Genomic DNA, 72,089 nt, shown 5'->3' with positions numbered 1-72,089 from the left:
GTACACACTAAACTATTTGCAACCGCGCAATTCTATAAGTATTTGCACATTGATAGCAAACTAAGCATTTAAGCCGTCGCTGCCTTGAAGTAACAGTTTTTAACTTTAACTGTTACTGTTGTACTCACGGAAAGATCCTTGTACAGACATAGTTGGTTGGTTGGTTAGAGTGGTGATTCATCCAGAATCAAGCTAGCGCTTCCGCACCATTTTGTTGCCACATCCTCGTTGCCAACGTGCTTACCAGCTATTTACGGCATGACTATATTCAGTCTGTGCGGCTTAAGAACCTTATTAGGTTATTGACATCCAAGCCAGATAGTTGTTTGAGACTCTCAAACAGCGGATTGCCCAGGGTTAACAATCTGTCTTCCATAGGGCAGGGTAACACAAGACACTGCAGGCATTAGGCAGACGCACAGATTTTTCAATTTCAAGTCTATGGGAATATATATCAGCTTCAACACCACAATCCATTTTAGAGCCATCAGTCCTCACCGACATTAACTGAGTTTGTCCCAATAATAGACTGGCATGGCCATAAGTTTTTTCTTTCCAGCGATCCGCTACATTTAGCCTAAATGCACTCATGGTTGCCGTCTTCTTAATGTGTAGGTCTATTGGAATAACGTGTGTCAGTGCGTAGAGATCCTCCCTAACACATGATCTGATTGCACTGACCGTTATTGCACAGGCTGATCTTTGTATTCTGCCGAGTAATTTGGTGTTGTAATCTCTCTCTAGAGCTTTCCACCAGACTACCGAACCATACGATAAAATTGGTCGTATAACCGTCTTGTACAACCGTAGTGTATGCTTAGGTTGAAGATCCCATCTTCTTCCAAGCATACGTTGACAGGCATATAAAGGAATTTCTGCTTTCCTTATCCGTTCTTCGAAGTTTAATTTCCAGCTGAGTTTGGAGTCCAAAATTACCCCTAAGTACTTTGCACTGGGTGAAAGTGAGAGGGTTGGTCCGTTAATATTTGGTAAAGATTGGTACCTTATATTTGGTGGTAAAGATCATGAGTTCTGTTTTCCGCGGGTTTAAACTTAGGCCGCAGCCTGTGGCCCAAGAATACAGCCCGCCTAATGCCTTTGGATGATCCCACTGATCGTATTAGGGCATAGTCCTGACGCCATTAGCACCACATCAACGAACGCCACCGCTTTTACCCCACCTCTATTAAGTTTAATTATGATTTTGCTAATCACACATAACCAAAGAAGTGGAGATAATACTCCCTCCCGAGGAGTACCTCTATGGACTCTCTTAGTTATGTTGATATTACCCATGTTAGCTTTGATGATCCTAGTTGCTAGCATAGAGATGATCCAATTGCTGATACCATTTCCACCCCTAAGTATTAACGCCCTTTGGATAGCATCAGTGCTAACGTTATTCAATGCGCCTTCTATGTCTACGAAGGCTGCATAGTATACTATTTGTTTACTAGAGACTCCTCTATTGTTCGGATTACCTCGTGAAGCGCTGTCTCCGTAGATTGGCCTTTGAGGTAAGCGTGTTGTGCACGTGATATTCTAGAGCTCTCCAGCGAACTTCTAACGTGCACATCTAAAAGCCGTTGAAAAGTTTTTATAAGGAAGGTCGAAAGACTCATTGGCCTAAAGTCCTTCGCTGATTGATGTCGTCTTCTACCTGCCTTTGTTATGAAGACGACCTTAACAAGTTCCCAGCTATTTAGAATATAACCTTGGTTTAGACACGCTTTGAATACTAGAATACTATAAAGAGTTTCTTGTAACATCATAGAAAATATTCCATCAGGGCTTGGAGATTTGAAAGGTGAGAATGATTTGATTGCCCATGCAACCTTATCTTTCGTAACTATTAAATCGACAAGATGCTGTGGGTCATATCGGGTCCGCCGGATTCTCCCAACATCACTGAAATGTCTCCTCCAATGTTGTGACCCTACTCTCAATGTTTTCTGTGACAGTGATTTGATGGATGGGAATCCTTCCTTTTTGGACTTTTTGCTTGAGACCCTCCAATTTTCTACCCTCACTGAGCTATTTTCAGACAGTAATGGTATATCTATTACTTCTGCTCATCCTCTTAAGCATTCCGTGCTTGGAAAGGTGAAAGTCGGGGTATTACTACTACTACTACTACTAGTATTAATGATAAATTCATGTAAGGACTCACCTCGATCTTTCGTTTCGGTACTCCCCCATAAGGTATGCCTCGCATTGGCCCCACATCCTAGTAGCAGGATTTTATTTTTGTTGTCAAGCACAAGCCTACGAGCCTCGTCATGCGGTGCTGGTTAGTCGTGTGTCATATAGATGGAGGCAATTTTGATTCTGACGCCGTCAGCAGCCTCCATTTCGATGACAGTCACATCGGATGAGCTATAGGATGGGATTAAAAATATATGTAAATGTTTTTTTGCTACAATACATACCTGGGGTTACCCTGAGTCCGCTTATAGTACAAGTTGTAGTTTTTGAGAGAGAATCCGCTTACCTCAGTGCTACCCACTCTGTGTTCCTGTATCAGTGCGATGTCTATGTCCGCTTCCAACAGAAGAACGGTTAGGTTGTTCGTTGCAGTCCTGGAGTGCTGCAGATTGATCTGGTCAACCTTGAGACCCATATTTATTGGTCATTTTTAGGGGCGTCAAGCTGCATGCCCGTATGCTGCTCATTAGCGCCGTCGTTTTTGGCAGAACCGGCTTCTTCCAGTTGCATGCACATGAGCAACTCATTCGCGTCGTCAACATCGACCTGCTCAGCCTCCGGATTTGCAGAACGAAATTACTTCAGATTCGCTTTCCTCACTCCAAACCGAAGTTTGTTGCTCACTTTTTCTTACTCTCCTCCGATATTTGGAGATGGAAGGACACAGTGTTCTTTTGCGGAGCCTCCTCTTTGAAGATCCTCCAGTCATCAATCGGAACAGTGCAGTTGTGTATTGTGTTTTAAGTATGGGACTAGCTGCTTAGCTTCAAACTCTATGTTCGGTATCCAGATACGAGCCCTTGACCGTCGGGGTACCTTCCTGGCTGAGATTAGTTTGAGCCTCAAACCGTCCCAGTCGCTCTGGATTTTACTAACAGCGTTTCGCAGGAAATCAAAAGAGCCTGTATCCACCAACCACCTCCATTGAATAAAATCCTGCCACTTGACCCTCCGAGTTTACCATGACGTGATGAGCGACAATATGAGACAGCCGTGCCTCAATTTCGGACCACCTTTCCTACGCAGGTTTGCCGCGGCTCGTTAGTTCGTCATTTGCAGGTGATCCCGTGCCACCTCATTAAAAGCGCGTTTAGCTGGTTTTGGCGTCAAAGCAGTGTGTGACATCTTATGCCTTCTCGCAGTTTTACCGCCCTCGTCCTGCGAACGATTGCGTTTTACGGCTTCTGCCTTCTGGGTGGCCTGGGATGCCAGGTACTCATCGACCCCATTTTGGCACCTTGCCTTATCGGCCGCATCTTTGGGATGAGTTTTTCCTTCGTCCTCATTTTTGCTTATTCTGCCCAGAATAGCGAGAGACATCTGGTAAAGCTGATACCTATACGGCCTTTTTAACGTATTGACGCTTTTGCCCCTTGGCATCAGCGGATGGGGAAAGTTGATTTAGAGTTGATGGCCTGCTTTGCCATGAACTGTCTCTTGACTAGAAGCCAAGAGCTCGTCCTCTGAGGCAGTTCCGAACTTCCTCAACTCGTTTGTGTCCGTTCGTTTGGTCATTGGGTCCGTCCGACTGTCCATTCGTTTTGCCTTTGTGTCAGTCCGTTTGTCCGTCTGCTTATGTGTTCGTTTGGTTGCGCTATCCGAATTTTTTGTTTGATGTTATTTGTGCATTAATCTGTTTCTTACGGTCACTTGCCCTTCCGGAGAGCTGCCCATGTCGCTGTGTGTGGTGACCAATGAGGACATAGGGGATAAAAACGGTCCGCCATGGCAGCGCCCCATAACATGGTAAGACCACTAAGGCGGCCTGATATCAGGAGGGCTCCTTTCAGAGACAGCTTAATTGTATCCCCCCACCCAATAGCACGGGTCGCCTTACACCTTGGATTCAGGGAGTTTTTTTAAAGAACTTTGCGTCTTCGACCTGTGTGGTTCGCGGGAGATTATTATTCTCCCACCCCCATTTCTGGGAGGTGTTCCCCTATCCACCACCTGGGGACGCGCTCTATAGGGATAAGAGGTTGTCCCAAGGGACAGAAATGCCTAGTTTAGAAAATGTGCTGGTATATCACTTTAGCCACCCATATCATAATACCCTTCCTTACTCTACACTTCTCGCCACTTACTGAAGTAGTCAATAGCAACGTGTACATATGTGTAGCCAGAATCAATTCTTGGAAACGGGCCTGGAACATTCAGCGTTGTATGGCGATCTACAACATCTCTCCTTTGGACCTTTCGCTGCTATAAACTCCGCGTAATCGAATCCATTCGGTTACTGATTATCGCCAAATTATCTCCAATTTACCCGTAAAACCGCTTCTTAATCTTCTCCAGAATTTTAGTGATAGCCAGCTGACCTCCACTGGGCCCATTGTGGAATCCCTCTAACACAGATGCAATTCTGGATTTAGGAATAATAATCAAATCGTAGAAATGATTTCCGTCAGAACTGCATCAATTATTTTAAGACTAGTCAACTTTACCCAATACGGCTTAGCCATAGGACTTTCTTTCGCCATTTCATTTTTAGCGTCAACATCATTCAATTGACTTCTCATCGCATTTAGTTCTAACTCATCATCGGGTTGCAACTGCATTAGTCTGACATCAAATACCCCTTCAGATCTCTCTACTTGGAACGAAAGAACTTTTCTTCCGCGACCGGATACGCAAACATAGGTGCAGTACAAAAAAGCTCTTTTAGTTGCTGGAACGCTTCCTCCTGTTCTTTGTGCCACACAAATGCGCAATTCTTCTTGGTGAGATTGTGGAGACTCGAGACAACATTTGCTTATCCTGAAACAAATCGCTGTAATACGTGCACAGTTCTAGGAAACTTCGCACTTCGTGCACATTTTCTGGTCGGGACCAAGCTCTTACTGCTTTTATTTTTTTTTCTTTCCAATAAGAGGTGTTATTTTTTATGCTATTTTTTAATATAAATGATCGGATGTTTATTTCATTATAAAGAGAAAGGTATACCGTTAATAGTGGGAAATAACATCAGGCAAATGACCACCACGACCACGCTTACAGGACAATATCCTTTTCATGAAATTTCCCATAACCTAATTGCAAAATGGCTGCCCTATGTCCCCGATAGCCTTACGAATTCCATCTTTGAGGTCTTGCATCGACCATGGGCTGTTGGCGTAGGCCTTCTCTTTCACGTGGCCCCAACGAAAAAAGTCACAAGGTGTTAAATCACTTGATCCCGGTGGCCAATTGTGATCACCTCTTCGAGAGATAATACGGTCCGGAAACTTTTCCCGTAAAAGATCAATGGTTTCGTTGCTTATGTGGCACGTAGTGCCGTCTTGTTGAAAATAAACGTTGTCCAGATCGATACCATCCAATTCCGGCAATAAAAAATCGTTAATCATCTCTCGATAGTGCAATCCATTCGCCAGTAGCACCAGATGGTCGGTAACATTTTTACCCATGATGGTTATGTCGTCCAGGTAGACCAAGCACGTTTTCCAATGTAGTTCTCTTAGCACATGCTCTATCAGGCGCTCAAAGGTTCCTGGTGCGTTACATCAGGCGTGGAAAACCATTTCGCGCCGGATAATGTGTCCCCAGCGTCATCTATTCGTGGTAATGGGTAGCTGTCGTTCTTCGTGACTTCATTCAGCTTTCTATAATCCACACGAAATCGCGTGATTCCGTCTTTTTTCTTAACCAGCAGAACCGGTGAGCTCCACGGGCCTATTGATGGCTCAATAGCTCCACTTTGCTGGAGCTTGGTGAATTGCCTTTGGATCTCCTGTATCTATTCGATGTTTCACGGTGGCAGACTTCCCACAACCGCTGAATAGGTACTCGTATTTCTCCAGCGATCTCTTAGCTTTCGTCCCCTCTAGCCTTCTTACTTCTTGTAATCAAGTCCTTATGAAATCGTAAGTTTTTCTTTCTGTTTCCTATAGTTCTTACCTTTCCTGTTGTGGTCCATCGTAGTTTCCTATGGCTTCTACAGCCCGCCATTTCCTTATAACAGCTTCCTTAGCCAAAATAACTGGTGGCTTGAAATTGTGTAGGACCCTTACTGGAATACTCTTGCTTTTATCCGTCTTCACTAGTAACCTTCCCACGATTATGTTTACCGTCTCCTTGGCAGATTTCTTCAACATCAACCCGATGGGCTTTGTGAACTGGCTTGCTGAAGATGGCTGCTGTTTGCTGCGTCAGTGCAAATGACATTGCTTCAGCAAACGTCCACTTCGGTGTTGAGTATGATGCCCGCTTCGTGTTCGGATTTCGTATACTTCCTATAAATGCCTAGCACTTCATCTTCTTAACGAAGTCTGCGGCTTCTTTCGCATGCGCTAAATGTGCCAACCGCTTAATTTCTGTCTCGTATTTCTGCAAGCTCTCATTTGTCTTCTGATACCGAGTAGTAAGTTCCATCTGGAATTTATGGCCCTTGAGCGACACAACCAATGCAGCAGCGACACAACGATGGTTGCTGTTGTTTCGAAATGGGGCTTAAATATCGGGAATGCTCCAGTACCGTTGAAGGATGGTGCTTTTACTTTCAGACGTCTTCTTCTTCTTAATTGGCGCTATAACCGTTTACGCGATTTTGGCCGAGTTTAACAAAGCGCGCCAGTCGTTTCTTTCTCGTGCTAACCGGCGCTAATTGGACACACCAAGTGAAGCCAAGTCCTTCTCCACCTGATCTTTCCAACGCAGAGGAGGCCTTCCTCTTCCTCTGCTACCTCCAGCTGGTACCGCATCGAATACTTTCAGAGCTGGAGCGTTTGTATCCATTCGGACAACATGACGCAGCCAGCGTAGCCGGCTCCGCTATGTCTATGTCGTCGTAAAGCTAATACAGCTTATCGTTCCATCACCTGCGGTATTCGCCGCTGCCAACGTGCAAAGGTCTAAAAATCTTGCTCAGAATCTTTCCCTCAAACACTCCAAGCGTCGCTTCATCGGATGTTGTCATCGTCCAAGCTTCTGCGCCATATGTTAGGACGGGCATGATGAGAGTCTTGTAGAGTGTTAGTTTTGTTTGTCGAGAGAGGACTTTACTACTCAGTTGCCTACTTAGTCCAAAGTAGCACTTGTTGGCAAGAGAGATTCTGAGTTGGATTTGAAGGCTGACATTGTTATCGGTTTTGATGCTGGTTCCTAAATAAACGAAGTCTTTTACAACCTCAAATTATAATTCCCAACAGTGACGTGGGTGCCGATACGCGAGTGAGCCGACTGTTTGGTTAACATATTCGTACGATTTAGTTATATTTCACAGAGGTGAGCTTTCACTGCATCTACCTCAGCCTCAATCGTTTCCAGTTTTGACGTTATATTAGTCTTCTCTGTTTCCAATTTGGATATACGTGTATCTTGTTTCTCCAGCTGCTCATATATCTTCGACGATAACTGCGCTGACATCTATGCTGAATGCTGTGATATTTGCGATGACTGCGAAGACATCTGCGATAATACAGCCATAATCACTCCCATGCCTATACCTGATGAAGGTGTTGTTGGTTCTGTTATCTCTTGTACAGGGTGGGCCAAATAAGACCTATTAATGTTAAGCACAAACATTTTTTTTTATTATTTGGCATTTTTATTTTTCTCTTTTTGTAGGTTATAATTGCATTGTTGAAAATTTATTATGGAACCCTACAGTACAACACAACGCGTTACAATTATCGAGTTTTTATATTCTTACACAATTAGCCACACAATTTGATTTTTTAAATAATATTTTGATGTCGGATGAAGCGCATTTCCATTTAAATTGTAATGTCAACAATCAAAACTGTAGATTGTGGGGCTCTGAAAATCCAAGGGCAACACACCAACATCAGTTGCACCCATATAAATGTACTGTTTGGTGCGGTGTTATGGCCACTAGAAGCAGAAAATGTTAATGCAATGAGAAGGTGCAAATGTTACTGTGAGCTTTTTTTAGTACAATTGAGATTTGAAAGATTTGAAGTAAGGGAATTTAGCACACCGAGTTTATAGACACCTCACTGACTTTTGCCCACACAAAAATTAGAAACACCACACATCTTTCACCTCAATACACAACACATTTCTCACCTCGACATTAAACCAATTAAATTTTTACTATTTTCGAATTTTTGAAATAATAAACGAATACGTAAAATTTATTACATAATTTTTTTTTTCAATTACATTAAAAAAAAAAAAAAACGAATTAAAAAGAAAAAAAAAATTATAAAAAAAAGTTTGCGCCGGGAATTGAAATCGAGTCTAACATGTGGCGAGGAAAAATAGGCGGTGCGTTTATTTCTTCGACTGCTTATTTTTTGACCATTTTGTTACTTTTGAAATGATAAGCGGATACATAAAATTTATTACAAATTTTTTTACGATTACATTAAAAAAAAAAATTTAAAAACGAAAAAAAAAAAAAAATTTGCGCCGAGAATTGATGGCGAGTCACGTGAGGAGGATAAATACGCAGAGCGTTTATTTCTGCGCCTGCGTTGTGAACAAAAGGTTTGTGATGTCTACGTAAATATGTATGCGCGCGACGCGAATAAGTTTTAATAAATTCTGAAAGTAATTCATGAAGTTTTTCATTAAATACATTCATACTCTATATGTACATAAATGATGGTGTATGACAATATACATAATATGTATGTATGTACACGTCAATAGGAGGTATTTGCATTCAGAAAATAAAACGGTTTAAGATAAATCAACACTTATATTATATTGTATGTCACTTTATAGTTAATGTATTCGACAGCATTTACATACATATGTATGTATGTATGTACATACATATGTATATGAAAAACAATAATGCACAAGCGTAAGAACATCATCTTCCTTTCATACCTACATATGTACAAGTTAATACCCTACTCTGGTAAGCCGCATAACGGCAAATATATACAAAAACTTAGAGTAAGCAATACTTCTTAAAGCTTGCATAAGCACTAATTGGATGATGAAATAAGCTCATCCAATAGTGAAATATTTACTGTAAATATATTATAAACAATTATTTGTTAAGGATAGAATTACAATAAGCAATACTTTTTAAAGCTAGCATAAGCACAAATTTATAAACATAAACAATTATTTGTCAAGTACTTTTTAAAGCTAGCATAAGCACAAATTTATAAACATAAACAATTATTTGTCAAGTACTTTTAAAGCTAGCATAAGCACAAATTAGAGGATGATGAAATAAGCTCATCCAGTAGTGAAAGATTTATTGTAAACACAAACAATTATTTCTTAAAATGAAATGATGTTCGTTTGTCCGCATTTGTTTGGGCCGATACGAGGCCAATTTTATTCGTTCTTTTTTCATATTATAGGGATCCACTAGGGGAAGGTTTTTAGCAAAAAAAAATTTCTTTTAAATATTTTCTTCATATAAAAAAAAGAAAAAATCAAAATATTGTCCAAAACAAAACTTGCTCGATTGTTAGATTAAAGAAAGTTTCGAATCGACATTCATTTTATGTGTACAACTTTTTTTGAATTTTTTGTATTTGTATTGTGATACAGAAATGTATTGTATACAGAAATTTCAAATGATTCGAATGAAATTTTTTTTTTTTTTTTTTATTTCTTCCATAAAATATTACACCTGTCGTTAGACAATAAGTAATTTGATTTACAAAAAGATGGAATGAGAGTGATATTGAAGGGCCAATGCCCCCAAGCTCATTTAGAAGAAATATATATGTACATATTATTTAAAACCAAGTGGTTAACAAACAATGATATATACGATTAGTTGACAATTGATTGCAAGGATTTTGCAAGATCTGTTGGTGTTTGACGGTTAAGCCGACTTTGGGTAGATTTTTTTTATTTGGTAGTCTTCTCATCATAGGATTTGTATGCGTTTATAGTCTATTTATGTGTCTTCTGCTAGCGCTTTGTATTGTTTCATCAATAGTATCGATGTCAAGGTCGCGATGAATATCTGCGTTAGGTATGTACCAAGGTGCATCAGTTAAGGTCCTAAGTATTTATGAAAATAATGTTTCAATTCAATTGAGCAATGCTTTCTTTGACCAATTCTATATGGAAATGAATGCGTTTGCAAACGATGTTTTCGGCTATGAACAAATGTTGGAATCGAATGAAAAAGGAAAGAAACGCGAAATGATACAAAAAATTCTTGGAAAATTTAAAATGAATGGTGCTTCATTGGAAAAATTCAAAGGTAATAAGAACATACACAAGATAAAGTTAGAACTCGAATTTTTAGATTTATTTTGTTTATTTCTCATTTCTTTCAGAAGTACACCACACAACAACTCATTCCAACTCTGATTTTGAAATCCTGTTGGAATTGGTGATCGATAATTTTGTCACTATAATGGTCAATGGAAATTTGCGTGTATCAGACCCTGCATATTATTTACCATATCAACTTTTTATGGACCAAATGAACACAAAAAAATAATTTAGTTTTGTTTTGATTTTTTGCAACATTTTGGTTTTCAGTTAATACAATAAAAACAATACTGTTTTTTCGTGAACACAAAATTCTAAATTTATTACGTTGTTTGTTTAGAATTTTTTTAGAAAAAAAGGAAATTTTTTGGTTTTGAGGAAATTTGTTTATTGTTGCTATTTGTGAAAGCGTAGATATTTGTAAGTATTTGACTATAATCCTAAAAGTTAATGGAATACCACTATGACACATAGAAAACATTTTTTCAAAGGGGTGTTTTTCGAAAATTATACAATAAAAAAATTGTTTTCAAAAATTTTGAAGAAATAAAGTAAAATAAAAAAATTTCGAAAGCATGAAATTTTTTCAAAACCAAATTTTCCTCAAAAAGATAAAAGAAATTTCTTCGAACAGGTGTTTTTCTAAAATTACAAAAAAAAAATTTCAAAAATTTTAAACAAATAAAATAAAATAAAACTTTTTCAAGGGTATGAAATTTTTTCAAAACAAAATTTTCTGAAAACCAAACAAAATTAAAAAAAAAATGATGTTTTCAAAGCATTTCATATTCCACTATTAATAGAGAATACATTTTTTCGAGGGGGTGTTTTTCAAAGCGGAAAAAAATCTTTTTTAACAAATCAATTTAAACTTTTACAAAAGTATGAAATTTTTTCAAGAACAAAATTTTCTCAAAAACGTTAAATTAAAAAAAAATAGTTTTTTCAAAATATTTAATTTTCAGCAATTAACTGAGAAGAAATTTGTTAGAGCGAAGTGTTTTTCAAAACTTCAAAAAACACTTTTTAACCAAAAAAAATAAACCTTTTTTCAAAAACAACAGGAATGATAACATTGCCTAACAATTTCTGCACTTTTGCACAGTCTAAAGAGGCATTGATACAGAGTGTATTTCCAAACATAGTTCAACATTACAAAAACCATGATTGACTCAGCGAAAGAGCAATTTTAGCTGGGAAAAATAAGGACGTCAATGATATAAATTCAGCTATTTTAGATCAAACACCTGGTGACATAGTTGCGTATAAGTCATTGGACACTATTACTGATCAAGATGAGGTCGTAAATTATCCAACTGAATTCTTAAACTCACTCGATTTGCCAGGCTTACCACCTCATAATTTACGATTAAAAATTGGAGCACCGATTATTATGCTGCGTAATAGTAATGTGCCCCGACTTTGCAACGGTACCAGACTCGCTGTGAAGAAGCTAATAGGTAACGTTATCGAAGCAACAATTTTGAAAGGGAAGTACAAAGGAGAAGACATTTTGATACCCTGAATTCCACTGATTCCGGCGGATTTACCATTCGATTTCAAACGTTTGCAGTTCCCTATTCGCCTTGCCTTCGCTATGAGAATTAATAAGGCGCAAGGACAGTCTCTACAAATGTGCGGTATTAATTTAGAATACCCAATGTTTTCTCATGGACAATTGTATGTAGAGTTGGCAAACCATCGTCATTATTCACGCGAAAGATGAAAAAACCAAAAACGTTGTCTACCAAAAAGTGTTACAATAAAGTTCGAATGAAATTGTATCAAAGAATTTGCTTTGTTTCGTATTAATTTTATTCTCTTTCAGCAAATCATTGAATTTATCGTCTAGCGAAGCGGGCGAGGGTACGCTAGTTTGGTATAAAAGAAATAACGTAAGAATAAAAGATTCACTTCAAGTTTGACTTTGAAAGCAATCGTGTTGTTTTATTTTTTTTAACGCTCACCCGCGATATAACTTTAATTGGCGATCCTGCCAGGAGCATCAACCGTAAGCAAATACCTCGTGCGAGAGGGCATACGGTCGGTGATAATACAATAAGTACCCCACGAATCGGGCGAAAAAACAAATAACATATTTTGAAGAAAAGTACCCCATGAATTGGGTGAAAAAAAAAGTAAATAAATAAATAAATAATAAAAATTTTCGAGAAATTTAAAAAAAAAAAAAAAAAAAAACAAAGTTGAAGCAGAAGAAAATTCTCGCTGGACCACAAAGCAGAAGAAAATTCTCGCAGGACCACAAAACAGAAGAAAATTCTCGCAGGACCACAAAGCAGTAGAAAAATCTCGCAGGACCACAAAGCACAAGAAAATTCTCGCAGGACCACAAAGCAGTAGAAAATTCTCACAGGACTACAAAGCAGTAAGAAAGGAACAGAAAAGCAACAATCAAAGAATCTAAGTACCAGCAAAGGACGACACCAGAATCAGGAGTATATTAATGTAAGTTAATTTATCATAATAATAAGAAAAAACCGTAGAAATAAGGTAAATGGGAAATAGTTCAAGTACCCCTAAATACGTGCGTCTGTATTATTGCAGTTACTGTGGCAATAATCACAAAGAGTCTAAGTGCCCACATTTAAATAAGAAGATAGTGAAAAAGTGTAATTGAGTGAAAGATTTATCAAGAGAATAAGTGCAAAAGGTGAGGAAAGGACCTTGGAAAATTTTTCTTTATTTAGACACTGGACGATATAATAGTTAGATTTGCAAGAATGGCAGTGAATAATTTATCTGCGGAAGATATAGCTAGATTAATAGCTACTCACACCGCAAACTTACGTATTGAAATAGGTCAACTCAATAACCAAATTAGGGCTCTGACCACAGCTTCTCAGGTAACTGAGTATCGGACTCAGACTATTGACGATGCATTAATGTGTAATGAAAGCTTGGATATAATTCGATCTTTGCCCGTGTTTTCAGGTAAATCATATGTTAGTTGGAGAGAGGCTGCAAAAAATTCTATGAGTTTGTATATTGAAGGTAGCAGAAGATACTTTGGCGCACTAACTATATTAAGAAATAAAATTGTAGGAGATGCGAATGATATTTTGACTAATCATGGGGCTGTATTGAATTTATAGGCCATATTTGCTAGATTGGACTTTGCATATGCTGACAGACGACCAATTCATGTAATTGATCAAGAGATGAGTATTTTAAGACAAGGATCAAAATCCCTAATAGATTATTATATGAAGTAAACCGTAAATTCAAACTTCCACCTGCCCTACATATTCCGGACAGATCTGCAAACCGGAAAAGTAATGAGGATACTAATAGATACCGGTGCTACTAGTTGTTATATTAGAAAGGGAGTGTATGACAATGGACAGGTATTAGCAATTAAGAAGAGGGTAAGGACTATTCATGGTTCGGCCGTCATTGATTTGTTTCATAACGTACATCTATTGGGATGTATGGAAAGATTCTATGAAATAGATAATTTAGAAAGTGATTTCTTGATAGGAGTTAATTTCTTGAAGAAGATTAGACATAAGATTGATATGGAAAAGGAGGAAATTAATTATGGGAACGAATATTCAGAAAAATTACGGTTTTTAAGTAACAATGAGGATAGTTGTATAGGAAAATTAGGAACGATATTAAAATCTTTGGGACACAGAAGTCCTAAAGCGCCCGCCGAAGGTAATACCGGCAATATAAAAGAAAAAAATGAAAATTCAAAGAAGGAATGCTTTGGAAATACAAAAGTTATCATGGGACAAAATTGTCTTATGACGCCAGCTGATGAGTCATACCAGCATAAAACAAATAAAAAATTAACTTTGGAGGAAGAAACCTCTAAAACGCCCGCTGAATATCATTCCGGCAATATGTTAAATATTTTGAAGTTGAAAATTTGGAAATGAGGAATAAATTTTCTAAGAAATATAAAAAAATATTGGTGAAAGTGAAGGTTTTAATATTCCTCTATTGAGAGAGGATATTATTAGAATTATAAAGGAAACACATAAGAACATTGACATGGATTTGCCTTTCAGGACAGACATAAAAGCGGAAATTAGAACTGAGGATGACAAACCCATATGGTCGAAGCAGTATCCATATCCTGTGTCTGTAAATAATTTTGTTAATGAGGAAATTGGAAATTTACTAAGAAAGGGTATAATAAGGAATAGCAAAAGTCCTTATAATTCTCCTGTTTGGGTTGTTCCGAAAAAGGGAATGAACGAGGATGGAAGTCCTAAACTAAGGTTGGTCGTAGATTTTAAAAAATTAAATGAAAAAACAATATCAGATAGATACCCCATGCCTAATCCTGAGGTTATACTTTCGAATTTGGGGGAATCCAAATATTTTTCAACAATTGATTTAGAGTCAGGATTTCATCAGATCTTAATGCAGGAAGGTGATATTGAAAAAACGGCTTTCTCAGTTAATAACGGGAAATATGAGTACTTACGGATGCCATTTGGGCTAAGGAATGCCCCTAGTATATTTCAGAGAGCAATGAAACAGTTAAAACAAATAGTTGAAAGATTAAGGGAAGCTCATATGAAAATATCTCTTGAAAAATCAAGGTTTATAGAAACAGAAGTTGAATTTCTGGGATACGTAGTATCTCATAAGGTTATTAAAACAGACCCAAAAAAAGTGGAAGCGATAAAAAATTATCCCATACCTAAAACTTTACGACAATTAAGGGTTTTTTTGGGATTAACAGGATATTACAGAAAATTTATTCAAGATTACGCTACAATAGCTAAGCCACTGACAAAGCACTTAAAAGGAAAAAATGGAGGAGTATCGCAGCATGTATCAAAAAAGACAAGGATTGATCTTGATCAAGAAGGTATAGCCGCTTGTGAAAGGTTAAAGGATGTATTATGCCAATGCATTGAATTATCGCAACCTGATTTTAATGAAAAATTAATTTTAAATACCGACGCTTCAAATGTAGCTGTGGGGGCTGTATTATCACAACGAGGAAAACCCATAACATTTATTTCAAAGACCTTGAATTCAACCGAGCAGAATTATGCAACTAACGAAAAGGAGCTTTATGCTATTGTTTGGGCATTGAAAACATTGCGACATTACCTTTATGCTGTAAAGGATTTAGAAATTTATACGGACCACCAACCGCTATCGTTTGGGATATCTGAAAGAAACCCTAATGTTAAAATGAAAAGATGGAGGGCATTTATTGAAGAATTTTCGCCAAGAATAATCTATAAACCCGGAGCAACAAATGTTGTAGCAGATGCACTATCGAGACAACAGTTAAATAATTTAACAGAATCGAATAATGAAATTTCAGAATCGGAGGATTCATTTGCGAATACACAACATTCAGCCGAGAGTAGTGATAAAATTTCAATTAGGGAAACTAACAAGCCATTGAATCATTTTAAACAGCAAATATTAATAAATCAAGTTGCAAAAATTACCACCCGAGAAAGAGTTTTAATCTTCGGTAACACTAGATTTTTAATAGAATATGATAAACCAGAAAATATAATACCTGTTCTTTCTGAACAATTAAATCCAAAATTGGTTACAGGAATATTTTGTAATCCGGAAGTGGCATACGAAATAAAAACCGTATTGATGGATACTTTTCCGGTAACGAAATTTTTACGTGTGAAGTGTTTTCCAATTGATGTCACGAATAGAGAGGACCAGGGTAATATTATAGAGCAAACACATGGTAGAGCACATTGAAATTATAGGGAAAATTTGGCACAGATCAGGGATCAATACTATTGGCCCCAAATGGTGAAGCAATTCAAGCAATATGTTAGAAATTGTCAGATATGTAATAAGAATAAATACGATAGACAACCCAAAAAGGTACCAATTGGAAGGGCACCAATTCCAGAGAAAGAAGGTGAACAAATTCATATTGACATTTTTTACGCTCAAAAACTGAAGTTTTTAACTTTGATTGACTCTTATTCTAAGTTCTTGATAGTTAAGCACATTGAAGATAAGACAAATTTAATCGAAAAGATTTTGGAAGCTTTACAGGTATTTCCGGAAGTAAAGAGAATTACAGTAGACAATGAACCAAGTTTTGCATCGGCTCAATTTAGATCATTTGCTAATAGATGTAATATTGAAATATATTATTGCGATCCAAGACATTCAGCAACTAATGGTCAGGTAGAAAGAGTGCATTCTACTCTCATTGAAATAGGAAGATGTTTAAAGGAGGAATTGAATTTAATAAGTGATTTAGAATCCATTATTAGAGCAGCTCAGCAATACAATAAAACTATTCATTCGACAATTAAAGAAAAACCGTATGAGGTGCTTTACAATAAAAAACCACATGAAAATATAAAAGATAAATTAAAATCGGCACAGGAAGTTATGTTGAAGGTACATAATAAAAGACGAAAAGAAAAAAATTATACTCCATGTCAGACAGTATATGAGAAAGTTATAGGTGAAAGGAATAAATTAAAACCGAAATATAGGAGACAAAAAGTAAAAGAAGATAAGGGAAATAAAATAATAATTCAGAAACGTGACAGAATAATTCACAAGGATAATATTAAATCTTAATATTTACAGAATGAGATTGGTGCTATTTGCAGCATTCATATCTTTCGGGATGACGGACATTATTGATTATACATTATATGTTTTAATAGAAGACGGAGATGTTTTATTATATGAAGATTATGGGGATATTTTTCACATTGCAAATATAACTTATTTTGCGAGTTTATTGGAAGAAATGAAACAACAAATGTACAATAGGAATGAATATATTCATGTAAATGGAAGTAAGACAATGCGTACGGATTTTGACGTAAATGAAATTGAATACGAATTGGAAATAGAATTAATGGAGACATTAATAGAGCAATTGCAGGAAAAGGATCATAGATTTACAAGAGGTATTAATGAGTTGGGAACATTGTGGAAATGGATAGCAGGAACACCGGATCATGATGATTTAGTATTAATAACCAATAAATTAAATGAATTAGTGGAAAATAGTAATAAACAGTATACCACAAATTCACAGATGTTTAAAGCTATTACGCATTTAACTGAGAGGGTTAAAGAATTACAAGGAAATGCACATATTAGAATGATGAGTAAGCGTAGGAATAGTTATATCATTAATGAATTACAGAATTTAATACAAACAATAACTTTGGCAAAGGTAGGAATTTTGAATCCAGCTATTTTGCACATTGATGAGAAATATAACACGACATGAACACGGACGAATAACGATTACAGATTTAATAGATGATTCACAGTTTAAAGTAATTCAAAATAAAGAATTAATTGTAATATATATAAAATATCCAAAGGTATTGTATGATTGTAAATTTTATGAAGTTCGGGCTATAGCGCAGAGAGATGGTAAATTGAGGATAAAATAGCGAAGTGTGGAAATGATTATGTAAATGTAAGAAAATGTAAAGAAGAAATAAAAAATACATACTGTAAAATTGAAGAAAGGAAATCTTGTTTGTCGAAAATTTTGAATAAAGCAAGAACCAAATGCAAAAAATTAAAAGAGAAAAATAAAGAAATAGATGAAATAAAACAGGGGGCCATATTAGTTTCTGGAACGCATGTAATTGATGAACGCACATTAGATGGAGTTTTTTTTAATAGTTTTTAAGAATTATACTATAATTGATAATGTTACATATGAAAATATTGATGAAAAAATTTGGAATTATGTAAAAATTAATTATATTAATAACTTTGAAATAACTGAGTATGTTGAATCTACAAATGAATACTTAAAATTTGAAAATTCGAATGTATTAAATAAAATAAAACAGGAAATTCAAGGAAAACCGATTTGGTGGTCACTTACCACAGTATTGATAGTGTCATTGTCTTTTTATATAATTTATAAATTAATAAAGAAAATAGATGTCAAGAAAGCATTAAGAAGCAAAAATATAAAAGAAATGTTAATGAGTGATATTGATTTGACGATTCAGAATATCACCGATATATATTCGAAGACGGGACGCTTCGATTTAGAGGAGGGGGAGTTAATACCCTACTCTGGTAAGCCGCATAACGGCAAATATATACAAAAACTTAGAGTAAGCAATACTTCTTAAAGCTTGCATAAGCACTAATTGGATGATGAAATAAGCTCATCCAATAGTGAAATATTTACTGTAAATATAAACAATTATTTGTTAAGGATAGAATTACAATAAGCAATACTTTTTAAAGCTAGCATAAGCACAAATTTATAAACATAAACAATTATTTGTCAAGTACTTTTTAAAGCTAGCATAAGCACAAATTTATAAACATAAACAATTATTTGTCAAGTACTTTTAAAGCTAGCATAAGCACAAATTAGAGGATGATGAAATAAGCTCATCCAGTAGTGAAAGATTTATTGTAAACACAAACAATTATTTGTTAAGTATAGAGTAAGTAAAAATTTGGTATAAAAGAAATAACGTAAGAATAAAAGATTCACTTCAAGTTTGACTTTGAAAGCAATCGTGTTGTTTTCTTTTTTTTAACGCTAACCCGCGTTATAACTTTAATTTACATATGCGTGTATTCCCAATAACCTTGACTTATGTACATATGTATGTACACATGTCACAGCACATCACATTCTTACAAGAAATCAAATACACATACGCACTAGTGAACGAGTTTCTTCCTAACAAGTGCAAAAACAATTCTGCTCTATGTATGTATATATACCCACTTTATGTCCTAGCATATATACATACATAAATATATACCTACTTGCCTTCTAAACTTCCTACAAAATAATTGTATTCATATGTTACTACATCCATGCACGTTCATACATTCAAGCATACATATATGCGCGAGCACAGCGCGCCCTTCTTGATTCCGTGTACTTTTGTCTTTCACCAGTCGATATTCCTAATATTGTACTTACAAAAACACAATACTTTGATAGACGCAAATGCAACAGCAAGCGCAAGGCGATGGCCGCTTTGCCACCACCCATTCTAAAATGTTCTAGAACACAACAAAAACACATACCTCACATGCGCATGTCGCCCGAAGCTAAAATCTAAGCCTAGCGACTACAAAAACAAAATACATTCGTAGACGCAGTCGCAGCGGCCATGATTCTATCAGCGACGGCGCTGAACAATTTAGAACAAAAACAAAAAGTTCATTCATAAGTTTGAGCTCATATTTCAATTTCATTCATAAAACGAGCCGCCCATATGCCAATTTTCGCGACCATTCGAAAATAGTCAATATTGGAATATTTCGCGTGGAATTATTTGCCAATATTTGATAAATCTTGAATTTTTGTCATGTCGAGTGGCCGCGGCTCCGTATGTATGTATGCACCCTTATATGTATGTAAATATGTCTTCTAACTGTTCGACAGTCGCGAGTTAATGCGACTTAGATTCCTTGAACAAGTCCAGCGAATCACACATTTCTGTTCGCAAAGCCGCATATATGTATCCTATGATCAAAAAGTACCGGTTCTTTTTGCTCATTGGGTATACATATCCCATCTTTTCACTGACGGACAGTTGTTGTTTTTTGTATGCATACATTTTGCGTTCGTTGAAGGTTTGTATATATTATATTTATATATATTTATATACATATGCGTGTATGCGCGTTTGGCTTTCTGGATGCATCCATGGATATTAGAATATTTTCGTATAATCATATGATTGACTTTATGGCTGTTTTACATATAAATTCAAAAAGAGTATGAATAATGTTATATAGAAAATAAATTTCTAAATAACAGGTATTAGAAAAACCTGAATACACTATTTTAAATCAATTCTAATTAAACCAAATACAAAAAATTAAATAAACATATCGAATAAAGAAAAGTGGGTACAGGACTTGAACCTGAGTCAAACAGGAGACTATGTACCGCATACACAACACGTCTTTCACGATTGCGCTAATCTATAATTACTAATGAACTTTTCTAAATCAGTCATTTATTCGATTCGCAATTTTATATGCACATATTCTGCGTTAGTAGAAAGTTTGTATGCGTAATTATATGCATATGTATGTGTGTATGCGCGTTTGGCTTTCTGGGCGGATATTAGAATGATATTTTCTCATCAATATAATTTGGATTTGATGAAATAGATTATTGACATATGTACATATTTTCTGTTTTGATTGATTTATATAAAAATCAGGTCATATCCAGTATGAACTATATTATTTTATACCGAAAAGAAATTTCCATTTATGAAATACAACAAAAACAGTATTTTAAAGAAATTTTAATTAAAATAAACTCAAAAATTTTACCAAACTTTCCTGGTTTGAATTGTAAAAAAAAAAATGTGCAAGAAAAAAAAATATGACTTCAGGACTTGAACCTGAATTAAATATGTACGTGCCAAAAAACAAAGCGAATAATTCCGCCGACTTTAGCTTCTGCACAACAAATTAACTGCCGCGCGGCCTTCTTAAATGCAAATTTATTCGCTTCGCTGTGGGCATGAAATAAGTCGATTTCCTTAGTAGTGTGCCGAAAAATCTTATGAAATTCCTCAGTAGTTTGGTAAACGCAGAAAAAATCTGAATTCCTGTCCTAGCGTGGTAAGTAAATATAGAAACCCTCCACTCGCGTCACTCGCGTGGTAAATATCTGCAATTCCCGACTAGTGAGGAAAGTTGAATTTGAAATTCCCTTAGTATGAATCTACAAATTAGTACTCGAAAAAAGCTCATTTAACATTTGCTCCTTCTCATTGCATTAACATTCTCTGCTAGAAGTCATCGGACCATATTTCTTCGAAAATGAGGATGAAATGCCGGAATCGATTTCAGGAGTTTCTTACAGAACATTGATTGAAAACTTTTTGTGGCCAATGGCGGAGCAGTATCCTAATTTGTGGTTTCAACAAGATGGAGCAAGTGCACATGCTGCTAGGCAGTAGTCTTTAATCATTAGTAGGTCTTATTTGGCCCACCCTGTATTTTAGTCGATGACTCGATGAGTCGATTTAACAGTCCAACTTCTCACACCAATTGTTACAAATTTTACGTCAAAATCCAAATAAATCTCTTACAATACTCCTTTGAGTGCGATTACTAGGTCGTCAAATAAAAGTAACAAAATTAATGGTAACACACTTGCTTTACTTTATTTTAAACATTTTACTTTACGGGTGCACGTTCATCTTAAGATGAAATCACTCTATTACTTCTCGTCAAATTCATTCATTTCGAACAAGCCTTCGTCATTGTCCACTACTAGTCAGCTCCTCCTTTGATGTATGAGTATATACGGCGTTGGTTCGTATTACTCCCACGTACTGCTGGACGGCGTCCTTCAACATGTTTCGTTATAGGCCTAAGACTTTCCTCTTCCTTGGGATGCTACTCTTTTTTTTGTACTTGAACAGACACCTAATTGATAACGGAAAATATAACCAGGCGTGTCAGCTCTCGTCCTGCCACGCTTTACCGTTGTCATTGTGGCTGCAGAACTGGAGATCGAAGTATTAGCCATATTCGGAGCTGTATTCTAATTTCGTCTTGCGGTCAGCTTTTCGCCCGTTTGAGGATCACTAATACATGGTTTCTACATAACGATACTTTGAGGTTCCGTTTTTAGCTCCGATTTGGATATTAGTATTTTTGAAGATGAAGTAGGACCATCTATTCTCTGCAGAAATCTTGGTTGTTTCATGTTGCTTTAATGATAGTAGGCATTCCGCCTGACTCAAGTGAAAGCTCTTCATTGAGGGAATAGTGTTAGTTACACTAATATACGCTGATAAGGTGGGATTAACGATTCGACTAAGCCCTCACACCACTTTAAGATGCGTGTCTTCACAGGAGTCAAAACGTTCTATATATTTTAAGAGGTAAAATTCCCATCTACATATTCAGAATTGAAACTGACATATACACATACCCATCTTGATCAAAAAGTTGCCGGAACAACCGCCATGTGACGTTCTAAGCCAACTGATTTGAGTCCAGGTTTTTTCGTTAGATTGCAACATCTGTGATTAATACTTCTGCTAAAATTGTATCGCTTCTTTTTGATATTTATAAAAGTTAGGCCGTATTAAGTAAGTCTACCAGTGCAGGTGTTTGTTTAAAATTTACAATCAAAATGGATTGAGTGGTGCGTAAGCCTCAGAAACATTGGGGAATTGTTTCGGTAATGAAGTTCTAAAGAAAACAGTCGTTTACGAGATGGCAGAAGAGATCATGACCACCAAATTAACAAAGTTACCATCAGAGAGCTGGCAGAGGACTTGAACATTGCTTATAGATCCGTTGAGGACATTGTAGTTAATGATTTGGGTTTTAGCAATGTTGCTCCAAAGTTGGTTCCAAAGGACTTGAATTTCATGCAAAAAAAGGCGTGGGTATAGGAGTACGACACGAAATTCAGACATCAGGCGAGTGAGTGAAGAGCTCCGAATAAACAAGTCCAAGAAAACCTTGTCGTTTTCAGTTAAAAGAGAAATCGATACACACGGGTTTTATGTATTGTATACCATGAATTTTTGCCAAGGTGTCTCAAAGGGAAAGAATGTGCAACGAGATGGCAGATCGAAAGAAATGAAGCCTTTCACCTCTTTTTTTCCAATCCCCTTACATCGCCTTCACGTGGTGACACTGTTAACCTAGTGCAGAGATCAAGTAGCTATCTTTTTACAAGAAAGAACAAACCTTGGTGGATGCTCTAGGAACGGAAGACGTAAGGTGAGCACCCCCGAAAGGGGACTGGCCTTTAGGCTGACAACCTAATGTCAGTATAAAAAGAAACTTGTCTCGACACATCAACAACAGACTCGGATAAGAAATGGACATCAATACCGACCCCTGCAACGTTTAAAGGACTATGATTTGACACTTGGAACATGGAATGTATTGACTATGCTGCAACCTGGAAAAATGGCGGAAATTGCAGACGAACTAATGAAATATCGGACAAATATTTGTGCACTACAAGAAATAAGGTGGAAAGGTGATGGTGAAGTGAGAAAGAAAGCTTACTCGATTTTTTTTAGTGGTTCTGAAACTCAAGGCTTACGCGGAACAGGATTCTATGTAGACAGTAAAACCAGAAAAAGCATATTGAATTTTTCTCCCGTGAACGATCGTATATGTTATTTAAGACTACAAGGTAAATTTCAAAATATAACTATTATAAGTATATATGCACCTACAAACGATAGCACTGATGCTATAAAAGATAAATTCTATGACGACCTTAGTGACGTAACTAACAATATTTGCAAACACGACATTTTATTGATTGTAGGCGATTATAATGCAAAAGTAGGAAAGGAAGAAGGCATCATCGATAAAATTGCGGGAAAATTCTCTATACACAACCACACAAATGACAATGGTATGCGAATGTGTAGCTTTGCGAGTGCCCACGGGTTAGTTGTCAGTAGTACAGCCTTCAAGCACAAACGAATTCATCTTCAAACTTGGAAAATGCCGGGCCGCAATATGGCTAATCAGATCGATCATATACTTGCTGACAAAAGACATGCTACATCAGTCATAGATGTGAGATCATATAGAGGCGCTTGCTGCGACACAGATCACTATCTCGTGGTAGCTAAGTTACGACAACGAATTTCAATAGTAAATGACAACAAAGGCTATAAAAAATTAAAGTGGAATACAGATGAACTTATAAATAATGAAGATATGAAAGCAAAGTACAAATATGCGATTGAAAACATTTTATTTAATGAAAATAGCACAAATAATGACTCAACTGAATTAGATATTGAAGATCAATGGAATAAACTGAAAGCTACAATCATAAAATCCGCAAAGAATACTATTGGAGAGAAGAGATCAGTAATGAACGAATGGTATGATGAGGAATGCAGAGTAGCTAATTATGCGAAAAAGGAAGCTAGAATAAAATATATGGAAAGAAACACACGTACAAATAGATTATATTATGTAAACAAAAGAAAAGAAGCTAAGAAAATAATGCGAAAAAAGAAAAAAACCTACATGAAGCGGCAAATTGAACAAATTGAAAGCGATTTTAGAAACAAAAATGTCAGAGCTATGTATCAGAACATCAAAAAACAGACTAAAACATTTCAACCTCGAACAAATATATGCAAAGCAAAGGATGGTTCCATAATCAGCGAAAAACAGCAAGTAATAGATAGATGGAAAGAATATTTCAACGAACTACTTAACAAAGAAAACTACGATAATACAAGTAAGGAGGAACAAGTAGTACATACGGCCGAAATCTATGTTGAAGAACCTAGCTTTGACGAAGTACTATTGGCTATAAGAAAACTTAAAAACCATAAAAGCTGTGGTGAAGATGGAATACCCGCAGAACTTCTGAAATATGGCGGACATGAACTACATAAACAAATATTTACCTTAGTAAGCCAAATATGGCATTCAAATGAAATACCCACTGGATGGGCATCAAGCATAATAGTACCTATACACAAAAAAGGACATAAAACTGAATGCCAAAATTACAGAGGCATATCTTTACTTAATACAGGTTATAAAGTATTTACAAACATTCTATTTGAAAGGCTGAATATTTATGCTGAGAACATCCTAGACGATTACCAATGTGGTTTTAGAAACAACCGCTCAACGATTGATCAAGGTTTTACTGTCCACCAGATATTCGAAAAGTTTTACGAATATAAAATTGATATATTTTGCCTCTTTGTTGACTTCAAACAGGCATTTGACAGTATAAATAGAAAACGGATAAAATACTGCTTTCAGAAAATTGGAATACCTCTGAAGTTAATTAATTTGATTCTCTGTACATTGTCGAACACAACAAGTAAAGTACTGGTGCAAGGAAGCCTGTCAGACCCATTCGAAATCATATCCGGAGTAAAACAAGGAGACGCATTGTCATGTTTAGTATTCAATTTAATGCTACACACGACTGTTAAAGAAATAAACACGAATGGAACATTATTTAATAATGATTTTCAGATATGTGCCTACGCAGATGATATTCTTATTATGGCTAAAGATAGAAACACTCTTATACGCGTCTTTAAATGTATTGATAAAGATGCAAAAGCTCTGGGACTACACGTAAATACCGAGAAAACCAAATACATGATTCGGTCAGTCAACAACACGACACGCGATGACCTAAGTATTAACAACTTTGCTTTCGAAAATATCACTGAATTTAAATACTTGGGTTTTAAACTATCAGCAGATAAAGATTCGGCGATAGCTATTAACGACAGAATCCAAGCTGCAAATAACGCCTACTACGTTAACATAAAACTATTTAAATCAAAAGATTTGTCCAGAGCACAGAAAATAAGAATGTACAAAGTACTGATACGACCCGTCCTTACATATGGTGCAGAAATATGGACGCTGAAAACAAATGACATTCATCAGCTGATGTGCTTCGAAAGACGTATCATAAGGAAAATATATGGTCCGGTTGCAACAATAGATGGCAGCTACCGCATTCGCTACAATAATGAAATCGAAGAAATCGTTCAAGGACAAAATATAATACGTTTTATCAAAGCCCAACGAATTAGATGGATTGGGCACGTACTGCGCATGCCGAAAGAGCGAAATGCTAGGAAAGCTTTTATTTTAACACCAATTGGAGGAAGAAAAAGAGGACGCCCACGAAAGCGATGGTTAGATGACGTCGAATCAGATCTTAAGCAAATGAACGTACACAACTGGAGAGATGTAGCCATGGATAGAATAAAGTGGAGAAAAATTGTTGATGAAGCTATGGTCCACCACGGACTGTGAGGCTAAGAAGAAGAAGAAGAAGAATTTTTGCCAAAAGGTCAGACAGTGGTAAATACTATTATTTGGGCATTATGAAACGTTACGTGAAGCAATTCGCCAAAAAAAAGAAAGGATTTGTGCGAAAACAACTCGTGGATTTTGCGTATGCGTAATTTTTATCCGTAAAGTTTTAGCCAAGAACGAAACGAATACCATCTAACAACCATTCTCACGATTTTTTTTTTGTTTGATCGAGTCAAGAAAAAAAACTAACTAATCAAAGACGGTTATACCGAATATAGAGTTCCAGAAATGTTTGGAGAGCTGGACCAAATGCTTGCATAAGTGCGTAGGATTTAGTGGGAAGTACTTTGAGGGGGATAATAGCACTTTTGAGGAATAAACATTTATCTTGAATTTTCAGGAATATTGATCAAGGTGTTATATCCAGCATATGAATGTACCCTTCGCGAGACTAACCACATATTTACGAGCGCCTTCAACTTACTCGTCTAACACCTCTTTCACTCAGAACTCACCCAGTCAAAACGGTCTGGGCCAACCGTTAGATGAGATTGACGATGGTGACCAATGATTCTACCGCGCTTATAGGGCTTGGTAAACTGCTGCAACAATAAGAGATAAATTTAAGAATTGTAATAAATATAAGACTTTCACGAAATTAAATCTTTGTTTTGTTATGTTGAGAGACTGGTGAGTCTTTTAGTTCGGACCTTGCTCTCCAAAATAGTCCAAAGAGAATAATCCATCGGTTACACGTGTGGTGAATTTGAGAATCATTGTGTGGACGTTATAAAGTTCGGAACGTGGTTTTTTAGCCATTCTTGGTTCACTCGAGCTTTGTGAGACGGTGCTGAGTCCTGTTGAAACGTCCGTGGTCTGCCACCGAAATGTTTGTCTGCCCACGACTTCAAAGCAACCTCCAGAAAACTTTCCGGATAATATTACGCATTTACCTTGACGCCAGGCTCGATGAAAACGATTGGAGAGCGCCCATCTGCGGTTACAGTGGCCCAAACCATTACCTGTGGCGGGTGCTACCTCCTGGTGCCGAATTGATGACTAAAATTCTCGTATGACGGGTTGGTCAAATAAACCCTGTCGTTTTGGGAGTTTACGACTTGCTCGATTTGAAAATTTTTTTCGTCAGAAAACACAATGTTCGGAAACTGAGCGCTTTCGGCCAAGCGAACAACTCCTTCGCTCTCTCGAGTCTGACTTGTTGCTGCTTTCGAGGGAGATGATATGCTTTTTGGATCTTTTAAGGCTTGACTTTAAGATCATTTTTCAGTATGCGGCGGATGTTACGGTCAGATATTTACAGTTCCTTCGCCATTTGATTTGCACTTCATCGGGGATTTCGCTCAAGTCGCTTTTTCACTTTTTGAATCATTCACCATTTCACGTGACGTTGTAGTCTTTTGATGACCACCTCCGTGACGTTTTGCGATGCTACCAGTATCATTGTAACGAGTAGTACTGCGATAAAAAAACTTTATTAACTTTAAGGTGTTCGAGCTAATGAACAATCGCTGGTAGTGATTTTCCAGCCAAGTATAATGTAATCACACTATTACGCTTGAAATCCATTACTAATTTTTTTTCGCGTTTACTCTCGACAAAATGCTTCCGAGCGCTTGTAAACAATACTCTGGACTATCATTTAGCCAACTAACAGACAGCTGATGCCCGTGTATCAGCTGCGGGAGCGGTGTAAAGTTTGTTACACTTCGAGTGCCGGATCTTGTACAATGGTTAATGAGGTCAACTACCAACATAGGTACATATACATTTATTTTCGCCTAGGTTTCCGTTTATAAATTATGTGCAGTTAATACAATGTATTTCGTTCAATGAAAGCGTTATAGCATTTTATTTAGCATATAAATTAAATTTACTAAAGTTTTAGATCGGTTATAACAATGTTCAAAGTTTTTTTTTTACATAGTGCGATGAAGCTGGCCTTCATAATGGCGTTTTAATAATCAATTTGATGCAGTGCATGGAGGTATGGAGCAATCATTCAAAAATACCTTAAATAAACATAGTGGAGAGCATAACTGAGCGCATGATGATTTCGAAAACATTTGTGGGGAAATGGAGGATTAAGGAAGTGTTATCTGAGCTTCTGGGTGACTTCATTTATGGGTTTATTTATATGAGTTTGATAGTTTTGAAGATTTGTTAGTGCTCACTAGTGCCGTGGGATTAAAAAACTTTTGGTAAATTTATTGAGCCTTGTATCCCTGATCCCCTAGGAAAGAGACGGTCTTATTGCGAATGGCTTCTTGATGCGACGCGTTGGTGCATTAGCTTCAGGATGAGATGTATTTAAGGAAAGGCTCTTTTAATGAGTCCCGTTCTAGTGAATAGAGCGTGATGCAAGGCACTGATGCATTAGTGCATGCTTTATTTGAGCTTCGAGACGAGCTCTTGATGAAATCTGTTAATTGAGCCATGAGCCGTTTCATAAGCCCCGTGAGAGCTGGAACGATCAGCCCAATAAAATCGCTTAGTTGGGACATTTCTTCAGGTGGTTATTAATAGAAAGCCTTCCGATATTTTGTGACAAAGTACGCATTCCTTTTAATAGCTTCCAAGCTTTCTGAGTCAGAGATCATTGCCCTGATGACGGTGCTTGGAATACTGTTCAGTAAAGTGGAGTACTACAATATTGCAGCGCATCATTACCCACAGTTCAGATAGAGCAAAGCTTGCACTCAACTCATTCTATGGACATATTTGTAGAAGTAGCCGTGGCCTGTTAAGAATTGCGTCATATAGAGGTAGTTTCAGCCATGGCTCAAAGTCGACTATTTACAGTGTGGTCCATCGTCCTTCTAAGCATGACACTGCGTCAGCCCATATTTTTGCCCCATACAAGAACACTGATTGGAGAGTCACCATCACCGATTTCCTCCGGAGTTGCTGAGTACTTAAACAAGTTCTATTGTTCTGATAATGTTTACATGAAAATGCTTGCTACGGTGTACCTGACTAGAAAAAGTTTGTGGCCCGTGAGGGCCATTATACACTTAAATAATTTATTGATTTATACACAGTGAATTTTTTGGTACAGTAGTAAATTGGAAAATACTATATGGAACAATAACAATGCTCTCAAGATGCAAAGTGTTATTTATATGTACGAATGTGAATCAGAATAATCAATCGAAGAGCGTTTGTGACCGATCGCGGCGAATGCTTGACGATGACTCCCAAATGTTATTAGTTATTTATTTTGTTCTCAATCCGAATTTGCCATTTTGGTTTGCGCAGAGAGTGTAATTGTTTGTTTTGTGGTAGGGGTTGCTAGTTATTGATTTTTTTGTTTTTTTGTGTTTTTTAAATTGACTTAAAGAGTAAATCTTATAAGCTAATTGTAATATAAAGCGATAGCGTCGAGGCCTTACGCTTAAACTGTGTATATGGAGTACTTTTGTATTGTGTCTTAAATTCTTATAGGTCGGTTATTTTAAGGAATTTGGTTATTAAAGATATTGAATCGGATTTGAGTTGCTGAAGATTTGTGTTCTGCCGGCGGTGTAAAGTAGGCAATGAAGGACGATATGGGTTATGGTACATCTTACGTCCGGGTTGCACGCGCAAGTAGTTGGGTTGATGTTGGTCTTGAATTGTCCATGTGTAGTCTTTGTATGCCCTAGACGCAGATGCCCGAACTTTATGACGTCTAGTCGGGTCACCCTATTTTTAATATTTTTTATAAAGTCCGATATGTGGGTTTTTGTATGGTTTATCTATTGGTACCAGCCATTAGTTGAGTTCCATGTATGGTGCTGTTTGTTATGGAAATGTTTTTTATATGTTTAATGTCGGTTAAGTTGAAGTTATCTGTCATTACTGTTGGTGTTTGATGTGCTTGTTTGGCGGGGTAGTCAGCGAATTCATTTCCGGTTATGTTGGCGTGTCCCGGCACTCTAATTAGTTTGATTTTAGGGTATTTCGCTATCATAATGTTTCTAATGGTGGTTGGATAGTGATCGTAGTTGTATATGTTTGCTATTGATTTGATGGCCGAGAGGGAGTCAGAACATATTGCGAAGTTTTTGGTTTTGCTCTTTATTGTGTTTATAGCTTCTGCAGAGTATGTTGAGCTATAGCTTGGTAGGTTTGACATTTTTATAACTTCGTTTTGTGAGGTTATGCTGTATGTAGTATTGTTGTCGATCTTAGATCCGTCTGTGTAGATGAAGGTATAGTTGTGGTATTTCTCTTTAATTTCGTAAAACTTTGTTTGATACTGAATTGGGTTCGTCTTGTTTTTGTTTAAGTTACTTAAGGTAGTATTAATTGCTTTAGGGTTAAGTATCCAGAAAGGCGAGTTGAGTTGTGCACTCAAATATGAACGAGACGGTATCAATAAAACGGTCCGCGGATGACATATGGCAAAAATAAATGTTTTGATTTTTGGTAGGACTGTTGTAAGCTTACATGGCAAATTTCAGCGTGATATGTCACATAGTTTGTTTTCTTTGCTACTGTAAACAAGTCAAGCTAAATTATATTTGAAACTTTGTGGAATGTAACTTTGAACTTAACTCTGATACGATATTCTATCTACTATACCTGTTGTTTTCCCTCCCAATTTACTGGGTGCTGATGTTAATTCTATGTAGCTTATATCTTGTTCTATAATTATCGACTCCCTGAAAGGAATCCAGTCAACTGGGGTGTTTAATGTTGTTCTCTTTCTGGTTTGAAAGCCGATAGGGAAATTGAGATCTGCCGCGTTTTCGCTCCAGAATGTAGCAATTCATTGGCGATGTCTTTGGGATTTGTATACACCTGGCTTGGATTTTTGTGCGATTGTAATTTGTATCCGTAAAATCGTCTAATTTTTGTCCAGATGATATTTGTGGGTGTATTGGAATTTATGTCTTCTGTCAATTTCTGTATCGGTAACTGTTTGGTTTTTTTTTATTTCGCGTTTTAATTTGGAATTAACTTTCTTATAGTTAAGGAGATTTTCCTGAGTCATATTTCTTCTAAACATATTGAATAGTATACATTTTCGCTTTTAGGTTAGTAAGGTGGCTATTCCACCAAAGGACATTTGTTGTGAGGTTTTGTTTGAGGGATTGATTCGTTAGCTGATTATAGTAAATTTTTTTTGAGGTTGGAGGCCTCGGAATTTATGTTATGGCTAATAGGTCTGATTGACGCGTAGTGGGTACATCTTCTGTCGAATAGTGACCAATTTGCAATATTGACTTGGAATTTGGGCTTGGAGAGTGTTTGCGAATGATTTCTCGTCGGAAATAAGGAAATAACAATCGGAAAATGGTCGCTTCCATTTAAGTCGTTTGAAATCTTCCATTCCGCATGTGCGGCGAGGTTGAGAGAGCAGAAAGTCAAGTCGAGGTGAGTGAGCGTGTTATGTGTAGAAAGGTGAGTGGGAGAATTGTCATTTAAAAGTATATAGTTGAATTGGTTGATGAAGTTTGCTAGTATGTTACCCTTTCGGTTATTTTTGTGTGAGCCCCCGTTTTGGTGCCTGCTGTTATAGCCACCTGTAATAATGTTTGAGTCCTGTGTTTGGTTAAATACGTTTTCTAAGCTGTGTGTCTGAAAGTTGGAGGAGGGCGGAACTCAGCATGCATTCCTGATAATTCTGAATTTTTTTAAAGAATAAATTTCCAATGTTAATATATGTTGTCGGAATCTTTACTTGTTGATACCATTTGAATGGATTTATGTAATTATAAGAAGGGCTGCTCCATCATATGGCAGATTTGAGTTGTAGGAATACAGTGAAGAGCTGTTGGGAATTGGAATATTTTGGAAGTTTCAAGGGATGTGGGTTTCTTGTATAGATATAATTTGTGGTTTGTATGTTTTTATTGGTAGTAATAATTCATTGTAGTTGTTTATATAACCGTTCATATTCCATTGCAGTATTTGAAATGTCATATCAAATGGAATTGTAGTGTAAATATTATATATGTATTTCTTTGTGGGGTTGCGTTTTCTTATTTATAAATTCCTGTGTATAGATTACTGTACTTATGTGTGTGTTTATGTGAGTGTGTTCGTGTATGAATAATTGATGTATGTTTACTCTATTTGTTGTTTAGTCTGTTGCCATTGACTCAGAAGATTCTGAACCGCCGTTATTAGTATTTAAAGTAGCTGGGCTTGTGCTGCGCTTGGCTCTTTTCGATGTCTTATTTATCTTTTTTAACTCGTTTTTGCTTTTGTTGGAGATATTTTTTGCCAAGATTCTGATTTTGTTTTCTTTCTCAATTTTTTGTATGGTCTACATCTGAGTAGTCAGTTTGTTCTCTTTGCGTGGAGACCGATGCATGTGGTGGAGGCGAATTATGTGGTCAGTTTGCTGAGCGTGATAGATTATCGTTGGTGTTGCTGGAGCTGGTTGTTTGCGTTTTGTTAATTTTGGGTGTTCTGGTTGTTATTGGTGTGTGAGTTGTGGAGTGTGTTAGAAGTGACGTTTGTATAATTGCTGCCTTTTTTGCGTATGATGTGTTTTGTGGGTGACGTTCTTCGTACGTAGTGATTGCTTGTCGTCCAACCACTTTTTCTATATTAGCATAATAATGGCTTGGATTTCCCTTTCTTTTACGAATATTGGACATGTTTTGTTCAAAGCATTGGGGTTTGTGTTGTTGATACCTTGGTGAATGCAACTGCTGCAGGCAGTGGGGTCGGTGCGCTTTTCGTTTAATTCAGGGTCGGTGTGGAGTCTTTTGCTCAGTTTACGCATGTTTGGGTGTTATTGCATACTTTTTGTGAATGACCGTATCTTAAGCATTTGGTGCATCGGAGGGGAAGTGGGATGTATGGTCTTAGCTTTACGTTTTCGTAGCCGATAAGTATGTAGGTCATTTGGCAGTGTAGGATGGTCGAACGTGATGATTACTAAACCCGTTTCGACTAAATTGTGGTCGATTTTTTATTATTTTCCTTATATCACTTACGTTTTGGTGTTTGAGTTCGTCTTTAATTATGTCCTCTGGTATCTCTTTCAATTCGAAAAAATAATGCCTTTTGTGGTGTTTAGGGCATTGTGTTCCGTGACTTCAACTTTTATGGACAGTGTAAATGATGTTAGTGTAATTAATTTTGTTGCTGGAACATGAGTTTTGGTTTTTATTAAAATATTTCCGCTTTTTATTTTTTTTGCACAATTCTACTTCACCACCGCACACTGAGTCGATAATTAGTATTAGGAAGGGTGATACTTTTGCTAGCGTTTCTGAATTGTCAATTCTTGATATTACTAGGTACTTAGGTGCATTAGAATTATTTTTCAGTGTTTTGTTTTTGTTGGTTGGGTAAACGAGCTGGTTGTTTGCTTTTCCTCGATCCGGTGGACCGTCCATTGTTTCTGTTATCGCTTGTGTAATTATCGAAGATTCTGCTCTTCATAAAAAAGTAGACGTGGTATTTAAAATTAAAAGTTTTCCTCTTTTAAATGCCGTTGAGTTTGCTCAAATATCTTAATTTTTCACTGAGATATCGCATTTTGAAGTTTCCATGTTTGTGAATTTTTCGATATTCGAAATACTATGTTTCGTTTTATATGAAGAGCAAAATCTGCGTAGCTACATAACCTCAAAAATGGGCAAAAACAGCGTTTTTTGCACTTTTAGGTTAGGATATCTCAAAATCCTGACGTGAAAGAGCAATTTAAACCCCGGATTCGGATTCTACGCAAAAAATTACGTCGAAAATTACCCTACACTTTCCTAGAACAAAACGTTGTTGACCTGTGTTATTATTGTGGTTATTGCAGATATATATGTATGTGTGGATGCCTTCTATTGTTTTATTATTATTTAAATAAGATGGTAAAATTTGATTGTTTATAATTTCGATTATATTTATAGTGTTTTTTTTTGTTCATTATAAGCTTTGGAATTCGAGGACGTAGAGTTGGACCTATACCTTCCCATTTTAATTTGTTTGTTTGCATTTCACTTTCAATTTTATCTAACAGATCTATTGTATTGCTTCCAGGGTTAAGGTTTCTAATATTTTGGTTTCTATTCGGGCTAACTTGCTCTTTCTTTGTCGGCTAATCTTTGCGTTGATTTTTTTGGTTCAAATTGCGGGAATATTTGCAAAAAAATTCTGTAAACGTCTGCGATATCATGTCTTTATAGTTTCCATTTTTATTGATTTATAGTAGGCATGCATAGCAGCCTGTGCGCTGGGTTTGGGACCCGCCACTTAAAAACCTCCCCCAATGAAAACATACACAAAGCCTCGGATGAGAACTTCCAACACTGATGACGACCCCTGCAAACGAAATAAGGAATATGATTTCAGGGCATGCACCTGGAATGTCCGGTCCCTTAATGGGGAAGGCGCCTCTGCCCGGCTGGTTGATGCCCTCGTGAGAGTAAAGGCTGACATCACTGCCATTCAACAGATGCGATGGACGGGACAAGGCAAGAAACCTATAGGACCTTCCGACGTCTACTACAGCTGCCATGTAAAGGAGTACAAATTCGGTGTCGGATTTGTTGTGGGAGAGAGACTTCGTCGCCAAGTACTGTCGTTCACTCCGGTGGACGAGCGTCTCGCAATAATCCGCATCAAAGCGCGGTTTTTTAACATCTCGCTAATTTGCGCCCACGCCCCGACGGAAGAGAAGGACGATGCGACCAAAGATTCCTTCTATGAGCGCTTGGAACGTTCCTATGAGCGCTGCCCCCGCCACGACATAAAAATCGTGCTTGGCGACTTCAACGCCAGGGTGGGCAAGGAGGGAATTTTTGGTCCCACAGTCGGAAAATTCAGCCTGCACAACGAAACATCCGGTAACGGACAGAGGCTGATCGACTTCGCCGGGGCCTGAAACATGGTAGTCTGCAGCACCAGATTCCAGCATAAAAAGATACACCAAGCTACCTGGCTGTCTCCTGATCGAGAAACGCGAAACCAGATCGATCATGTTGTGATAGATGGAAGACACGCTTCTAGTGTATTAGATGTACGTACGATCCGAGGACCCAACATCGACTCGGATCATTACCTTGTTGCAGCCAAGCTGTGCACCCGCCTCTGTGCAGCAAAAAACGTACATCTACCTACGCAAAGAATGTTCGACATCGAAAAGCTGCAATCACAAGAGACAGCCAGAAGATTCGCCACTCGACTCTCACTCCTGCTCTCGGAGAGCACTGCCCAACAAACCGGCATGCGCGAGCAATGGAGCAACATTTCTCGTTCCCTACGTACCGCCGCCGAAGAAGAAATCGGATTCCGGCGAGCCCGAAAAAACAATTGGTGCGACGAGGAATGTCATGCTGCCGCAGAAAGAAAGGATGCCGCCTATAGAGCCACGCTGCGATCGGGCGCAACGCGAGCCATGTGGGATCGCTACAGAGAGCTGAAAAAGGAAGAGAGACGTATTATCCGACAGAAGGAACGAGAGGCCGAAATACGTGAGTGCGAGGAGCTTGAGATGCTGGCCAATAGGAACAACGCCCGAAAATTTTACCAGAAAGTTCGGCGACTTACAGAAGGTTTTAAGACCGGGGCGTTGTCCTGTAAGAACAAAGACGGGGATCTGGTGACTGACGTACAGAGCAATCTTAAATTATGGAGGGAACACTTCTCGAACCTGTTAAACGGTGACAGCTGCGCATGTCACCGAGAATGTGAATATTCCGATACCCCAATCGTTGACGACGGAATTGTCGTTCCGTTACCCGACCATGACGAGGTGAGAATAGCAATATCACGGCTAAAGAACAACAAAGCCGCGGGCGCCGACGGACTGCCGGCTGAGCTATTTAAACATGGCGGCGAGGAGCTGGTAAGGTGCATGCATCAGCTCCTATGCAAAATATGGTCGGATGAAAGCATGCCTGCCGATTGGAATTTAAGTGTGCTCTGCCCAATCCATAAGAAGGGCGACCCTGCAATTTGTGCCAATTACCGCGGGATTAGTCTTCTAAATATCGCCTATAAGGTTCTAGCGAGCATATTGTGTGAAAGGCTGAAGCCCACCGTCAACCAACTGATTGGACCTTATCAGTGTGGCTTCAGACCTGGAAAGTCTACCATCGACCAAATATTCACAATACGCCAAATCTTGGAAAAGACCCATGAAAGGAGAATCGACACACACCATCTTTTCGCCGACTTCAAAGCTGCATTCGACAGTACGGAAAGGAGTTACCTGTATGCCGCGATGTCTGAATTTGGTATCCCCGCAAAACTAATACGGCTATGTAAGATGACGTTGCTCAACACCAGTAGCGCCGTCAGAATTGGGAAGGACCTCTCCGAGCCGTTTGATACCAAACGAGGTTTCCGACAGGGTGACTCGCTGTCGTGTTACTTCTTTAACCTGATGTTGGAGAGCATCGTACGAGCCGCAGAACTTAATCGCTCAGGCACAATTTTTTATAAGAGCGTACAATTGCTGGCGTATGCCGATGATATTGACATCATCGGCCTTAACAACCGCGCTGTTAGTTCTGCCTTCTCCAAACTGGATAGAGAGGCAAAGCGAATGGGTTTGGTGGTGAAGGAGGACAAAACGAAGTACCTCCTGTCTTCAAACAAACAGTCGGCGCACTTGCGTATCGGCACCCACGTCACTGTTGACAGTTATAATTTTGAGGTTGTAAAAGACTTCGTGTATTTAGGAACCAGCATTAACACCGATAACAATGTCAGCCTTGAAATCCAACGTAGAATCTCTCTTGCCAACAAGTGCTACTTTGGACTAAGTAGGCAACTGAGCAGTAAAGTCCTCTCTTGACGAACAAAACTAACACTCTACAAGACTCTCATCATGCCCGTCCTAACGTATGGCGCAGAAGCTTGGACGATGACAACATCCGATGAAGCGACGCTTGGAGTGTTCGAGAGAAAGATTCTGCGTAAGATTTTTGGACCTTTGCACGTTGGCAACGGCGAATATCGTAGACGATGGAACGATGAGCTGTATGAGCTTTACGACAACATAGACATAGCGCAGCGAATAAAGATCCAGCGGCTTCGTTGGCTGGGTCATGCCGTCCGAATGGATACAAACGCTCCGGCTTTGAAAGTATTCGATGCGGTACCAGCTGGTGGTAGTAGAGGAAGAGGAAGGCCTCCTCTGCGTTGGAAAGATCAGGTGGAGAAGGACTTGGCTTCACTTGGTGTGTCCAATTGGCGCCGGTTAGCACGAGAAAGAAACGACTGGCGTGCTTTGTTAATCTCGGCCAAAATCGCGTAAGCGGTTATCGCGCCAATTAAGAAGAAGAAGATGCATAGCAGCTGCCTGAGTTTCTCTGCCTTCGTGGTTGCTGGTTGTCCCGTCAAAACATCTAGAGCTTGTTGTGTTCCCGGTTTATTGTTATCATCATCCCGCGCCGACTCCAACTGTTTCGGTGCTTGTCCGAGGGTCTTGTATTTATACGAACCGTTTTACACACTGGTGGTTGGTCCTGCTCAGTGGGCGACTAGGATTCACGGAGTTGTTAGACCCGTATCCTCATAGGATATCCTTGAGATTCCTTCAGACACACAGTTTACTAGCCAGCATGTGAGGCATGTGAGGCATTTGGCGGTATTTTCGTGTCTTCCCCTGTAACTAGGGTCTCGCGGGATTATTAAGTCCGTCATCCTCTTAAGGAAGATACCCCAAGGAGGATGCCTTTGCGGGGTTATTATTACACGGTGCTACAGTGAATCAGAACTTCTGAAGTGACATGATGAGCACTGCAGATCTAGCCGAGAACGACGTGGAACCGTGTTCAAAACATTTTTAACACCTTCAAATTTTTAATTTATCCTTAAAAAAACGATTTTGGGTATTTGCCGATAATTAAAAGTTCGTAGCTCGTGTGCATTTTATCCGATTTCCAATCTTGAAACAGTTTTGTTGAGGTAAATGTTAGTCCTTCTGACGTATGTCTTCTATTTTTCGGATTAAGCAAAAATAACCACTGATTTTTCAACACAAAACTTAAATTGTAGTAAATTTTTCCAATTTTTGCGAGTTTAACGAGATATTGTCGATAATATTGAAATGAAAGGTTTATTTATTAGTAGAAAGTCTTATAGTTGTGTCTATTCAGAATGTAAAAAGCATTTAGTTTCAAAAATCAAGCATTTTTTGTAAAACACAAAAATCAGTAAACTGAAAGTTTTGTTCACTACTTTCATATATGCCAATTTAATACGGTTCTCCGTTATTATTCGCGAAATACGTGTATAATTAAGTATTTTTACTCATACCTGTGTCCATTCCGAATTTAGCAAGCATTATATCATCAGGTTAGGTTAGGTTAGCCTGGTTGGCAACAAGCCACGCATAGACCTTTTGGTCCCTAGCGATACCAGATGGAGACCAACCTCTATGAATACCTCAAGTAGATATCATGTGGGATATCAGCGCTTTTGGCGAATCTAAGCAGCGCTGTATAGATGTGAAAAGTTCTATGGCCAGACTTCATGCCTTTGTGCCATCCCTCCTCTTCAATTGTAGTGCGAAATATTCTCTCCCAACTAAAGTACGGAGTCATGTAGTCTGTGCAACCTGAGCTCCACTTTCCTATTGAGGTGTGACCGAAGGTTCTGAAGGTGAATACTCCAGCAGCCACCAACCTCCTCGCGGATTTCGCTGCCAGTTTTTCGGCCATAAGGTCAATAGGTGGCATGCTGAGAATCATTTCCAGCGCCGCCGTTGCTACATGTAACAATAATAGCGGCGATGGTACCCCACCTTGCGGAGTGCCTCTGCATGCATATTTGGTTACGCTCATATCGTTCCATTCCGCGCTTATCTTTATGCCTTATCCATAGATAAACAACGGGTTGCACACTAAGTGACTCCATGCTATTTAAAATAGCATCTTTCGCTACGTTGTTAAAGGCCCCTGCTATATCTAGAAATACTCCTAGGTCATATTCCTTATATTCTAACGCCTTTTCTATGTTTAGTACAAGTTAGTGAAGTGCAGTTTCAGTAGATCTGTCTTTAGTGTAAGCGTGCTGTGCCTTGGACAATACGTCCGGCGCAATTGTGTCTCTAATGTATGTGTCTAAAATCTTCTCTAACGTTTTCAGGAGAAATGAGGTCAGACTAATGGGCCTGTATGCCTTCGAGTAGAGAGGGTTGCTTTTTCCAGCTTTTGCAATAAACACAACTCTCGCTTCTCTCCACAATACAGGAACATAGCTGAACCTAAAGCATCCCCTGAATATCGTTCTTAACCATGGTACCACAAGATGGCTTACCTTTTGGAGCATGGCTGGGAAGATTCCGTCCAGTCCTGGCGATTTATATGGGTCAAAACTTTGTATAGCCCACTCTATCTTGTTGGTCGTAATGACGTTCGTCGGGATGTCGTGCACAATATCTTATCTTGGTTCGAGATCTGTAATGTCCACACACCCTGGAAAATGTGTTCTGAACAGGTCTCCTAGAGAGTCCTCACAGCTTTCAGTACACTCCCTGTTCATTTTTCGTATTGTTCTTGGCATAAACGAAATCTTGGATAACAGTTTCCTAAGTCTAGCCACTTCGTTAGTGTCTTCCATACTGCTACAGAAGTCTTTCCAAGATTCTCTCTTGGCTTTACGTATCTCTTTCTTGTATACTTTTAGTAGATCCTTATACTCCTTCCAACAGAACTAATTGTCAGCAACTTTGGCTAACCTATAGAATTCATGTACCCTACGCCTTTGTGCTCCTAATTCCTTGTTCCACCAAGGAGGCTTCACCTTGCGTCTATTACGTGGTGGGGGGCAGGATCTTTTGAAGGCTTTGAAGTGTGACCTATATTTCCGGGGTATCATTAGTGTTTTTGATAGTATATCCCAATACAAGTCCCAGTTCGTATTCTTAGGATTTCTAAAGGATATAGGCTTACTTTTGAGCGGAATATAACCTGAAAGCTTATGTATCTGTGATCAGAGAATGAGAGCCCACTCAACACTTCCCATTCCTGTACCATAACATGCTTGCTTGTGTAAAGTGTTAAATCAAGTACATTCTTCGAGGTTGGTCCAAAATATGTTGGTTCTTCACCTCTATTAGCTATTTCTAGGCTACCCCAGACCGTGTGATGTGCGTTTGCGTCAGTTCCAATCACCAGAGTGTTTTTTTGGCAGCTGTTTCTACCAGCTTTCGAAGTTCTATCTGTGGTGCTTCTTCATAATGTGGCATATAGCAAGACCCAAAGAGTAACGTCTCATCCTTGCAGCCTTCCAGCGCCACGACTGTCAGATCGTCTGAAGAGAGATTATGTTCAATATAAGAACATATACTTTTTTCCATTATCGCTGTTCTTACCTTATTCTTTGCAATCGGGATGTGGGTGTTGTAGTTATGTGACTTTAGACCGGAGACTACGTTGCCCTATGCTATCCATGGTCCTGGACTAGGTCCACACCGTAGCCGACTCCTTCTATGTTGAGCAGGAGCTCGGCTGAGGCGTTCTTACTGTTGTGGAGGTTTATTTGAAGGACCTTCAGCATCTGGCCTCAGTACCTTCTCGGGGTTGGATATTTCCTCCAGCTCACCTTTCTCCACTTCCTGTATATTGAGAGAGGCTTCCAGGATCTCTTCTAAGTCGAGATCTTTTTCCACCTTCCCGCAACGAGCGTGTTGTGATTGTCATCTGCCGGGTTGCGCTTTTTGAAGCTAAGGTGCACTCTACCAACTCCTCAAGCCATCCTCCCTAATCGCGCGTAAAGCAGGTCCTCTGCCGGCTTGTTGATTTGGATAATGTAGTCTTGGCGTCCATCAGCAGTTGCTGGTTTTGCTACGCTCAACACTTTCCAGTTGTCTGTTGGAACGTCTGTGTTCTGTCTTTGTAGTAGTCGCAGTGCATTTTCCGGTTTTACCACTCGCGGAATTGGTATTGAGGGAATGCAGCTGCGATCAACAATTTCTAGTGATGCCCCTTCCCACAGTCCTTGAAGCGTTTTTACTGCTTTCTTTAGCCATGTGAGCGTGGGGTCATCCTTACGTTTTATAATCTTGACGCCGCCGAACCACCCTGCTCCGCCGAATGCTGGCATGGGTCCGTTCGGCTCTGCGTCCATTTTCGTAAATAGGGTTTCCAGTAGCTTCATTTCCACTACCTTCCACCGCTCCTGCGACATTCGCCGTAGCTGGTCACTACGGTCAGTGAGTGCCACTATGAGGTGCCTCTTGGCAGTTTCACTGGCCGCTGCCGCTGCTTTCGACGGCGTAGGTCTTTCGTCTCCGTTTTTCGGTTTAGCCATCTCGTGCTTGTGATCCTTTGTCTGTTCTTGCTATCTGAAGCAGCACCATTGGACCCAGCCGGAGAACGCAGAAGAGCCTCTTTCTCAGCTGTGGAGGATCCGTGGTCCAAGTCTTCGTGGACAACGGCCTCTCCGCGATGAAGAGCGTTACGTGTGTGTTTGGAGGTAGCATTACGACCACTGTAGTCTGCTCCCGCTACAATGGAAGTTTTGTCGCCTAAATTGTTATTTGTATTCATCTTTTTCGTACGACCACCTGCTCGACGAGGCGAGCGCAGTAGTCTATTTAAATAACGGGGAATTCAAACGGTCCACCACGGCAGCGCCCCATACCGTGACAAGGCCACAGTTACTTCCTAAGGCGGCCCGGTGTTAGGAAGGCGCAGTTGAAATACAGCCGGTCTGGTGAACCCCCTGGCTAAAAACCATCCAATAGGCACGGTGTCGCATAACACCCTGGACTAGGGGGTGGGAAGCAGAAGAAATAACGGGATGAAAGGGGTTTGGGGATGGCAAAGGGATCTTCGTTGGTACGGTGATCTTCGCATGGTGATTGGATTGCCACCAAGTACGCCGTAAAGCAGATGGATGACTAGCCAATCCCCATATGGAGCTTCCCTCTTAGTTCGTATCTGGAATTTTCTGACTTAAGCGGACGTAGTATTACCTAACTAAACCTCACCTAACCTAATGTTATCGAAATCAATCCAACTGTACACAAGGTGAGACAATCAAACCCATTGTGCTGCTTTTTTGCATTGCAAAAGGAAGTCATTTTGATTAGTTTGCAATACCAACCTATCCAAACTCGACGTAACCTTGAATAACTTATCCTAATCTCACTTCACTAAATATATAGAACCCTACGTAACACAATTGAACCGATTGCATTGTACTTCTAGTGTAATCGATTCAAAACATCTACAAATAAACGTAACGTATCTTTACCTAGCATAACACAAAATAACATAACCTTACAGGAAATTCGTAACTAAAATCAACCTAACCAAACTTCATTAACCTGAACGAATCTAAAGCCACCAGAGCTGAGTTTTTTCCATGTAATGTGTGTGTTTTTGCATTTATCTATTGCGAATTCCATTTTTATGTTTGTTGAGAGCACGCCTTAATCAAGAAGAAAAAATATAAAAAAAAAACGGAAGTGCAGAAAATTACATGCATATAAGTAAAATGAAATTGTTTCATACTGTTGCATTGTCCGACACCCCCTCTCGAAGAATTTCGGATGCGGCAACAATCAATTAGCGTCAGCCATGCTAATGGCCATGATGTGAGTACATCTGCAGGCATTTCTTCAGTTGGTGGCGTACATCTATAGTTGGTATGCGAGTGATAAGCGCTGCTGGGCACTAACCTTTGTGCACTTTGACTGCTATTGTAGATCATAATCGAGCTATCCGATTTCCGATTTAGCAGGTTACGCAGGTATAGAGCCTCTCTTGTCCCTTCAGATAAAGCCATATAGTAGGATTCAGTGTTCGACAATAAAACAGTCCTCTGTTTGCGTGCCTACCATGATATTGCTGCTCTTGCTAGTATAAAGGTGAAACCAGAATACGATCACCTATCAGCCATATTCGCGCTCCAATCCGCATCAGTAACTGCATGCAATTTTGCAATTGATTCTTCGTAGAATATACCGTAATTTATTGTACTTTTCAAGTACCTTAAAACGCGTGTAGCTGCCTTCCAATGAGGTTCGTTGTAGTTAGAATTTGAACTGGCTAAAATAAATGCTGAAAGCCAAGTCAGGACGCGTTGTTACAGCCAAGTATAATAAGGCACCAATTAATTTCTGATATGGATATATTTTCATTTCTGTTTCATCACGTACCGCGGGTTTTTCTAATTTAGTATTGAATTCTAGTGGAGTTGGTTTGCAGTCCTCCATTTGAAAGCGTTTTAAAATTTGTTCTGCATACACGTGAGTATTCATTTAGAAACACTCTGCGCTATTTGAGACCTTGGCGAAATTCTATACCTAAACAATAGGTTGGATTAAAAACATTTTTTTTTAATTTTTATTTCGGCCTATGCGGGAAAGTTGACTTATATAAAGACAATCAAATGCTTATATGGAGTCATGCCAAAATTTTGAGCGCGAATACTGCGACACGTCCTTCAAAATTCTTTCAAATGAGTAAAATTCTTACATAGTTGCAAAGAACTTCGATTGTGTTCATATTACAAAAACAATTTTATACCAACCTTGTCAAGCTATTTTTGTGTGAAAAACTCTACAAACGACATTTGTCTCTATTTTCAATATTTAGCGAAATATATTGAAAAATAATGAAATTTATATACCGAGCCCTTGATTACGCAAATTTCATAAAAATTAGCTTGGTGTAAACTTTAAACTTTTTTACATTCTTTTAAACGCAAATCAAACACACTTTTTTGAATGTCGAATCATTCAAAGTTTGTAAAGCTTTTATTATCAACTTTTAATTATTATCACATGACAAAGTATCCTCACGCTAATTAAAGAATATCTTAAGAATCTTAGATCTCTAAGTAGAGACATAAAAAAAACACAGAAAAAACGAGGGATAGATTTCTGTGGGATAGAGGATAGATTTGTAACTAAATAATTTAACAGGCCAAACGAGCAGGGAGGGAATGCGGTGAAAAAGTTACCGAGCATTAGGGAGCTCTCACATCACTGGATCGGTGTCCCATCTCTGCTATAAGTGTGTTCTCAAACGCAGCCTCGCATGGGCTGTCAAATTCTTAGTTATTACAAATATATCCTTTAGTGATAATTCTATCGACTATCGACTATCCACTATCCAACTGAAATCTATCCCTCGTTTTTTCTATGAAGTCAACACGTTAAATTAAAAAAGTACTCGTAATAATAATAACAAAGTTGTTCTACTTATATAAGATATAAAATTTAAAATAATTAGCTTGTTCTCATATACTATATATCTACTAGCTGACCCGGCGAACTTTGTTCCGCCCTAGAGGCACAAATGCACAACAGTAGGATGACGTTTGTGAATAGGGAATGCGAATTTACGCCAAATCGCTTCATTGCAGTTCACATAACGACCAAATAGCGCGCAATTTCATCGTTGGTATTGAAGGATTGGATGCCAAAAACCGCCATATCGCTGCCTCTCGTGACATATTTGCAAATGTATGAATTGCTATACTCAACGTTGTGCCTTGAACGTTTTGGAAATAAGTGGCGAATATGGAACAATCCAACTGTTGTTGAACGACGAAATCCATTATTTTCACTTTTGTTGTGATAGTTCGACCGTTATCATCGGGTGACCGACGGCGATACAGTGGAAAACCATCTTTGTCAGTAACAGTCTCCGCCGTTAATTTCCGTGGATATCGTTTGGAACAGTTGCCGTCGACCATGCAAGGTGATTGGGGATTAATGGCGCCACACGGTTCATGAATCATATTTGTAATTACAACATCATATAGGTCTGGGTCGGCTTCGTGATCAGTAATCTCGATTGAATACATCCAGCATCCAGTATCTCCAAAGACGCGTTGTTTAACCATGTAGTTCATCAGGGACTGCATTTTTTGTTTGAATACACGTGCTGTGATGTCGTGTCGATCACTTTATGTTTGTCCGGGAAGCAGCCATTGAACAATTTCTATCCATTTTGGATTACAGGTAAAAGTAATAAAGAGATTTGGCCTGCCTTAGGACGAACATATGTCATTGCATCTTGCTCATATTCATGCATATGACGTGGACTACCTATGTATGTCGCCGGCAGAATAGTTAATCGACCAATATTATGAAACAATCGCCGAAACCACAGCAAATAGTTGTCAGCATTTAATAATAATTCATCGAGCTAACTTTCTTTGTAGTTTCTTCACATGGGAATAATGGCAATTTCACTCTTCCACTAAGGCAGCACAGTCCGGGCGTTTCTCCGGAAAATTTCAATGCGCCACAATACTCGCAAGCAACGTTCATTGGCCCAATGCAAACGCTAGGAGGCAAGCAGTAATCAGTGTTGCAATCATATCGAAACGCTGCTCGATTCAAATCAGCACTTGATAATTCTCTTCTTGTGCGTCGAAAATGATCTATTTGTTGACCTCTGTTATTCGCTCGACGATTTCGCATTGCCAACCAAGCCGTTTCACGGGTTGCCTCGCTTCGCTCTTGTGATTGAGAAGCACGAAGTCGAGCCATACTAACGCGGCGGTCTTCACGGGCAATTCCTTGTGCTCCTTCAGTCGTTTCATTCGCAATGTTTCGTATCCTTCTTGCATTACGGCTTTGTCGGGAAAGATTCGATCGTCTTGGTCGCGGCATTGATAATGATGATTCAAAGAGAATAAAAATTACTGTGATTATATATTTCGGACAAAATTTATATTATCAAATTTTCTACTTAACCATAGACAAAATTACGTTTAGCTGTCATTTGCGTTTTGTTATTCCATATCAGATGCGTTTTTGTTATACCACATTTTATAGTGACTTCACGGAGACGCGTTCGAATGGGATAAAAAGTATCCTATGCCCGTCTCCTGGTTTTAAGCTACCTCTCCACCAATTTTCAGCCAAATCGGTTCAGCCGTTCTCGAGTTATAAATAGTATAACCAACATGACTTTCTTTTATATATATAGAAGATTATGGCTTTACGTAGTGAATTATTATGTCCATTATTTGGATGTGGACGGGTGTTTAAACCTAATGTTTTACCAAGTTACGAAGATGTAATTCTATGTTATTTGTGGATTAGTAAAAATAAGAAAAATCAATTTAAAAATCTTGCAAGTGACACTTCCGTGGAGGTATCTCAAAATTTATTGGATACTTGGAAGTCAGCTTCGATTCCTACAATAGAGCCTCGATCAATTGTTCGAAAAATAAAACAGTATCATGATAAATACCGTACTTTACTCAAACCGTACAAATCTAGAAAGGACCAAAATTCTTATTAAGAGAAAATTGAAAATTTTGGAAAGGAAGCTCAATTTCTTTTCGATATTGCGTCATGTAAATGGGAGAACTTTGATTCATGTAGGTGTGCGATACCAGAAAAAGTACCAATTCTTGAAAGATTATTTTTGTCTGACCAGCGCACAGTAAGGAAAATGGAAGTTGGTGGCACAGAAATGAAGAATTCCATGAAGTTCAAGAAAAAAAGGAAAAGGAAGAAAGAAGAAAGTCACAATAAAAAAAATCGATGAACCAACTTTCTCTGGTAACCAGAATAATGAAATGGAAATTCCTTCAGAACCTATACCAGTAAAATCGTCAGAAGCTTTGGAGGAGATTGCATTGCCAAAACAATTAAAAATTGCTTCCATGGCTACCGTAGCTAATACAGCTGACAGATACGGTATATCAGATACAGCTGCAGCAGCTCTCGTGACAGCTACAAGACGTTGGATTAGTAACGAAAGACGATTTAATTAATGTTATTAACAGAAATAAAATAAGGCGTTCCCGTACTGTACAGAGAAATATTTTAAGTAATACGCCTTTGTTAATCTCGGGACCATTTGCACTTTTTTTTGATGGGAGAAAGGACAAAACTTATACACTGGTTGAAGGTTTTAGAAAAATTAATATAGAGGAGCACATAAGTTTAGTAAAGGAACCGAACTCGGAGTATTTTGGGCGTATTACAATAGAAAGCGGAAAAGCAAAAATGGTGAGTATGAAAATTAAAGAATTTTTAGATAGAAAAAGCGTTGATAACAATAACATGGTTGCGGTTGTATGTGATGGAACTGTTTTGAACTCAGGATTTAAAGGAGGAGTAATACGATATTTGGAAGAAAGTCTTCAAAAACCCTTACCGCTTAGACTTTTGTTTGAATACATTGATGGCTCTACGTCTGGATCAAAAAGATTTAACGGTGAAATAGGGAAAACATTGAAGGATTGTGAGAAGCTTTCTTTGGTCAATAAAGAACCAATTATATTCACACTACTAGATATATCCAGTGAAAATGATTTTAGAACGGATCACAAATACCTATTTGATATTTGTAGTGCTATTATAAGTGGACATTGCAACGACAGCTTAAACAAGAAAAACCCAAGAAAAATTGTTCATTCCAGGTGGCTTACTATGGCGAATAGAATATTAATAATATTCTAATAATTCTCCAATAATCCTTCAGAAAACCTTATGATGTTAGTTCATTTTGTTGTAAAAGTTTATGTTCCAATTTGGTTTTAAATTAAAACTAAACCAATTCCCATATATGGGTCAAAACATTTACATTCAACTATAGTCCGATCGAGATATCTACCAGAAAACCTAAATAAGATAATGGACTCTGTAATTCAAAGAAATGTTTTTTTTCGGACATCCGGAGAACATGTTGTTGGCAATGTTGGCTGATGAAAGAATGGACGTGAAGGTTTTGGCGTTAGAAAAAATAATTAAGAGTAGAGAAACACCCGGTGTAAGCATAAGATTTTTTAAAATACTAAAATTTAATTTTAGTGCGAAAGACTACACGAAATTTATTAACTGGAATGAGCACCACTCCTAACGAGAATAAGCACAGATGTACTTAATGAATGCAAACAATCACCCCAAAAATGGATGCGCTAATTTTGTCGACGGTAAAAAAGTACCCATGCCACACTCAAGCCACAGAAAGATGTGTTAAACTGGTAACTGAATCATGTGGAGCTGTTTGTGGAGAAACTAGTAGAGATGAATTTATTAGAGTGCGATTGGAATCTCGTAAAGTCATGCCAAAATTTAACTCTAAAAAAGATTAAAGAGTTTGTAAAGACTAATTTTAATATTAATGCTTAAAAATTAAATTTGATACAATTTGAAATGAATTTGAATAAAAGAAATGTTTGAAATGTTATATTTTGTTACACTTATTTCTTTTTTGATAAATATTTAGGAATTGTTATTGATTTCTTGACTTGAATATAAAGGTTCTTTGTATTAAAAGGCAGTTGAATTTTCATATTTTTCAATATATTTCGCTTAATATTGAAAATAGGCAAAAATGCCGTTTGTAGACTTTTTCACACATAAAAAGCTTAAAAAGGTTGGTATAAAATTGTTTTTGTAATTAATATGAACACACTCGAAGTTCTTTGCAATTATGTAAGAATTTTACTCATTTGAAAGAAGTTTGAAGGACGTGTGGCAGTATTCGCGCTTAAAATTTTGGCATGACATATGAGGCAACTTTCCCGCATAGGCCGAAATAAAAATTTCAAGAAAATAGATTCTCCAAACAACTTTCGATCCACCCTACTAAACTAGTTGTCCTTCATCTCAACGCCGCAAGCTTTGTTTGATTTCAATTAAGAGCGACTGAATATTTGTAGCTATTAAAAAATCGTCCAAATGAACGGTAATCAGCGCAAGGCTCGAATTCTTACGAATAATAAAAAGGCATGGATCACATTTAGATGAATGAAATCCCATTTCACGAAGCTTAGAGCTCAATTTCTGGAACCACTGAAAACCAGATTGTCTTAAGCCATAAAGCGATTTTCGCATTTAGCATACAGGGTTTGAGTTTTCGGATAAAGCTGTCAACCATTTTTCTGCTATAGCTCGAATTTTACTTTCTTTTTTTATCAGCTGTATCCGGAGTCTTTCCTGTTATGACTTGTTTGAGGATAACTTCCATAATATATTCTGCTATTTGCATATAAACGTTTTCATCTAGATCGCCATTCAAATAAGCGGTGATGACATCCATTTGATATCAATCGCGTGACTGGTGAATATGTGACATTGATATCCTCTCCTGGACGTTGCGCGCACCCTTTTGCTACGAGACGCGCTTTCTTCTTGTTGCCGTCTTTCGTTCGAAAAACAAAACGACTGCCAAAAATTTTTCGCTTGATAGGTCGGTCTACGATGTCTCATGTTTAATTCGAAATCTGTGCTATGTACTCATTATCAACAGCTACTTCCCTTATTAACATATTCACAATCTTGGAAATCAGAGCTCGATTCTTACACACCGTAATTCGTACAGACCGCCTTTTGATATATCTTTCGAGGTCGTCCCCTTAACACGTAGACTGCCAATTTTCAGAAAACAGGCCAAAAATGACATTTTGATTTTTTCACATTATATTACTAAAAACTCTATTTCTAGATCATTGGTATCATCAAAAATCAAAACTGATGTTTTTTAAAGGAGAAAAAGGACCTACGAGTTATCTCGTAGTTGGCGTCTGGGAAAGAACTCGCTACGAATTATCTCGCAGTAGGTAGGTCCTTTTTTCCTAAAAAAAACATCATTTTTGCTTTCTATAGTATTTTGTTTTATATTGTAGTTATTATTATTTATTATAATTATCATAATTTTATTATTATTTTCTTTCTTTTTAGATTTATAAACATTCTCTAAAATTACTGTTATAATTATCAAGAACCCTATATGGATAAGAAAAGGTCACTGAATCAAAGTGAAATTGAGTACAACGCAAATCTAAGTTATTCAGAAGATGATTTCAGCGTTGGTAGTAACGACATTTATGAGCCTTCTGAGAATACAAGTGATAGTGAAGATGAAGTCATCTCCGAACCTGAAGTCGTCTCCGAATCTGATGATAATGACGATGATTTTCAAGCAACAACGTCAAATGAGAATGATGATTTGTGGACAGAAGTTCAACACAATCCTGAATTATTTCTTTTCGAAGAAAATGTTGGTGTGAAATTAGATACATCAAATTTTACAGTACAAACGCTGGTGGATTTATTTTTTTCGGATGAGTTTCTTGCATTACTGGTAGAACAAACTAATTTATATGCTGCGCAAGAAATTGCAACATTGGAAAATGAGAATCAAAATGCTATAAAAAAATCTAAAAGGATATCAAACTGGCAAGACGGAAGTGCTACAGAGATGAAAGTTTTTATTGCACTTTTATTGCAAATGGGACCTGGTACTTTTCCAACAATAAAACATTACTGGAACACAAACAAGCTATATAATGTAAACTTTTGGCGCACACATATGAGCCGCAATCGATTCCAGTTGATACTTCGTTATTTTCATTTGGTTGATAACTCACAACCATATACTGACAGATTATACAAGGTGAGACCAATCCTAAATCATTTCAACGATGTTATGCACGAAAACTATGTACCAAGTAAAAATATTTGTATTGACGAATCAATGATGCTATGGCGGGGAAGATTGCTTTTCCGCCAATACATAAAAAATAAAAAACACAAATATGGTGTCAAACTATATGAACTATGTGAGTCCGACTGTCCGGAAAATCTGAGGAAACTACCCATTATGTAGGTCACACTGCTGACGTTGTTTTACATTTACTTGAGGACTATCTCGATAGAGGCTACGCGCTTTACATGGATAATTTTTATAATTCAGTTAGTCTTACAAAACTGTTATATACACGAAAAACTTATGTGTGTGGAACCCTACGAAGTAACAGAAAAGGAAACCCCAAAGATGTGGTAAATCGTAAACTAAAAAGAGGGGAGTGTTTTTGGCAGACAAATGGTCCTGTTACTGTATGCAAATGGAAAGACAAACGAGAAGTATTTCCATTTCAAACATGCACGCTACTTAAATGGTAGAGGTGCCCAATCGCAATGAAATAATTTTTATGAAACCGAATATAATTCGAGATTACAATAATGGAATGTCTGGCATTGACCGATAAGATCAAATGATTTCGTACTACTCATCTCTAAGAAAGACTATTAGATGGCACAAAAAGTTTTTACTTCATATTATAGAGATATATATACAAAATGCTCACAGAATTTACCAAAAAGTAACTTCATCTAAAATAAAACTGATAAAGTTCAGAGAAGAATTCGTCTTGGCGTTGATTGGAGATTTTCAACCAGTTTAAAAAAAAAAATAGATCTAAAGAGCTCCATTATTTAGAGTGTTTACCACCAACGAAAAAAAACAGCGTCCGACAAAGCCATGCCGTGTATGTACCCAAGAAAAAAAACGCCGAGAAACGCGTTACTTCTGTCCAGCCTGTCCAGAGAAGCCAGCCCTTTGTGTGGAAAATTGTTTTAAAAACTTCCACAAACAATAATATTGGGAGGTTGAATTAGTTTTAAAGGTTTTTTTCGAAGATTTGGGGCTTTATTGTGAAAAAACGGTACAAAATATTTTATTCGAAGTATTGGCCATCGCTAGCTACAACTTTCGCCCATCTTTCGGGCAATTTCCGGATGCCGTTTCTCCAAAATTCTGGCCGCTGCTTGGCTATCCATGACTCAACCCATATTTTGGTAGCCTCGTACGAGGAGAACAGCTGGTCCGCCAAATCGAGACTCATATGCCGGAACAAATGATAATCGGAGGGAGCTATGTCTGGACTATACGGCGGGTGGGGTAACACTTCCCAGCCAAGCGTTCCAAGGTATTTTTTGACAGGTTGAGCAACATGCGGCCGAGCGTTGTCATGTTGCAAAATAACCTTGTCGTGCCTTTTTACCGTTTCCGGCCGTTTTTCTTTCAATGCCCGGCTTAAACGCATCAATTGCAGTCGGTAACGATCCCCCGTGATTGTTTCGCCCGGTTGAAGCAGCTCAAAATATACGACGCCGACCTGATCCCACCAAATGCAGAGCACGCTTCAACTCGTACGGGACCCAATGTCCTTGCTTTTGGATCATTCCCATCGCTTTTAGACGCTTGCAAACGGTTGATTTATCAACGCCCAATGATTCAGTAAGCTCTTCTTGGGTTTGGCACGAGTCCTCGTTTACCAATTCCCCCAATTCCGCGTCCCCGAACTTTTTGGGCTGGCCAAGACGCTCCTTGTCTTCGGTGTGAAAATCACCACTTTTGAATCGTCGAAACCAGTACTCACATGTTGAAATCGACTGAGTATGGTCTGGGTAGGCCTCCTGCAGCAATTCACGGGCGTGGGCTGTATTTTTTTTCAAATTGAAGCAGAAAAGCAAAGCTTCCCGCAAATTGCGTTTCGACGGCACGAAAGTTGATCTGCCGGAGCTCGAAAACACTGCGTTGTTTATACTTCAGCGAAATGACAGATACTGATAAACAAAGCCTAGGGATGAGGCTTTGTCATGAATATATATTCAGTATTGCCAACGCGATAAAGTGATAAATAGCGCCATCTGTGTGTCACCTTTAAAACTAATTCAACCTCCCAATATATTACTTTATTTCTTGTATTTGAGTTAATTTTTCCATTATATTGAATGATTTTTTGCATTGTATTGAATGAATTTTTTTTTTAATAAAAAAAGCTCACGGAAGCCAAACCCAAAATTTTTTTCTTTTCCCAGAAGCCATTTATTGATACTACCATTATTATAATACGGTTTTACTCGTAGCTACACAAAAAGTGGTAGTTTCAGGTAGCACGAGATAACTCGTAGTTGGCTTGCTGGAAGGGAAATCATACTACGAGTTATCTCGTAGTTGGCAGTCAACGTGTTAAGCAAATTCTCATTAATCTTGGCCTACCTCTTCCGTATCTCGATTTCGACAATGGAAATGCATCTTCACTTTCTCATTCACTGACCGATTTTTCAGCAATTTCCGCGCAATAAGTTTTGTTTCTAACCGCTTTAAATTCCAATTCTCTTTCAAAATCTAGCTTCTCTCTGTCAAAACTTGACATCGCGGTTGGCCAGAATTTTTTACCTTTTGGGATACCAGAGTTTATAAGTTTTAGCCTCATTTGAATATCCAACTAAAATACACTCTTCAGATCGTGGGTCATATTTACCGCTTTGGTTGCCTTTCATCAAAACGTAACACTTAGCACGGAACGGCCTCATATGAACAACTGTGGGTCTCCTCGACCAGAGTTTCAACGGTACTTCACTTTTAAGAACTTTAGTTGGGCACCTAATCCTGATATAGTTCGCTGTGCGAATTGCCCAAAAGGTCGCTGGTAGATTCGCCTGCGCTAACATGCATCTGGACATTTCTAAAAGCGGGAGGTTGAATTAGTTTTAAAGGTTTTTTTCGAAGATTTGGGGCTTTATTGTGAAAAAACGGTACAAAATATTTTATTCGAAGTATTGGCCATCGCTAGCTACAACTTTCGCCCATCTTTCGGGCAATTTCCGGATGCCGTTTCTCCAAAATTCTGGCCGCTGCTTGGCTATCTATGACTCAACCCATATTTTGGTAGCCTCGTACGAGGAGAACAGCTGGTCCGCCAAATCGAGACTCATATGCCGGAACAAATGATAATCGGAGGGGGCTATGTCTGGACTATACGGCGGGTGGGGTAACACTTCCCAGCCAAGCGTTCCAAGGTATTTTTTGACAGGTTGAGCAACATGCGGCCGAGCGTTGTCATGTTGCAAAATAACCTTGTCGTGCCTTTTTACCGTTTCCGGCCGTTTTTCTTTCAATGCCCGGCTTAAACGCATCAATTGCAGTCGGTAACGATCCCCCGTGATTGTTTCGCCCGGTTGAAGCAGCTCAAAATATACGACGCCGACCTGATCCCACCAAATGCAGAGCACGCTTCAACTCGTACGGGACCCAATGTCCTTGCTTTTGGATCATTCCCATCGCTTTTAGACGCTTGCAAACGGTTGATTTATCAACGCCCAATGATTCAGTAAGCTCTTCTTGGGTTTGGCACGAGTCCTCGTTTACCAATTCCCCCAATTCCGCGTCCCCGAACTTTTTGGGCTGGCCAAGACGCTCCTTGTCTTCGGTGTGAAAATCACCACTTTTGAATCGTCGAAACCAGTACTCACATGTTGAAATCGACTGAGTATGGTCTGGGTAGGCCTCCTGCAGCAATTCACGGGCGTGGGCTGTATTTTTTTTCAAATTGAAGCAGAAAAGCAAAGCTTCCCGCAAATTGCGTTTCGACGGCACGAAAGTTGATCTGCCGGAGCTCGAAAACACTGCGTTGTTTATACTTCAGCGAAATGACAGATACTGATAAACAAAGCCTAGGGATGAGGCTTTGTCATGAATATATATTCAGTATTGCCAACGCGATAAAGTGATAAATAGCGCCATCTGTGTGTCACCTTTAAAACTAATTCAACCTCCCAATATATTACTTTATTTCTTGTATTTGAGTTAATTTTTCCATTATATTGAATGATTTTTTGCATTGTATTGAATGAATTTTTTTTTTAATAAAAAAAGCTCACGGAAGCCAAACCCAAAATTTTTTTCTTTTCCCAGAAGCCATTTATTGATACTACCATTATTATAATACGGTTTTACTCGTAGCTACACAAAAAGTGGTAGTTTCAGGTAGCACGAGATAACTCGTAGTTGGCTTGCTGGAAGGGAAATCATACTACGAGTTATCTCGTAGTTGGCAGTCAACGTGTTAAGCAAATTCTCATTAATCTTGGCCTACCTCTTCCGTATCTCGATTTCGACAATGGAAATGCATCTTCACTTTCTCATTCACTGACCGATTTTTCAGCAATTTCCGCGCAATAAGTTTTGTTTCTAACCGCTTTAAATTCCAATTCTCTTTCAAAATCTAGCTTCTCTCTGTCAAAACTTGACATCGCGGTTGGCCAGAATTTTTTACCTTTTGGGATACCAGAGTTTATAAGTTTTAGCCTCATTTGAATATCCAACTAAAATACACTCTTCAGATCGTGGGTCATATTTACCGCTTTGGTTGCCTTTCATCAAAACGTAACACTTAGCACGGAACGGCCTCATATGAACAACTGTGGGTCTCCTCGACCAGAGTTTCAACGGTACTTCACTTTTAAGAACTTTAGTTGGGCACCTAATCCTGATATAGTTCGCTGTGCGAATTGCCCAAAAGGTCGCTGGTAGATTCGCCTGCGCTAACATGCATCTGGACATTTCTAAAAGCGTTCTATTTTTTCGTTCTACGATGACGTTTTGCTGTAGTGGGCTATGTTCAGAAACGCATTATAATGCGCAGTACTTGCAGCGCTGGCAGCACTGTCAATGTGACAATTCATGCAACTGATAGATTTGTTGAAAAACTGCAAATAGATTTGTTGCATTTATGAACGCGCTGTGCAGTAAAATGAAATTGTTACTAAGTTTGGTCATGTTTCTATCTATTTTTAAATCTTTATTAACTTTTTTTACTTCATCTCCTCCTTCCCGACGTGAACTCGTTCTCCATGCTCAGTCGGACTCTGAGCAGTAATTTTATCTCCGATGTACTAAAGTAATCCCTAAAACCAAGAAAAGTATAATAAAATAAAGTTTAAATATCGTATTTTTCATCAATTTTTGTATTAAAAGCTAAAATAAATAATTAAATACCCACTTTTCATCAGACATTGTACTAGCGTATTTATTGGCAGTGTGAAAATTTTTGCTGCAAATAATACACGACTTTTGATACAAAAATGACTTTTAAGAACGCGTTGCACTTGCAGTCCTGCCATATTTGCATTTTTGAACGCACTGCTCACTCTGAAATGGTATGTTGCGCATTATAATGCATTGTTGAATATACCCGTGTATAAGGCGCACTCACCCGCCTCCGAATTCCACAATTGTCCAGATATTTTTGAAAGTTAGCGTTAATATTTTCTAAACCGTTGTCCGATTGGAGAAACTTTATTTTCTTGAATTTTTTAAAATTTTAAACATTGGCAGTACCACGGACTTTCGTTTTATGAAATAGACTTCACTGCAGCGAGGAAAATCGTGCGTAAATGTCACAAAATATTTCGCACCTAAGTATGATTAAGTCATAGGCCCACAGACATCACAATTTCGAGCAGTTCTGTGGTACGCTGCTCACTTTACTTAGGAAAGCTTTCTTGTATTTGTTTTTGGCTAACACAAATCTCAAAAGTTGCTAATTTTTCATTGCTCTCAAAATTCATACAATGTACCATACCTGTGGCACATTTTGAATCGATTTCATTGATACCATACGAACATGCCAGGTGTGAAGTTTGATAAGTTTCGCTTAAGAAATATTTGCTGTCGGTTGTGAACTTTTAAAATTATATAACCCGCCAATGCGAGTGGCAGTAAGTACTGGTTTACCTTTTTCTATAATCGGTGCCTTATCTCGCTTAAAGATTACTTCAAATCCTTTTTCTGTAATCTTCTACACTGAAAGTAAATTTGTTCTGAAGTCTGGCACGTACACAATTTGTTCGAATTTTATCGGTTCTGTTTGCCCTTCTTCGTTAATAACAACCCTGACGTTGCCTATGCCCGTGATATTCGCTGTGTCACTATTTGCCAAACTAAGCGTTTTTCTTATTTTTTTGAAGTTAGTGAAGTTTTTTTATTGGAACTCATATGAGAGAAACAACCAATATCTATACACTAATATACGCTTGTATTCTTTAGCAAAAGAGTTGATTAGAACAACATGCATTTTTCGATCTTTTCTTCAGCAGCATGACGTACATTCCAGTTGGAAATTTTGTTATTTTGTTTTGATCGACAGTTTCGTGAAATGTGATCGACCTCGCCGCATTTATAGCAACTTCTGTGATCCATAAATTTTGTCATTGAATTTACTTTACGCTTTGTCCCACAGCTGCCTCCTTTGCTTTTCGCGATTCTTCTTCCTCCAGTATTTTTACACGAAGCTCATCACGTGTCTCCAAGGCGCAACAAAAAGTCTCGAAGAAATCAGGCAAACTGTATAGAAGCAAAATTGTCAAAAGATCATCACCCACAGTAGCGTTTATTTCTTTCAGCTTTATCACTGCGTGGAGAAAGTCATTTAAATTTCACGGATATTTTCCCGTTCCTTCACTCGTGCGAGGGCTATGTGTTTCAAGAGTGTTGCTTTTCTTGCAGGACCTTTTGATTGAAAAGTAGACTTCAATTTCCTCCACATATCACATTCGGAGATCAAACCTAATTCTGAGGAAGATATTGCAAGCCTTTTGATCGAACTATTTCCACTTTGCAGCATTTTCGCTAGTTGGACAAGGTTTCTCTCCCGATGCGTAGCTGCATAGGTCAGCCTTTATCAGAATAGCACGCATATGCAATTTCCAACTATCCCTAAACGTGGATATTGAGGATCAAACCTTATGGATGTGCCAGCCATAATTAATGTAAATGGACGGGCTGTTAAGAAAAACTCTTACCAGATAAAATACTTATATTTCTCTTTGATTTTGGTATAGTCCTGGGCCCATAACTTGTTGCTCAGAACACCCTTTAATCAAGAAGAAAAAATAATAAAAAAAACGGAAGTGCAGAAAGTTACATGTTCAAGTATGTAAGTAAAATAAAATGTTTGAATAATACATAGATGACATAAACTTGCATACAAAATTGCTTCGTACTGTTACATTGTTCAACAATGTCTATAGTAAATGTTTCAATTATTTTTATAAATCTTAGTATTAGTTTAGCAGTATTTGTGGATGTGGTCTATTCCAGGATATTTCCAATTTCCTACACAGTGGTCTACTATTACTGGTAAAGGGCTAAAAAAATCAAAAAAAGAGATCGGATGTGTTGTCGGTAGAACGGAGCACACCGTGTAAGCTACATAGAAGCCTCTCAAGTAGAACTTGCTAATAAATAATGTATTATCGAGCAATTGTGTATTTGCGTAAAAAGTTCATCCGGTTTGAAATTTGAAACCTATAAAGCTGACACTGATTATTATTATTATAAGGCCATTACGCACTGCGACCATAGTTGATCTATTTTGCAAGGCCTATTTTTGTAACCCCAGAATTTTGGGCCTTCTAAAAAATTTAGCCAGATTTTGGGTTTGTTGTTCAAAGATTGCATGGAGATACTACGGTACCACCAAGGTGGTGAAGTCTTTGCCTGCCTTATGCAGGGCATTCACAAAGCACATGTTCTGAGCTTTCTATGTCCATTTCGCAAAAGCGGCAGTCCAATATTATTCAAATGATATTTCAGGGTGCAGTGACCTTTAAAATATCCTATTAAAAGTCGCAGATTCACTCTGCTTAGTGAGAGTAGCTTGTCAGATATTCCTTTGCTGGGACTTATAAATTGTTTAGTTTGACGCTGACCGGCAGTCAGTCAGTGTGCAGCAAATTTCCTTCCCCCCGTTTCCTAAATAATTCATTAACGTGGCTTTTTATGAGTCCAGCCTAGATTATCAGGTCAGTCCATAAGTTCGTGCATGCTTTACCCATAATTTTACTTTTGAACGATTTTTGCATACAAAAAATTATTCGCGTAATATAACGGAACTATTTATATTTTCATTGATATATTGTGCATTTAACAAGTGATTTTAATCACGGATAGAAGCACGTGTTGTTAAAAAATAAAATGGAATCTTCGAACGCGTATAAGAGGCATATTTTGTATTTTTTTTCATAAAAGTTTTAAAAATGCAGCAACTTCTGCTGCAGAAATAAACACTGTTCACGGAGAGGATACCGTGAGTGTAAGGACTGCGCAAAAGTGGTTTTCAAAATTCCGAAGTGGTAACTGCGACGTGGATGATGCTCCGCGCGCTGGTCGTCCTGAACTCTTTAACTCAGGCGCCTTGCTCGAACTCGTGGGAACTGAGCCAAATTTGACAGTCGATATGACAGCTCAGAGATTAAATTCATCGTATGGAACAGTTCACAGGCATCTGGTTCAGCTAGGAAAGTTTTCAAAGCTGAGAAAATGGGTTCCGCATAGACTTTCCGTCGCCAACCTTCAGCAGAGAGTGAATGTGTGTTCTCAGCTGCTGCAACGGTTTGAAAATGAAAGTTTTTTGAACCGTATCGATACTGGTGAAGAAAAATGGGTCCTTTACAATAATCCTGTTTGCAAACGCCAATGGTTAGATGAAGATGAAACACCAGAGCCGTCTATTTGGTGGGATATGGCCGGTATTGTTTATTATGAGCTTCTGGAACCAAACCAGACGATAACTGCTGATTATTATTCTCATCAGCTATCAGCTGTCTCTAGTGAATAGACGCAAATCTTTGTTTCACCACGACAAGGCAAGACCTCATACCGCAAAGCAAACATTAGGCAAGTTGAATGAGCTCGGATGAGAGCTAATGCGGCATCCACCATACTCTCCGGATATTGTACCTTGTGATTATCATCTTTTCCGTGGACTTCAATTCCATATGAGTAAGAAGAACTACTTTTGACACTGATAATATTGTCTCTTTTGCTCGTAATAAATTTGATGGTACTCATCTCTGTATTTTTAGGGAAATTAATCTATCGTCGAATTCTTGGTATCGTTTTCGGTACAGACGATTTAAATTTTTCTATCACTTAATGTCTTCTTCCTTTTCTCTCGGCCGATAGAAACCATGTTTCAATGCAACTTAGGGATGAGTTTTATGAATTTTTTATCAGCAAATCCCAAAAAAGGGTTCCTTTTTGCGATTATTATACTTCTATTGCACTGATTGCATTTAAATCAACGTTGCTGGGAATATGTTTCTCAATATTCCCCAAGTTATAAGTTTTCATGGTATAAACCTAGCTTAAAAACACTTAAGAATCAACGTAATAAATTCTACAGAAATTTCATAAAAACTAATAATCATCATTTTTTAATTAAATACCGTTTTCTTAAAAGAATTCAATTGTCAACATACATTTTAATTATATTCTTCGTGTTGAGAATAATATTAAGTCATGTCCGAAGGCGTTTTGGCACTTAATAAAATCCTACAAGACCTGCACAAATGTACCAACTGCTTCTCGTCTGGGTGATAAAGTAACGAACTCTACTCTTGAGATTTCAAATTTATTTGCCCAGTTTTTTCGATCAAATTTCGTGGGTGACAATGGTGACTTTTATGCTGCTGCCCAATTTAGTCAGCTGGCATTCTTTAATTTTGGTAATTTGCATCTCTCTTCTGGGGATATCTCAGATGAAATTTAAAGCCCTCATCCCAGATTAATGTGGATAGTTTTTTCTGTACTTCTCTTTAAGATGTCTCCCATCATTGCAACTCCACCAAAAATTATAAAAGGTGATAAATTTAGATGCATCGGATTTTAAATTGAAATAAAACAACGAAAGTTCAAATAGATTGGGCAATCTTTATTATTTTTGTATTAAAGCATTTATGATATTTATTTTTTGAAGATAATATCTTTAATTCGGCCATCCGTAAATACCAATTTTGAATGCCTCGCTGGAGGGCTTCGGTGGATATCTCGTGGATAACTTTAGTATTGTTGACTTCAAATGCCTTAATCGAAGCTGGTTTATCCACAAAGCATTTAGACTTTACTTACCCTCAGGAATGAAAGTCGAAGTGTGTGATATCACACGATCTTGGGGACCAATCCACTGCTCCGAAACGAGAGATAAATTGCTCACCGAAACGACGACGCAGTAAGTACATTGCTTCACGGGCTTCAACTTCCGGCTTCAAAAAGTCGTTTATTATGTCGCGATAGCGTTCGCCATTCACTGTTACATTGGTGCCAGCCTCATCTTTGTGGAAATATGGGCCGATGGGTCGCACCGAACGATTGTTTTCAATGGAAGTAATGGTTACTCTTAAATGACTTCGGATTGCTCGTGAGCCCAAATACGCAATGTGGTTATTGACGTAGCCGTTAAGCCAAAAATGGGCTTAATCATAGAGTATCAATTTTCATAATACAGTTATACGATTTGTAAACGTGGTTGAGGCGAAAGTCTTTCCATTATGAAATGTCAATGAGTACTGAAAAAAAATGTATTTTGTTTGACAGTAGTGATGTGTCAAAAAAACTCTATTTGAAAAAGTACCTCCAATCCGATCACTCTTTATTTAATAAATCACTTTGAGCAGAAAACTTCTGTCATGAAAATGTCTAATTTTTTCCAGCTAATATGGTTTTATAACAGGGCGTTTACAGTGAATATTGTATGGAATCATTTTCATCTGGACTCCAAGTTGATTGCATATACCCTTATTTCCCGAAATCTTTGACACTGTGTCACATTTAATACTTTTGTGTAAACTCGGCTGTCTTCACTTTCACTCGGTTTTTTTTTATGGTGAAAATCTTATCTAAGTGAAAGGTGTTGTCTTGTTACAATTGAGAGTGAATATTCTGTTTCATTCATTGCCACTTCTGGGGTAGCTCAAGGTAGTATTTTGGGGTACTACTTTTCGTCTTATTTATAAATGATATGGAAATATGTTTTTTATTTGCCAGGCACCTATGCGGTCGACTTAACATTTTTTGCCTCAATAGAAACCCAGAGTATGTGCTTAGACTCCAGGCTGACTTTAAAGAACCCTTTAAATTAAAAAAAAAATTTTAAATCCCTTACTCTAAGTCACCTGATATTCTACAATCGTAATATAATATCTCTAATAATGTCCTCTAATCTGTGCATGAGATCAAAGACCTTGGTATTATTTTCGACTCTAATTTTTCTTTCTTTCAATTAGAGCCAATTCTCAGACCCTTACTCGATGAAATTACTGTTTACCGCGTTTGATCAATATAGGTTGGAATATGCGTCATTTATTTGAAGACCTTATCACCAATTTGCTTTCCCAAGAGCAGAACGGGTACAAAATATGATTCTTAAATTTTCCCTAAGATATTTAAATTTTTCTGTCCCATTTCCCTGTTATAGCTCCCGCTTGTTATTAATCGGATTTAAGTCGCTTGAGTACAGAAGGTCCATTCTATAGCTTTTTTTTGTGTTTAATTAAATTCAATGTGACATTGATTGTACGTTTCTTTTGCAAGGCATAACTTTCTTATTCCGGCGAGATCTTTACGAAACTCTTACCTTTTTTATCGCAAGATATTCTAAACGAATTTCGCGTCCAATGCGCCTGTTGCTTGGTTGTTTTGATCAGGTTGTATTCTAGTTATAATACGTTTTATTTGTTGTTTTATTAATAAATATTTTCTGTTATTAGCAATAGTGAGTAAGAACTGTGGGGGGTTTTTTTTTTTTTTTAATTAAATAAATAATGAATTTTCATTGTTGAGCCGACGGTATTCTGTCGATTTCTAATAATACGATACAGGGTCCTTTGTTTTGATATCAGAAAGAAATTATTTTTAATTATAAGCTTTTTGAATATTTCCATTTTAATTATACATGTTTAATCGAATTATATTTACTATTATATTTTAATAGATTTAAAGGTGATCTGCCTGAAGAACGCCACATGAAAGTGGACAATAAAAATTTTTACTTCGATATTGGACAAAATAATCGTGGCGTTTACATGCGCATTAGTGAGGTAAAAATATTTCAAAGACGAGTAATGATTTAAGTATACTCAATTATGATCTTTTTTGATCGATTTTAGGTAAAAAGTAATTTTCGTACTGCTATAACTGTGCCAGAGAAATGTTGGCTACGTTTTCGTGACATTTTTAATGATTATTGTGACAAAATGAAGAAATCGTCCGACACATCGTCTATCACTGCCGATAATAATATTCAAACTCCTGCAAACAGTCTAAAATAAAAATAGCGGCATAAAAATAAACAAAACAATTGTGGAGAGTTAAAAGTTGAAGAAAAAGTTATGTTTAACCAACAAAAAGGAGAATAAACAAAAAAGTGAAGCAAGATATATTTTATTAAAAATCCATACTTATTAAATTAAATCTTATTTCATGTTGGAATTTAATAAAAAATTAAAGAACAGAGAACTAGTTACTACTATAAATGTTAGATTAATTGATAACAAAAACGGAGGACACCAGTTGCGTTGATTAGAGGCTGCTCTAAAAGCGACGAAGTTGGTAGAATTTGAATTAACAGTCATGCTCTCACGAACTTTTTTGAACTTTTGAAGCCAATAGTAATTCTTTATATTATCATTTAGATGCTACATATGCAAACCCGCGCAGTTCCAAATAGTACCTATAATATATGGCAACAGATGTAAAATCTAAACTCTTATATTCATTATTTGATTTTCATATATATATATTTTAAGAAATGTACGATAGTTTTAACAATGCTATTATTTTATTCTAAAACAAAACTTTAACTGAATACAAACCCACACATATTAGAAAAATATTTTTGGTAAAAATAAAGTGGAAAGCTATTTCAAATATTCAGTGGTAATAAAAGGCCTATTGTAAAAGAGATAAATATAACATATTAGAAATTATAAAATGATAGAATTAAAATAAAGTGATAATATTATATCAAAAGAAATTATAATTTAAGTTTTATGTTACTTCTAGCTTTTTGAAATCTTAAGTGTTTACATGTAATGAGAAAAGAAAACACAGAATTAAATTCTAAATGTGTAAAAATATATATTTTAAATTGTTTTAAGTAATTATAATTGTTGATTTAAAATTCTTGAAAATTTAAAGAGTAAATAAATAAAACCAGAAAAATCTGTGAATGCTGCACCATTAACAATATTGTATTATATGCAAACGTAAAATAGAACAAAATGTTAAATAACTAAATTAATAAAAATAATTTAAAACAGAAATAAATTAAAATGAAATTTAATGTGTAACTCGTAAATGTTAAGATCAATAGTATGTCAAAAACGGATATTTCAGACCAAAAAGTAAAAATAAAATAAATAAAGAAAACAGAAAGTTTTGTTAAACAGTAAAATAATCATTTCCGTGATAATTCTAAATGCTAAAAAATTTTCTTAACAGTTATCAGATGTAGTATATCAAAAATTACTACGAACAAGTTGATGGTACACACAGGGCTATAATTTTACTGCTGTGGCAACTTCTGGTAGAAATTGCAACAATCGATTTTTATTTTTAACGAATGAGAGCGGTTCATATTGTGAAATTGCAACAATCGAATTTTATTTTTAACGAATGAGAGCGGTTCATATTGTGCTCCCGTTATTTTTCCCATGCCGTTAATTTTTTCATTCCAACAAGACTTTCCTTCAGCGTGGTAATTAAAGACAAAAGTTCTTAATTAGTTGTAAAATTGGGCACTTATGTTTTGAACATTAATACAATTTTTGTAATAAAATGGGAAACGTGTTATAATTCACGCACCAAAATTGGTGACCCCGCATTAGAACATTTTATTAAAAATGCGTTAGTGGGTGTGAAGATTAACAAAATGCCTAACTACGAGGAGCTCTCAACAGAGATTTAGTCGCTTAAAATTCAATTGAACGAGGCATTGGTAATCGGTGCACAACAATCGGCAGATCAGATCAACTCATCTACATAAAGCCAAATAACATCGATCTTGGAAATCAAATTCACGTAGTTTTGCAAAATCATCGTAGAGTCACACTTTGAGACCCGAAAAATAACCTGGAACAAGTCAAAGTACTTGCACACAGTTGCAAACTTCTCAAACAAATTCGCATTGAAAGTAAGGGAATTGGTTCTAGAACCATTCTGCGATGACAAGTATGACTAATTGAAGCTACAACTCATCAATTTACTCCGAGTCTGCGACTATTAAATTTGAGAAGTTTATTTCAAACGAACCGCTAGGTGATATGAAGCATTCTCAGGTACTACACAAAATAAAGTCACTCGCTTCGAAAGATGTTGGAGACGATTTCATCAAGAACTTAAAGTTAAAAAAATTGCCGCAAAAAACGAGAACAGTTCTGGGCGTATCAAAAGACAGACTACATGATTGGTTCAAATTGCCGACCGTATGTGGGAAGTCTCTGACAAAGTGTATATTTCTATACCGGAAAAAACTCGACCGTTTGAAAGAATGCTGTAAGCAATACAACAAAAATTGGACAAATTATGCACACGGTTAAATGCAATCGAAACTTAGAACCGGATGACACGTCGACTGCGTGGCCGTTCATCCAGTACCAAGCGGAACGAAAAAGAAAGGAACGATGACAATGATTTGTGTTGGTATCGCCAAAAATTAGGAGATTGTGCCAAAAAATGCCATTCACCTTGCTCATTTATTCTACAACCAAAAAACAAATTCGTGAGTTGTCAACTCAGGCATCGGCACTATGCACGTCTTCAAAGCGCCTGTTCATACACGATCTGCTATATGTGCATGATTTCCTAATCGATTCAGGTGCTGATCACTTAATCCTAAAACTGAAGGAACTCGACGCAGTAACTACAATAAACTCAATACAGAGGAGTACGCACATTACTACGTCGCAAACCGATCGCCGATATAAACATATGGTAAACATATGCCTTGGATTGAGACGCGAATTTTCATGGAATTTCTCTATAGTAGATTGCTCATTATCAATAATCGGTGCGGACTTTCTAAACGAATATGGTTTTCTTGCAGACATCAAACGTAAACTGGTAATCGATCCATTGACTGGAGCGTCTTCCGAAGGTGACGATTTCACCTCAGGTAACTACGGTCGATGCAACTAACAAATTTTTATTTCTTTTATTTGAGTTTAAGGAATTACTTGATGATAAAGCCTCTTGCGAGTTAAAGAACGAGCTAATGTAACGCACTTCATCGAAACTACGAGACCACCGGTCACAGCAAAAGCAAGACGATCATCACTAGATGAACTAAAGATTGCTAAAAAGAAATTCAACGAACTGCTCGAACTAGCTATCTGCAGACCATCAAAGCCCAACTACGCCTCGCCGCTGCATATGGTACTAAAAGCTAATGGGGACTGGCGTCCATGTGTTGACTATCGGCAGTTGAATTCACATACAAAAACCGATAAAAATCCCATTCTTCACCTGCAAAATTTTCCAAATATCCTTTACGGAAAGCGCATAGCCACATCGACTTACTTCAAGTCCTAATCGAAGAGTCGCATAGTCCAAAAACGGCCATCATCACCCCATTTGGCTTATTCAAGTATGTTTTTATGTCATTCGGATTGCGAAATGCGTCAAAAACATTTCAGCGATTAATTGACGAAGTACTACGAGGAATCGATTAGCTTTTTTCGTACATAGATGACATTTTTATCGCATCCGAATCTTATAAACAGCACGTCGAACACATTCGAAACGTGTTGAACCGCTTGTGTGACTATGGACTTGGATGATGGATCAACGCTGAAAAGTGTACATTTGCTGCTAGCAAAATAATATTTTTAGGTCATGAAGTCACAGCTGAGGGTGTTAAGCCGCTACCTGAAAAGGTGGAAAAAATATTGCCCTTGAAAGAACCGACTATCGAAAAAGATTTAAAACGATTCATTTTAATGATTAATTTCTAACGTCGCTTTATTAGAAATGCAGCTGAAACGCAACAACGATTAGAAGTTTTAATTAGGAATAATAAGAAAAACGATAAGATACTTCTCCCGTGGACTGAAGATGCAAGACAGGCATTCCATCAATACAAGGAGCAGTTAGCAAATGCTTCGTTATTGGTTCACGCAGCTGCAAACGCTTAGCTAATTCTGGCAAGGGAGGCCAGTTCAACTGCTATTGTAGGGGTTGTTCATCAAGTTGAAAACAACATTTGCAAGCCGCTTGGGTTTTTCTCAAAATGGCTCAGCGACACCAAATCCCGCTATCTATCCTACGTTCGACAGAGTACTACTGGCGATTAATCGTTATTCCACGTCGTGCAGCGCAATTAAGTTATATCAGTGAATTCACAACTACCACCATTCGCCACGTTCCAGGAAAGAGCAACGTAGTTCCTGATTTGCTCTCAAGAATAGAATCTATTGAACTAAGAAACAATAATTTTGAAGAAATTGCCGTCGAACAAGAAAACGACATGTCACTCAACTCACTGCACAACAACAACATTACAAGTTTTCAACTCAGTCAAATCACAATTCCTGGTACTAGTACTGAACTAACATGCGATATTTCTGGTAACCGTATCCGCTCTTTTGTTCCTAACGTATTTCGAAATCTCGTTATAGGCGAACTCCACAGTCTGAGTCACCCAGGAGTACGTGCTACCACGAAGCTGATTCAGCAGCGATTTGGTGGGCCAACATGCGACGAGATTGCAAGCAGTTTTTGCGTAATTGCCTTCCATGTCAGAAAGCTAAATTTCATCGCCACATACGATCGTCAATCGAACATTACAACACCAGATGTGCCCGCTTTGACCATATCAACAATGATCTTGTTGGGCCACTACCCGAATCTAAAAGTTTTACATATTTACTTACCTGCATCGATAGGGCAAGCCGCTGGCCTGAGGCGTTTCCCATTATGAACATTTCTGACGAAACGGTTGCGAACACCTTGTTATCAGGGTGGATCTCTCGTTTTGGCTTCCTAAGTGCATTGCAACGGACCAAGACCGTGAATTCGCACTTGTTTTATTCAAAGAATTAAACAAGTTGCTCGGAGCGAAGCATATCAGATCGACGCCTTACAATACAAAAGCTAATGGGATAATTGAGCGCTAGCATCCTTCGCTGAAGGCTATATTAAAAGCGAAGTTAACAGACTGTGATTGGATCACTGAACTACCTCTGATTTTACTCGGGTTACGCTCAGTTGTCAAATCCGATCTTAATGCATCTCCTGCTGAGCTTTTTTTTGGAAAAACACTCACAATACCAGGACAGTTTTTCAACGACCCTATCATCAAAACGAGCAACATTTTATCACTTCATTAAAACAATTATTAAACACAGAGAAGACTCTTGAAACATCTTTCCATGATTAACCGTCAGTTTTCATACATCCAGAGATGCTGAAGCCAAGGTCTGTTCTCGTCCGTATTAGCGCCCATAAAACGCAATTGCAAGCACCATTGCACGGCCCATTTAAAGTTTTAGAACACAGAGTTAAGCACTTTAAGGTAGACATCAATGGCGAGCATAAAATTGTTTCAACTGATCGCCTTAAACCAGCGTTTGTCGGGAACTTAATCGACGACTCAGACAAGCAATTAGCAGTTTCTAAACCGATTACAATCGGAACCTAGCCAATCAAATCTACAAGATCGGGTCGTTGAATCAAACTTCCTGCTCGATTGTGTAATTAGCGGGGGAGTCTTGTGGCAACTCTTAACGAACGGCACCGGTTCATATTGTTATTGTTATTTTTCTCATTCCGTTAATTTTTTTCATTCCGACAAGACTTTCCTTCAGCGTGGTAATTAAAGATAAAAATTCCTAATTAGTTATAAAATAGTGCACTTATGTTCTGAACATTAATACAATTTTTGTAATAAAAACGGGAAACGTGATATCATTCACGCACCAAACTGCATTGAGAACTGTTTAGTGGCTAAGCTGTTTGAAATATATTATCACATTAACTTGATTTCATTGAATGACATTTGGTTGAAAATTGATTGATTTCAGAAAACTTTGTACTAAATGGGCGCTACAGTTTAATATAAATACTAATAATTATTATTAATTTTATTTATAAAACTTAAAATAATTATGTAATGAAAAATCGAACTGGCACAATTACGTACCGGATACTGTCGCAGGTTAGATTTCTACCTGCACAGGATCGATCCTGACCTACTCAATGTATGTATGTTCGGCTTTTGAAGGTACCCCGTATTAAAGATTGTCACTTTAGCGAGAATGGTTATTGGGAATGAGTATGATGTTGCACAAACAACAATGACTGGCGTGACAGAGGTGCCTTTAGCATGTTATTAGATGTGCTCAACTTCAATTGACGGCCGCACTGAGATTTTTGGGGGAAAGTGGATTCCAATGTGCCTTGATAAAAAAGTTCTGGGAATATATTCAGAAAATTACAAGTTTATTCCTCAAAAGTGATATTATTTCCCTCAAAATACATCCCATCGAATACAACGCAGTTATGCCAGCATTTGATTCAGCTATTGGAACTCTATTTTCGGTATAGACATGAGAGCGGTCTTCACCTTTTCCATTACTTCTTTTCAGTAGGTAAAACACGTTCCCCGTAGTGTTTTTTTGATACGATCAAAAAAAAAAAATTGCAGGGAGAATATCAGTTCATGGCCAAAAGTTTACGGATAATGATGTCACTGTGCGTTGGTACGTTATCATGGTGCAAAATCGGCGAGTTGTTTTCCCACAAATGCTAAATAATGGTCCTTACCAACTGTCTGACCTTCTGGCAGTGGCTGTGGTGTACAATACCACTGTCATCCATAAAAACCGTGAGTATCAATTTCTTTTTTGACTGAAAACGACGTAGTTTTCTTGGTCTTGGTTCATTCGGAGAGTGGAGAGCTACTCACTCGCCAGATGTTTGGGTTGAGTGTGGTACTCACTACCCAGCAATGATGGACTGACTGAAAATGGCGTGGTTTTTTGGTATTGGTTCACTTGCAGCTCTCCACTCATTCGCCTGATGTTTGGGTGTCGTACTTATAAACCTACGCCTCGTCTCCAGCAATGATGCCTTTGATGAATGTTTGGGACTAACTTTGCAGCAACACAGCGCAAACCTAAATCACTAACTACAATATCTTGAATGAATCCATAAGGTTAGGTTAGGCTAGACTTGGTTGATCCTCTAGATCGCACATAGACCAGAAACTGAACCATAGTGATACCAAATGTTAGTATGGAGAGTTTATCTTATATTTTTTCTTTGATACACAGTTTGGATAATTTAAGTAGGCTGCTAATTTTTTGATCTGCCACATTTCTAATGTTGAAAATGATGCTGAACCTAAACAATTCATTCATGTTCTGCTAAGTGTAGGGCAGTGGCAGTGAATTAGTATGAGGAATAAAGTAGCTAGCGAGTGAGCGTTTAAACCTCTGCATATTCGGCTTTGGCCATAAGGCCTTTCAACTAGTTGTTCTGTTGTCATTAGCCTAAGTGCAGACTTCTTTGTAGAACTTTTTACTACTAGGTCTATCGGGTGGAGGTCAAGTATCTTGTCCAACGCTGTTGTGGGAGTGGTGCGCATTGCAATCGTTATACCCAGCTCTGAGACTCTTTGTACTTTCTACAGTTTGTTAGTGTATGCCTTCTTGTTCAAATTTGTCCACCATTCTAGAATGTCATGAAGCATTATTGGTCTTACTACTGCCATGTAAACCCAATGTGTAAGTCGTGGAGGTAAGTCACATGTCTTACCGAGTAGTTTTCCGCATGCGTATAAGGCATTGAGTGCTTTCTTCGTTCGTTCTTCTACATTGAGTTTCCACGTTAGTTTGCTATGCAGCATTACTCTTAGGTACCTAGTATATGTCTTAACCTGTAATGTAATACTGTCTAGACGAGGTGGGGTCCAGTTCGGAATTTTGTACTTCCTGGTAAACAATACTAGGTACGTCTTCTCAGGATTTACTTTCAGTCCCGCTTCAACTGCCCACCCGCTAATTTCCTTGAATGCCTTTTCAAGAACTTGACTTATAGTGTTTAGGCATCTTTCTGAGATGATAATAGCCAGGTCATCTGCATACGCAGTTAGCTTTGCTCAGTTTAAGTAAGATCCTGTTTACTACCAGAGTGCACAGTAAAGGGGAGAGTACACCTCTATTAGCTCTCCGATACAAAAGATACCAAAGACTCCCATTCTGTTGTCACTGCGCGACAAATCAATAGGTTGCCTATCCAGTTTTGCATTGATGGATGTGTGTCAATTGATCCCAGACTCTCAATCAGTGCCTCCTTCGAGACATTGTTGAAAGCTTCAGATATGTCAAGAAAGACTCCAATCGCGTATTCACAGTAATGTATTGCCATTCTCATCTGCAATACACAGTCGCAGAAGTCTCGCCAAGAGCTCCTTTTGGTCCTCCTAATCTCCTTTTTTATAACCTGCGTAGTACGTTATATTCCCTCCAACACTCATCACAATCTGCAAGCTTAGCTAGCTTCAGAAATTCTCTATGCTGTCTTCGTCTTAGACTTACCTCTGAGCCTTCCGAGCGAATAGGATTTTTGGTATGCAAGAAGAGTTTTTGAAGTTAGAAGTCTATAGCTGCTTTTATGTTTCTGCTGGAGAGTATTTGGGGGGATAAAAGAGTGTAATCGTTTCGCAAAATTTCATAGAGGTTCCAGTTTTTTTTCCTAGGATTCCTAAATGTTGCTTTTGCCTTCGGGATTTTACCAAACAACGTAAAACTAATGTTCTTACGATGTGAATAGGAGGGTTGCTGCAGCACTTTCCAGTTAAAGATATGTAGGTTATTACCGTAAAAGAGAGGGATATCCAAAACTTCTTCAGAAGTTTGACCCTTAAAAGTCGGTATATTATCCCTATTAGCCAAACTTATATTGTTTTCTAATATATAGTTCAAAAGGTACTCAACACGATCGTTTATATCCTTACTGCACCATTAAAGGTGGTGCGAGCTTGCATCTGCTCCTACAAGAACTTCCCGTCCCAACTGATGAGCTTCTCTCATGAAGTGCTGTAGTTCAATTGGTGGTACTCCGACGTTATGGGCTATGTAGCAGCAAGCGAAGATCTTTTGTCCCTCGTTCCCCTCTAAGGCTATCACCGTCAGGTCATCCGTGCTTAATCGAGGGATAAAGTAAGAGTTAGTATTTTTCCTTACTAAGATGACAGATCTAGTCTTCCTTACTGTAGGTTAATAGAACAGTGGAAAATTGTTTGACTCTAATCCACATACCTTTTTGACGGAAGATATCCATGGTTCTTGGACTAGAGCAACATCGTAGCCACCTCCCTCAAGCACAAGGAGGAGTTTTACCTATGCTGTCTTACTGTGGTGGAGGTTGATCTGCAGATCTTTCCCTCCATTTGGATCAATGTCTTGTGCCATAGGAACGGCTATTTGTAGATTGCACCTTAGCATGAGGAATACACGGAATGTAGTCTCTGTCGACTATTTTCAGCTCCGAAGCATCCCACAGGCCCCTCAATATTAGAACCACTTCCTTTATTCATCTCAATGTCGTGTCGTCGTTGCATCTGAGCATCTATATACCTATGTACCAGCCTACGCCTTCAAAAGAGGGCGATGGTTTGTCGGGCTCATTGACCACTCTTGCAACGACGCCTTC

At 37.9% G+C, this 72,089-nt stretch overlaps 2 protein-coding genes across 2 annotated transcripts; both read left to right on the top strand.

Moving 5' to 3' along the window:
* Positions 1-23,462: 23,462 nt before the first annotated feature.
* Positions 23,463-62,894, top strand: LOC129251339 (transcriptional activator protein Pur-alpha-like). Its single transcript, XM_054890702.1, has 3 exons — positions 23,463-23,497; positions 62,371-62,476; positions 62,546-62,894. Exons 1-3 carry the CDS (start codon positions 23,478-23,480, stop codon positions 62,705-62,707), a joined length of 288 nt encoding a protein of 95 aa, XP_054746677.1. The 5' UTR covers positions 23,463-23,477; the 3' UTR covers positions 62,708-62,894.
* A 2,217-nt stretch (positions 62,895-65,111) lies between these two features.
* LOC129251348 (uncharacterized) lies at positions 65,112-65,966 on the top strand. Its single transcript, XM_054890746.1, has 2 exons — positions 65,112-65,550; positions 65,641-65,966. The coding sequence occupies exons 1-2, from the start codon at positions 65,112-65,114 to the stop codon at positions 65,964-65,966; spliced, it is 765 nt and encodes a 254-aa protein (XP_054746721.1).
* The last annotated feature ends 6,123 nt before the right edge of the window (positions 65,967-72,089 follow it).

This window comes from Anastrepha obliqua, unplaced genomic scaffold (genome assembly GCF_027943255.1).
Source record: "Anastrepha obliqua isolate idAnaObli1 unplaced genomic scaffold, idAnaObli1_1.0 ptg000012l, whole genome shotgun sequence".
Classification (NCBI taxonomy): Eukaryota; Metazoa; Arthropoda; class Insecta; order Diptera; family Tephritidae; genus Anastrepha; species Anastrepha obliqua.
The sequence above is the reverse complement of the archived record's forward strand: the minus strand, read 5'-3'. Positions and strand labels throughout refer to the sequence as shown.

What these genes read in the sequence shown, in the direction of transcription:
- LOC129251339 (XM_054890702.1), top strand. Translation starts at nt 23,478, where the DNA reads ATGTTATTTAAGACTACAAG. An exon ending in ATGTTATTTAAGACTACAAG is followed by an intron (nt 23,498 to 62,370) that starts GTAAATTTCAAA and finishes ATATTTTAATAG; the next exon opens with ATTTAAAGGTGATCTGCCTG. An exon ending in TTTACATGCGCATTAGTGAG is followed by an intron (nt 62,477 to 62,545) that starts GTAAAAATATTT and finishes GATCGATTTTAG; the next exon opens with GTAAAAAGTAATTTTCGTAC.
- LOC129251348 (XM_054890746.1), top strand. Translation starts at nt 65,112, where the DNA reads ATGCCATTCACCTTGCTCATTTATTCTACAACCAAAAAACAAATTCGT. An exon ending in AGGTGACGATTTCACCTCAG is followed by an intron (nt 65,551 to 65,640) that starts GTAACTACGGTC and finishes TGCGAGTTAAAG; the next exon opens with AACGAGCTAATGTAACGCAC.